Source organism: Malus domestica, chromosome 11 (genome assembly GCF_042453785.1).
Source record: "Malus domestica chromosome 11, GDT2T_hap1".
In the NCBI taxonomy this organism is placed as follows: Eukaryota; Viridiplantae; Streptophyta; class Magnoliopsida; order Rosales; family Rosaceae; genus Malus; species Malus domestica.
Genome location: NC_091671.1, coordinates 16175980 through 16248068, shown reverse-complemented (window position 1 = coordinate 16248068; position 72089 = coordinate 16175980). Strand labels below are relative to the sequence as shown.

General features: G+C 37.9%; 4 protein-coding genes and 1 long non-coding RNA gene across 7 annotated transcripts; all 5 read right to left on the bottom strand.

Moving 5' to 3' along the window:
- Nucleotides 1–8067: 8067 nt before the first annotated feature.
- Nucleotides 8068–10560, bottom strand: LOC139189109 (uncharacterized). The gene is made up of 2 exons (XR_011572635.1): nucleotides 10169–10560; nucleotides 8068–8298 (listed from the first exon to the last, which is right to left on the bottom strand). It is a non-coding gene; the product is annotated as an uncharacterized lncRNA (long non-coding RNA).
- Nucleotides 10561–16078: 5518 nt separating this feature from the next.
- Nucleotides 16079–20357, bottom strand: LOC103453348 (protein ecdysoneless homolog). Its single transcript, XM_008392893.4, has 5 exons — nucleotides 19028–20357; nucleotides 18469–18807; nucleotides 17742–17875; nucleotides 16877–17016; nucleotides 16079–16580 (listed from the first exon to the last, which is right to left on the bottom strand). Exons 1-5 carry the CDS (start codon nucleotides 20212–20214, stop codon nucleotides 16401–16403), a joined length of 1980 nt encoding a protein of 659 aa, XP_008391115.1. The 5' UTR covers nucleotides 20215–20357; the 3' UTR covers nucleotides 16079–16400.
- Nucleotides 20358–37988: 17631 nt separating this feature from the next.
- LOC103453344 (uncharacterized) lies at nucleotides 37989–41223 on the bottom strand. 3 transcript variants are annotated; one of them, XM_017336909.3, is made up of 6 exons: nucleotides 41129–41223; nucleotides 40547–40718; nucleotides 39242–39435; nucleotides 38945–39156; nucleotides 38583–38844; nucleotides 37989–38451 (listed from the first exon to the last, which is right to left on the bottom strand). In XM_017336909.3, the coding sequence occupies exons 1-6, from the start codon at nucleotides 41156–41158 to the stop codon at nucleotides 38116–38118; spliced, it is 1206 nt and encodes a 401-aa protein (XP_017192398.2). In that variant the 5' UTR covers nucleotides 41159–41223; the 3' UTR covers nucleotides 37989–38115. The 3 variants fall into 3 exon arrangements, with proteins under 3 accessions (XP_017192398.2, XP_070664789.1, XP_008391108.1); XM_070808688.1 differs by having other exon boundaries at nucleotides 40547–40725; nucleotides 41129–41209; XM_008392886.4 differs by lacking the exons at nucleotides 40547–40718; nucleotides 41129–41223 and adding an exon at nucleotides 39544–39675.
- A 13874-nt stretch (nucleotides 41224–55097) lies between these two features.
- LOC103453342 (uncharacterized) lies at nucleotides 55098–58404 on the bottom strand. The gene is made up of 5 exons (XM_008392884.4): nucleotides 58058–58404; nucleotides 57220–57473; nucleotides 56568–56779; nucleotides 56164–56431; nucleotides 55098–55595 (listed from the first exon to the last, which is right to left on the bottom strand). The coding sequence occupies exons 2-5, from the start codon at nucleotides 57469–57471 to the stop codon at nucleotides 55302–55304; spliced, it is 1026 nt and encodes a 341-aa protein (XP_008391106.1). The 5' UTR covers nucleotides 57472–57473; nucleotides 58058–58404; the 3' UTR covers nucleotides 55098–55301.
- An 878-nt stretch (nucleotides 58405–59282) lies between these two features.
- On the bottom strand, nucleotides 59283–61235 carry LOC103453343 (pentatricopeptide repeat-containing protein At1g08070, chloroplastic-like). Its single transcript, XM_008392885.2, has one exon. It carries the CDS (start codon nucleotides 61233–61235, stop codon nucleotides 59283–59285), a length of 1953 nt encoding a protein of 650 aa, XP_008391107.2.
- Between the last annotated feature and the right edge of the window lie 10854 nt (nucleotides 61236–72089).

Below are 72089 nucleotides of genomic sequence, written 5' to 3'. Positions count from 1 at the left end.
TCTGCATCAAACTAGTTCATCAATATCATCACACAATCAGATTCTTTCAAAACAACAGTTTTTATCTCGATATTTTTGTAGTCCTAATAGCATGAACATTCACCATAATGCATGACCCAACTTTACGTTTTTCAAATTTTAGATTTTATATAAATTGTGTATGCATTATATCCATAATTGTTATGTGAATTGATATTGCCATGAATTACATCATATATCTGCTTATGCATTGAATTATGTGATGAATATGCATGCAATTTAATTAATCTTATATATGGAATTGAAAAAAATTACAAAAGAAATTCTTTAAGGTTTCGTTTGAAACCCAACCATGTCGTTCGGCCATCCCATTCCCTGAGCCAAGAAATCCAAACCTGGAGCCACGGCTCCAGGCCCAAACCTAAAACTCAACGCCTAAACGGTGTCACCTCTCTTGAACCGTAACGTAGCATAGCCTACAAACATGCCCAGGCACCACGACTACCTCCTAACGACCTAAAGTCATCATCGACGAATCCTTAACTGAAATTCTATGTTTTTTTTCTTTGAAGTCGTCACTGACAAGTTCACCCAGCTTGCGCTTGGGTGTTTGGATAAAAAACCCAAGCCCATTTAGGCTTGGTCTATTATCGACTAGCACCAACCCTTTGGGGTTTCGAGCTATACTCGGCCCAACATCGGCCTATTAGCCATGGTGTTCCCACCACACTGGATCCCAGCCTCTGTACTGGTGCATCCGTGTATGCATCGCATAAGATTGGTTCCATTATTTGGGCCAAAGCCATCTGGGCCTGCGTTTGCAGCCCACATTTGTGCATATGGGCTTCTTACCCTAGCCCAACCCGCAAATGACACTAGTCCCGAATCCCAACCTGCAGCTAGTGCATCCGTGTCCCTACATGCATGCGATCCCAGCTTGCAATTGGTGCATCGGTGCACCTGCACAGCGCTGCATCTAATCAACACCCTGTTTGGGCCTATGTTTTTTGGCCCATCCGTTTTACAGGTGTTTGCTGCCTTGGGCCTGCAACCCCTTAGCTTGATTAGATCACCCCAGCCCAGTTTCTAGGTCTGGGTCACACAGTCCAAATCTGCTTAGCCCACCCGTAGGCGTTGGCCTATTATTTTGGGCCCCCGAACTTAATTGTTTTTTTTTTTAGACAATTTGGGTTTATAATTTTTCACCCACACTTCAATTTTGGCCTGAAGTCCAAATAATTAATTCAATTATAATTCTAGACCTGAAAGATCTATTTGCATATTTTTTTTATTCTGTATTTCTATATATATATTTGCGTTTGTCAGTAGGAACATATGAACCTACAGTTTCTAAGAAACATGCCTTGTTTGAAAATCTGAAGTTTTCCTTAAAAACATCACCCATGAAACCCGAAGCTTTTCATGCAAATTTAAACCAATAAATGTCTATTAGAACCTGAATGTTCTACTCCTATGTGAATGAATTGATTTTTTCTCCATTACACTAACCACATTTTTGTCCTTTTTTTTTTTTTTTGTAATAGGGATATGTCGAATTTTAACAAACTCGACTTCACTGCTTTAGAGGTCTCTAGAAGAAACTACCTCGAATGGGTCCAAGATGTGAACTCCACCTTACCACAAAGAATTTGCGTCCCGCCATTGAAGATGGGACGGACAACTAGGTTAGTGAAGCTGAGAAATCCACTATCATGATCTTCATCTGAAGACACATTCATGATGTACTGCAAACCAAGTACCTTGCTAAGGAAGATCCACGAGCCTTTTGGGTCGCTTTAGCTAATCGCTTTGATCCCCAAAATGATATCTTCTTGCCTGCAGCAAGACATGACTAGCAGCATTTGCACTTCCAAAACTTTAAGTCTGTGAATGAATATAATTCTGAAGTTCGTCGAATCCGATCACCTCTCAAGTTCTATAACGAGACCTTGATCGAAGATGATCTTCTAGTAAAGACCTATTTGACATTCTCTGCTACCAATATTGTCCTGCAGCAAAAATATAGGGCTCAAAAGTTCACTAAGTTTTTGGATTTGATCTTTGTTTTACTTCTCGTTGAAAAGCAGAATCAGCTATTTATGAAAAATCATCAAGCTCGACCTACTGGGGCTACTGTTGTGCCTGAAGCACATTGTAGCACAAATCAACGCCCAAAACTCACGGGCGGTCATAAGCCACCCCAACAAGGTCAACAGAGCCAAAGCCTATCTAAGGGAGAAAACTGAGCCCAGAAGCGCCCTAACCTCGCTCTCAAAGCCCTAAACTTCAAGAATAAGGGTAAAGCACCTGAAACCATGGATGCAGACATGTGTTACCGCTGTGGTTCAAATGACCATTGGTCCCGTGTTGGCCGTGCTCCTAAGAAAGTTGTAGTTGAATATCATTCTTGTCGTAAGAAGTTTGAATCAAACATTATGCAAGTGGATGAATCGGAGAGTACCAAGATAGGGGTTTCTGGCTTTCAGGAGGCTATTACCCCTATGAAATATTATAATCTTAGACATAAACTATTTTTAGTTGCATTTTAGAATAATGGGGGCGAATTCTACCAAGTGGCAAACTCCCCCTTGTTTTTTATTTAAGTTTGAACAATTTCCTTTATGGTTGGATTATTTGTTGGTGATTTGTTTTTGGATATTAGGTTTTTTTAATTACCATCCTTGAATACTTAAATTATTTTGAATGAATATTTGTTTTTAGAACTTTTATGCATGTGACCAATTCAAGGACATTATAGATAATAATTACTAGGCTAAAACCTATGTAGAAAACAGAGTTGAATTTATGTACATTACTTCATACGAATATGGCCAGAAGGGTATTTTAGAAAAAATGAAGCGTATCCCGAGTGGTTTGTATACTACAACCATGTGGCCTACCTACCTCTGGGACCGAGTACGAAATTAGACTTTGGCATGATCATTTGGGACACCCTAGACTAACAGCGATGCGCCGTATCCTCAAATCTTCACACATGCATCCACTAACCCAAAGTTTAGGTTCGATTCAAGGAATCACATGTAAAACTTGCTCTATGGGAAAGCTTATCATTAAGCCTTCTTATAACAAGATTCGCTTGAATCCTCCTATTTTTCTTCAAAGGATTCAGGGGGACATTTATGGACCGATTCAACCTCTATGCAGACCATTTAGATAATTTATGGTTTTGGTTAACGCTTCCACACATTGGTCACACGTGTGCTTGTTGTTTACAAGGAACGCTGCATTTTCCAAACTGTTGGCTCATGTTATCAAGCTCAGGGCTCACCACTCTGATTATCGGATCAAATCTATTCGATTGGATAATGATGGAGAATTCACATCTAAAACTTTTGATGACTATTGCGTGTCTGTTGGGGTTGAAGTTGAACATTAGTACCCCATGTTCACACCCAGAACGGCCTGGCAGAGATGTTCATTAAGCACTTACAAATGATTGCTCGATCATTGGTCATACGTACTAAGTTCCCGATCGCTGCTTGGAGCCTTGCAATATTGCACGCAACCATGTTGGTCCTCCTGAGGTATGTTGCAACTTAATCATATAGCGCCCTTTAGTTGGTTATCGAATACGAACCCGACATATCGTATCTACACGTTTTCAGTTGTGCGGTTTATGTGTCGATTTCACCACCCTTACGTACAAAAATGAGGCATCAGCAAAAAATGGGAATCTATGTCGAATATGATTCTCCTTTAATCATTTGTTACTTAGAACCTTTAATAGACGATATGTTTTCCACTCGTTTCACGGATTGTCACTTCTATTAGACAATCTTTTCATCATAAGAGGAAGATAAAAACATCAACGTTCCTGAAGAACAACATGAATTATCGAGGACGACTCCCACTTTGTCTCATTTAGATCCCCGCACCGCTCAGTCTAAAACTGAAATGCAGCACATATTAAATCTTCAGAGCGTAGCTCAGAGCATGCCAAATGCTTTCACCAATCTAGCGCGAGTGACAAGATCACATATTTTAGTTGTGAATGTGCCTGCAAAGATGGATATACCAAATGTACGATGGACTTCCCTTCTGGAGGCCTGGGACACCACTTTGGTCGATCCACGTACATTAACGGCTAGCCAATCATCTGCCCCTACACAAAAGCATGGCATACCACTTGGTTCAAAAGTTTCACACCCCTGGAAGAGGAAACCCACAACACGAGCTCCTTTTGAGCCTACAGTAAATCCGACTTTTGCCTACTCATTATATCCAACTCATAAGGAAATTCTTGATTATGGAAGCGTCCTTGAAGAGACAAATCCACCTCCTGAGATTCGAGAGATTTTGGTCCAATATACTGCTTGGATGATGTTTGGTGTAGAATTGAGATAATTATCAACAATGCATTAGCATATGCAGTAGCTACTGAGATCATGTTGAGCAATGACATTGAACCCTATTCTGTTGATAAAAGTCAACGTGGAACTGATTGGTCAAATTGGAAACAGGCAATCCAAGTTGAACTCGATTCACTTGCAAAACATAAGGTGTTTGGACCTATTGCTTCTACTCCTTCACATGTAAAGCCCATTAGTTACAAGTGGGTTTTCGTTCGAAAGTGTAATGACAAGAACGAAACTGTGTGTTACAAAGCTTGTCTTGTTGCACAAGGTTTCTCACAACGTCCTAGGATTGACTATGACGAAACTTATTCACCCGTTATAGATGTGATTACTTTTCGCTACCTTATCAGTTTGGTAGTTTCCGAAAAACTAAGTATGAAGCTGATGAACGTAGTAACTGCGTATCTCTATGGGGATCTTGATACATAAATTTATATGAAAGTTCTCGAATGACTTACATTGACTGGATCAAATATTTCCAAACCCCAAAACACGCTCTCAATTCGGCTAAGGTGTTCACTCTACAGTTTGAAGCAATCTGGAAGAATGTGGTTAACCGTCTGAGTGAATATTTGATTTGTCAAGGATATGTAAACAATGAACTATGCCCTTACGTGCTCACTAAGAAGTCACATTCCAGTTTTGCGATAGTTGCAGTTTATGTCGATAACATGAACCTCATCAGAACTCCTAAAGAGCTAGTGTGAACTGTCGCACACCTAAATCAGAATTTGAGATGAAAGATCTAGGAAAGACTCGATACTGTATTGGTCTCGAGATAGAGCACCGTTTGGATGGAATCTTAGTACATCAATCGAACTACACCCAGAAGGTGTTGCGTCACTTTAATAAAGATAAAGTGAAGCCTTTGAGTACTCATATGGTCGTTCGATCGCTAAATGCAAAACAAGATCCCTTCAGTCCGAATGAGGATGATGAAGAGATTTTGGAGCCTAAAGTTCCTTATCTAAGTGTGATATGCACTTTATTGTACTTAGCTCAATGCACTAGACCCGACATCTCCTTCGCTGTTAATCTTTTGGCTAGATACAGTAATGCACCAACACGCAGACACTAGATTGGTGTTAAAGACATCTTTCGTTACCTTAAAGGTACCACGGACCTGGGCTTGTTCTATCTCCACAGTTCCTCGACTGATGTCACACCCCCTTATCTCGAGTCTATTCCAGCCTTGTTGGTTATGCTGATGTTGGATATTTATCTCATCCGCACAAGGTGTGTCCTTAAACGGGTTATGTCTTTACCGTTAAAGGCACCGTAATCTCTTGGAGGTCAACTAAACAGACCTTAGTTGCCACTTCTTCTAACCATGCTTAAATTCTCACCTTACATTAAGCAACTTGGGAATGCTTCTGGTTGAGAGCAATTGTGAACCATATTCGAAGCTCCTGCGATCTTTACCCCGTCATTGACGTCCTGACGATGATCTATGAAGATAACGCAACATGCATCAAACAACTCAAGAAAGGTTACATCAAGGAAGATAACACCAAGCACGTTACGCCGAAGTTCATCTTCTCACATCAACAGCAAGAGCATTAGAAGATTGAAGTCACGCAAATCCATTCACAGGACAATCTGGTTGACCTCTTCACCAAATCACTACCGAAGGCAACGTTTCAGAAGCTTGTTCAAGGAATAGTTATGTTTAAACTTTCTGAGTTGTAAAATTGTTAGTTTTCTTTGGAATTATGTCAAACTCGGGGGGAGTATCCTGAAGCATACTTGCTTGATCTTAGTGTACTCTTTTTCCCTACAATTAGGAGCATTTTTCCCACTGAGGTTTTGACGAGGCACCCACCTTGGGTTAATCATATCTCTGATGACGTCTAGTAGACGTTTTATTTGACTTAGCATTTCTCACACGTTTTTCCTTAGACTATAGGTTTTGTCCCTACTTGGGTTTTTACCATAGCCATAAGGTTTTTTGTTAGACTTAGTTCCATATGCAAGTTCCTACCTTATTTGAGATTAGTGTGTTCCCAGAATCAGTGTCGACGAGTCGACTTCCTTAACTCTACATGATGCCGAATCTACTTGAGTATTTACACACTCAAGGTGGGGTGTTATAAACTTTGTATTTAAGTGTGATTGTGTAAATCCTAGATTAGATTTGATTCTAATTATTCTACCCTATTAGGACTTGTATTCCTTAGAGGAGAAAGATTCTTCCTTCCCTTATTACTATAAATAAAAGTACTGCGTAGGAGGAACAAACACATCCTTTACACAATCCTACAAACACATCTCTCTCTATTTTCTCTCTGTGCCGCCAGCCCCTTCTCTCCCTGTCAAATAAAATAAGCCACAACAATTTTTAGTTTTTTGTTTTTGTTTTTAATTTTTTTTAAAACTGCAAATTTGTGTACTAATTATTTACAATTTTTTATTAAAAAATAGAAATGATAAATAAAAGTAAAAGCAACATTTAATGAGTTTTTTAAATTTAATTTTTGAAATCAAAAGTAATTAGCATATTGTTTTTTTAGTTTTTAAAAGAATAAAAACTAAAAATTAAAGTTGAAAACTGAAAATGAAATGGTTATCAAACGGTCATTAGTTACTTATTTATCCAACAACATTTGTAACTTGTAGAAATTCACTTGGAGTTTGATATATGTTTTGTAATCTTTATAAGGAAGCTTTTAGCATGATAAGTGAATTCTACACAAGCTGAAGAACGTATGTTGTGTCTCTATAATCAAGAAAAAAATGATATGTAAAATTTTGTTTAATAGGCATGGTGTGAGCTAAGACCTCTTGTCGTTCTTCGACCTCTATGTTAGACTTATTTGATAAATGAGAATTCCAGAGCTAGAGTTTCTTAGTAGAAGAACAATTACCTTTCACAACAAAAATGGGATGTCCTTCTATAAGTCATGAGCATAGAAGTACATGTAGCATGTTGTCAATGGTTCTAAACTTCTAGTACAAATTATTATCTCACCCATAAAGTCAGTTAGTCGTTTGGCTTTGAAAAATGTAATAATTATGGAAATGAAAAGCCTTTGAGTTATGCCTTAAGCTTGAAGGCTATATGAATAGAGTGAACCACCACATTGATTGCCTTTACCCCACCACCATTCCTACATCTACACCCTATCACCACCATCACCTTAGCAGTAACAACGATCACCATCTTCACGACCACCATTGTCATTGCAAACGCCACCAACCATGTAGCACCGTTGCCATTACCAGCACTTCTTACCATGACTGTCGCTGCCACCACTACTCCAACCACCATAAATGCAAGTCAAACATTTTTTTTCTTTTCTAAACAGTTAAGTACCTAAAATTTTGAACATGAAGTTTTCTTTAGTTATTATACATGGCTAGTTTTACATCAAAACTAGGTAACCCAAAATTATGACTATGTTGCTCGGAGCGTGACGAAAGCGTATAACAGCCAACCAAGGTTTGACAACCACCGATTGTCGTGGCGTTCGTCGCCGAGGACTCGGCATTTGGTGCTAACTGCTCAGAGTGACATACGGGTGGGGGCAACGGCGTGTGACGCCTAGGCAGGCGTGTCCTCAGCTTAATGGCTTAGGGTGCAACTTGCATTCAAAGACTCGATGGTTCACGGGATTCTGTAATTCACACCAAGTATCGCATTTCCTCGAGACTTCCATTTTGGAAAAAATAATACTACTACTAGCCTAAATAGCATGGCTAATGCAAGGATCCCTTACAAAACAATTTGAAGGCCCCATAATGTGATTAATTATAATGTCATCTCTATTACACAATCTATAATGTATGAAAACAATTTACAATGTATGGAGCGAATCTGAACTCAAGGTGCATAGAGAGTATATCTGCTCTAGCCAATGCAGCTAACCCATGTTTAGGAAGAAGTGTAAGATGATTGTCTTTGGAGTGCTAATAACATCTCTCTTTGTAAATATCACGCCCCAACCTAAGGATTAACATAAACCTTGGTTCAGAATGTGAATCACACCTTAATTATAAGCTTAACTAATATAATTAAGAATGTGACATGAAATAAAAGCATGTATAACTCGCTTGGAACAAAATTAACTAAACAACATATTCATTATTGAAAGTTTTAGCCAAAATTACAACTTATGAACTACTCAAAGTTCACACAAAAGTAGTTCTTTATTCAAACAAGAGAGCAAAAGCCAACAAGCATATCTTTTTATTTCTTATACATAATTACACAACAGACAGCAAGCAGACTTTTAGGTTTCTGGTTCTGTACCTGCAAAATTTCGTTAGGGTGAGCTTAAAAAGCTCAGTAGGGACATATACCTTCATTACTAAAATAATAAAGTATAATTAAGATAGCAGAATTAAAACCAAAATTAGAAAGATGCGTAAGAATGCAATGCAAATGCCTTAACTATACCCGTTAATCCACATAACTAAACAGCCAGACCTTGTACGTCCTATTCCGTACTTATACCACTTGATCCCGAGTGTTTAAATATATGAACTAACCCCCATCCCTAAACATCCCCGAACTCCCCTTTTGTTAGTCATCTTGCCTAAAAGAATCTGTGCACTATGAGCTCGCCTGAGACCTGGTACCTACTAAGAGTTTGGCTCAACTACACAAAACTAATAGTCACCACCTTAGATTCCCGAAGTTCTTTTCGACAACCCCACTTTACTCTCACATCATGGACCCAAATTTCATTTCAAACATTCATCATACTCAAATATCCAATAAAAACATGTATCTCAAACTTGTATATGTACTTAAGTAAGAAATAATTAAATTAATATATATATATATAGAAGGTTTCCCAGAACCCCCTACCTTGAATTCAATTAATTTTGTTCCTCTGAAGAACCTAATCGGAACACAAAAATACAACCAAAAATATAAACACAAGTAATACATATTAGAAACCAAACTAAGTATTCAACCACAAAATTGATATTATCTAAAGAAAGTACATAAATTCTGGAATCTTATAACTCAAATAATGTCACTCAAATCAAGTAAAGAGGACTAGAAAGGAATTTGGAAGAGAAATTAGGTGTGCTAAAAACAGAACTTTGCATCTTCACAAAATCTGCAGAAAAACAGCACTATTGAACCAAGTTTAGACTCATTTTCGAACATTCAAAACTAAACCAAATCATGTAATATTACATGGGTTTTGAAGTTTGTGTTATGTACTTTAAAAGCATATAAAGTTTGTAGAAAACGGAGCTCTAAATTGGAAGTTATGCCAAAAGAAAATTGGAGTCTTGAAACTGGAAACCCAGTTTTCTGCTGCTGTTTGGCAGCTTGCGACCCAAGTTTAAATAAGGTTTTGATCAACCAAAACTCAACGGAACTGAGTGAAAACAATTGGGTTACAATCATGGACATATGTATTTTCAACACAATAAAAGTTTTCTCCAAAGGAGCACATAAAGACCTATGAATTAAGAGCAAAATAAGACCACTAGAAACTTGAGTTTTCTCTGCAAAAAAATCTATTTTCTGCACTTACATAACAGTACATTTCCAATTCATATAATAAAACCCAAAATATTTCCAAGTAATCCAAAAATCATGTCTACAACACCCAAATATAACATGACTCAAAATTAATAAGAAATTGACCTTTTGAACCAAACCCTTGATCAAGAAATTTGATCTACACACCCAATCCGAATTACCCAACTCTAATTCAAGTTCAGATTGGTTCATTGAACAGTAGAAAACCCTAAATAAAACTAAGAACTCCAAATATATCTCATGGCAGTTTCAATTCAACTAAGGAAATTAAATTCGAAAAATCTAAACAATCAAGTAACAAGAAGTTTACCCTTCAAATCTTTGAATCCTTCATTTTCAATCACGTTCTCTAACTCTCAATTTCTCTACCCTTTTTCGATTTCTGATGCTTTCCCACTTCTCTGCAACCCCTTTTATAGTTTCTCTAATCCTACTCACTCCTATCAGAGTCATGATAAAAACCTAGCTTCCTAGGCCATTCACCTCCTGCTTATAGACCTTTGTGTCTCTTCTTAGTTCATCCACTACCGAACACACTCCTTGGTGAAATAGGAGATGAACAACTCTCTATGACACATTCCTTTGATCAATCAAAGGTCGACCTATCACAAGATTTCCTAATCTCTATCCGATTTTTGGGTATGAAGAAAGAAGATTTTTTTTTCCTAAAGCTATGGAAGACCACCTCCTCCCAGCTTCCTTGTTTCCATCGCACAGAAAGGAAGAACATGAAAGAATGTTTTTTTCCTTTCTTTTATAAAATATTATTATATTTTTTTTAACAATAATAAGAAATCTAATAAATAAAAAGTATAGTATTAAAAGTTATTAAACAAATAAAAACTAAGTAGACTAAAATTTTGTATAAAAACAATTATAATCACACTTCACCCTTAATTAAACGAGAGATATTACAGTAAAGGTGAGCAATCATAAACGTGGGGTTAGCCACAAAATGAGCCAACCATAATCTGACATTGAACTCCAGTTATTCTTAAGTTTCTTTGTTGCCTTCGTTCCACTACTACCTCTGGTGAACCATCTGTGATCCTCTTCTAGTTCTCTGCCCCACCCTTCCCCATCCCCTGGTACTCGATGCTGGCAAACCATGACATTTCTCAATTGGTGGTTTAAAAATCCCGAAACAAACATTTGCCCCCCAATTCCAAAATCTGCATCCCATCTGTTACCACATTGCTATTCTCTTCTTAGAAGGTTTGGACATGGACGGCGATTTTTGAACCACCCCGGCTTTTACAAGGAAATCTTCTAGACTAATTTCTTCGATTGTTTGTTGGCGCTACGAAGTTCTAGAGCTGCTAATGTTGTTGTTGGGGTCATGGAATGGTGGTCGACCTTTGTCAATTTCAGACCAGATCGACAGTTTTCTTGCAAAGCAAGGTAGGAATAGAGAACGAGCCTGTCTCGACAAAGCCGGTTTGGTACTAAGGTAATTTAAAAAAAAAAAATGGGTATAAAAAAAAGTTGAAAGAGTTTTTAATGTTTGATAAACACTCCAAATCAACTTTATTTCAAAGTTCTAGATGAAAAAAAAAAAAGCTAAAAACCGTAAGTTGCATTTTGCAGCTTCAGAAAACAGCTTATTGTGAAAAACACGGAGCTACAATAATTGTAGTAATGAATTTTTCAATATGTCAACATTGCCCTCCCGTCTCCAATGCCTCGTCGTCTCCAAGCATGCGCCTCCGCAACTCCAACTGGGTTTGTGAGATTAGATCCAAGCATGCGCCTCTAACTGGGACTTCGTCAAAATACGAATTGGGTTTGTGAGATTCAGATTCGTGGTGCAGCAACAAGCAATTCAGGCTTTATTCGATTCGATGATCTGGGTTTGACTGTGTCTAATTTGATGTTGCGGTAGCAGCAGAGTGTGGGCTTTGTAGTTGGTTCATGCCTTCTGATTTGGACGCAGATTGATGGACAAAAAAAATCATATTTTTTTGGTAAAGTCGGTAAGGTTTTTAGGGACGGTGGAGAGATGCAGGTTCATGGGGAACTCTCTAGGAGTTGGACTTTTTTAATGAGTTTGGTGGATAGGGTTTTAATGGGGGAAAATATCTGAATTAATAATAATAAAATACTAATGAAAGGATTAAAAAATAACAAAACCCCATTAGATAGCAAAAATTAAGTGGGAAAAATACTCCTAATTGTAGAGAAAAAGAGTACATTAAGATCAAGCAAGCACATCTAGTATTATATCATTTTTGGTCATTTTACACGGTCACTGTTATTTTACATAAAAGTTTATCAACACTATAATATTGTTTTTTTTTCTTTCCAAAAGCATTTTTACAAAAAAATTTACCAAACACTCTGCTGTTTCATTTCACAGCTGCTTATTCTCACAACATATCAGAAGCAATTTTTTTCAAAGCACATCAATACCAAACCAGCCCAAAGTCTTGGGGTGGAAAGTTGTGTCTTTCTCATTGTCGGAATCTTGGTCACATTTGCTTGGTTATTGGGAAGAAATTTGATTCTCTTATTCGACACTCCAAATGTTTGCAAGGAAGTCGTCCGTGTTCATGGACCCAAAATTCCTCCCGCTCTTGCATTGAATTTCATCGAGAATGAGTGAGAAATTTGAATTCTGTTTAGTACTATTTAGCGAAGGAAGTGAGAGTTGTCTTTAGCAGCGGATTGAGTTCCATGTTGTCATTACGAACATAGCCGACACTTCCAGACTCATCGGAAGCTACCATTTTACCATAAATGGAGCAAATCATGTAAATTATGTGATTTATAAGGTCAGATGCTTAGATCTTAAGTTTTTATACAACAATAAAGGCTGAATTAGCAACTGCAACTCACCCAAAAAAAAAAAACAATGGAGTTTCAGTGAAAACAAATTTCCAACTTCATCAAATCAAAATAATATTAGTACCCCACCAAAAAATAAATCAAAAGAGGTTAAAATTGTTGGATTTATCCAATATAAGTCAACCTTTAAGTGGTCTACTACATATAATAGGAATGTAATATTGGAGAATAATGTTGATTGTGATTTGATCTCTTAAAGATATCAATCATATATAAGGTGTCTTATATTGGAAATTGGATTGATGAAATCCTTTATTTAATATGATTATAATACTTGACTTGGAGACTAAGAAAGTAAAGTTTAGGTTTCCTTTATAGATGGAAACCCTAGATTTTAGCCTATATATAAACACTGGTCCCTATAAGCCCTAGAACACACAACATAATGCTTCTCATAGAGTAGTTGTATTCGGTTAGGAGTTTATAATAGATCTTGATGTTACCGTGCTCTGCTACTTTTGTGTTCAACTTCCATGGTCGCCATTGGAATCAGGTAGTTGTCGAGAAAAATTGAAAAATTGATGCAGATGTTAGGTTTCTTCGTCTTTACGGTGATGACTAAGAGATGATTAGGAAGGGAAATCCTGATTAGGCAATAGCATTGCGCATACTTTTCTATATATATAGTTCATTGTATTATTAAGTGTAGAGAAATACAGTTCGCATGTCTTGAAAAATTTGTGCAATCGTTTAACCCACAACATCAATTGCCGAGAGTAACATCATCATATTTGACCGCTGTATTCCTTTTCTCTTGCGGCAACACATGGTCATAAATCACAGAGCATGGTTTTAATCTCTGCCCTTTTTTACTGGATTATGCTAATTAAAATCATATCCATATCACCATGTTTTCGTTCAGGCTGAATAAAGTCATCTACCATAGCAAAATGGTTTGTTTCATTGACTTCAATTTCATGTTGGTTTATGGTATTGTATTTTGGTTGATATGTATTTGGTTGGATCCCTGAAGCTTAAATTGGTTATAAGTTTAAAATATACTTGCATTAGTGATATGCTAATTATTGTAGAGCATGTACATACATTGAATACCATGTTTCAGTTAAGTATGTCATGAATATGGATCAAATTATTTTATGTTTGGCAACTGTATAAAAATAGGCACATGATTTATGAGTTTGAATAAGAATTGAGATTATCAATTTTTAGTCTGGTATATGTTAGTATACTTCATTTTGATCAGGAAGAGCAATGATAAATTTAAGGTTTTGCAATTTATCTGAATTATTACTCCAGTAAAGGTACTGTTTTGATATAATTTGGTTGCCATAAATTTCAATTACACATTCACTGATTTGTTCTCTACAACATGGCTTGAGGTGATACTCCAATTTAACAAGAAATAATTGCATAAGTTTCGGCAAATGGCATATGCAAACATGCCAAGAAGTATGTATATGTCAAATCTATCTTGTTTGTTCGCGACTAATTTTGTTAGTGCCACAAGAGAGCAAGCTTGCTGGAAACAAAAGCTCCAGCCGCAGGTTTAAGGGGGTTTTTTTACTACCATGCGCGAGAACACCTGTGTGAGGTGCGTCCTGGGTGGACAGGCGACAAAGGGACACTAACCACCCTTCAAATGCCTCACGGATTATTGCAGGTTCTGTTTTCCTTTTACATTACATGATTATGTGTAGGAAATATATATACACTGAATTGAATAGCCATGTCATTGGTTGCTGTCAGAAATATCTAATATGGATTCAATTTCAAGTATGCAATCATGGAGCAAAATTGACATATGGCGTGTTTTATTAAAGGGATTGGGTTGTCCTATTTTGCTTTAAGCTTGTGATGACCTTATGTAAAGACACACTTGTGTAGATTAGTAATGCAGTATAGTAGTACTTAAGTATGATTGGGGACTAATTCAAGTACGGTTTATAATGATATTAACTTCATAATGAATTTGCATGACTAATCAAATTAGTTTTGTCTACAATTTTGCTTTTCTATCTCAGTATAGTCATTTAATTGTACATGACTAGTTAACTATGAAATTGATGCATAACTTGTGGATTGACTGAGAGTGACAGAAAGCATCTAGTGGCAAGAACAAGTACATTGTACAAATGAATGAGGTTTGCAGTAATTATGTGACACTTCTCATTTGTATTCTATTTATTCTTATATGAGAATTATGGTGGTCATGTGATTATATATGTTTATAAAGAAGTAGTGAACATATGAAGGCATGAGGTATGTATTTTATTCAAAGTACGTGACTAAATTGATAAGCATGAATTTTTAAACATGTATTATTGTTTGTGGTTTTTCCTATACCTAAAGAATTTAAACAGTGGTTTGATTAGTAAATTTTTATGTGCCATAAGGGGAGAAGAAAGGAAACTTTTCAAGGCTAATGTAGGGCATATATTGGAGATGTTTTCTATGGAAGAAAATAATTATGGTTGTTCCTTTTATTTAATTTGGTATTTACAAAGCTAATGCATGATTTTAATGCTATGTTTAGTAGTTTTGTAATACAGAAAGAAATATATAAAGGGAAAGGAACTCGTTTGATTTGAGTGATTTAGCTTTTAATTTAAATGAATGTATTGTCCTCTCACATTACATAAAGTATTTCTAATTGACTCCGTAATGATAAGTATTGACATTCTTGTGGTGAAAACTTGTTCTATATGAGATTAATCTCCTTCAAGTATGCTGTCAAGTTTTTGAGATTAATTTAATGTCAAAGGGAGTCATGAAGGAATTAGTGCCATTTGTTGGCAAGACTCGAAGCTCAAATCTGGTTATCATAATATTGTCACTTACAGTTAATTAATCCATGTAACTTCTTGTATTGTTTCAGGACGGAGTTGACCAATGCCTTTTTAACTAAGCAAGACACAACGACTTAGTTGACGATGGGACTGTGTTTTTGAGTTACTATAGTCAATTTTGCATCTTAATTAGAATAAAAGGGATAATCTTCTTGCCTACCAAGTGTGGATTACTTCTTTTAGTTTAATTAAGATGGCATAGTATGGGTTTTATTTCACAAAAGTTGTGAAAATCTTCATCTTGCCTACAGGTGTTGAAGTTTTTCATGAAAGTACTTTTGTGACATAAAGTCTAGTACTAGAAACTAGTTAATTTTCTTACTTACTGGTCCTCAAATGTGAGGAAATTTTTTAGTACTCGGGCCAATTCCTATACTATAGGGACTGGAGCTCCGCCCCACTGGAAGTCGCAAAGTAGCTAAATTTAAAGACATACAGTGTAGAAAGTGGTAAGAACTCAATTTAAGGACTTCATTGGAGACAATGAACTCATTCTATGTAAGTCCTTTTTTAAGAGAACCCAAACGTGTTTTTTTTCTGTTGTATATATACAAGACATACAACAACAATAGCAGCACCCGGCTCACCAGGGAAAAACATGTACTTTTTTCATTTTCTTTTATACCAAAGGTTACATAGCTGATAACTCTATTGACGTCCAAAAAACCCAAAAAATAGATACAAATACGTGCTACATAATCACTACGAAACAACGAGAAAGTGAGAGCAAAAAGGGGAGTTGTTACAAAGTTCCAACAGAGGGTTAAGAACTACACTCGGATGGTATAACAATCACCCCGTGAACTCGATCAAGAGGCCCCCGCACTTCATAAGCTTTCCCCGTTACCGTTCTTCAAACACAAAATTGGGTTCTAAACCTAAATGTGATCTTCATTTGCCTTTGTTATCATCTTGTGGGAGTTGTACACCCATTAGCCCAAGCAAATTGGAAGCGGGACCAGGAAGGCCTTGTTGACTAGAAAATGAATCGAGAAGACTCTTTACGAGATTCACATCCACATCCACAGGAGTGAAATCCTCCTCCATATCTTCTGTGGCATGCGACGTTCCCTGCATACACAAATGCAATCCATTTATCACCCCCAAGAACAAAAAGGCTATTGATTAAAACCAAGTTCACTTTGGAAGAAAAAGTGCGTGATTTAGTGCAAGTCCGAGGAACTATGCAATGTATGCATGCAGTATCACTTCAGTAAGACCACGTGTTTACCAACAAAGAAGAGTGTTGCTGAAAATTTTCAGTGACACCTCTATGTGTGACAAACTTTAGAAAGCTAAATTTATTTATTCATACGCAACCAAATGAGATCAAACCAATAAGGAATTAAAAAAAAATTCAACTGTACCTCATTTTTCTTTGGGGCTTGTTCATCAGCACGAACAAAACTTTTCTTGAGGGTTGTAGATTTTAACTCGTCATTTAAAGCGTCAGAATAAGAATGCATGAAAGTATCCTCCCCATCCTCACTCTCATCTTCGGATTCATCTGTGAATAGCAAACCAAGCAGCTTAACAATATTATGATCATGCAACTCAAATCACATCATCAGTACATCACAAACAAGCATCAGATAACAACGTTGGATCGTCCTTCGGAATGGTAAATAGAGTGACATATCACTACTCTCCCATTTTCTGCACGAAATTTCAATTTCTACTCAAGTGATGAAAGGAGAATCTTAGTTGTTGCCTCACAACTTCCATGTGCATGAACAACGTAACTCGTTTTTTATTTGTTTGGGGTTTGAAGGGTTATGCCAAAGGTCCTTCAGTTTATTAGATGGTTGTGAGAGGACAAATAAAGGCATGAAAGGAATCAGACAGCAAGCTATGCCTCTTCCCTTTAGGTGGTATGTATGAGTATGAATAACCCCAACAAACTTGCTTTAGAAGGAAGAGCAATAGAATTCCATCTACAAGCTGAAATTGATTTTTCTCAAAGCCCTATAACAGTTTGTCCTGCATTCATGAAATGACTCCATGTCCTTTCAATAATTTTTTAGATGTTGATAATTTATTGCTAGTTGTTTAAATTTAATACAAAAGGCTTTCCATTGAACCTGTGTGCTTAGTGTCTGGTTTTCTTTTTGTTCCTTGTTTTTTTCCCTTTGGTGCACACACATGGTTTAACAAAGTTTTCAATTTTGTGGACATTAAAATAATTGAAAATTCAGTCTATCAAAGGAAATGATAAAAAGATACGCATCTCACCGAAGTCCATTTCCGATGAGGACCCTTCCTCAGTATCATCATCAATAGCAGCATCCTCATTGCCTTCAAACTTCATTATTGATTCTAGATCTTTATAGAAACGGTCCGCGTCAAAGTCCACTTCTGTTAGGTTCCTTCAAAAGATGATTACAGAATACAAAACGATCAACTCCGTGCTTGTATTTTAATCATTTAATAAACTCACCAACATCTAAAAACTGACTTAATACAGAGTCTAATGATTGGGAAACTTATCAATTTCATGAATAACTAGAACATGGAAATAATCAATTTGCATAATCAAGCTTGTAGCTTAGTATTAAAGTAACGACAGGTACTCACTCAAGATTACACAACCAGTACTGTAAGACTGAGCAAAGCTAGAGTTACATAGGCTCAAAATTCACACTAAGATTTAAGTACTTTGCCGGAAACTTTAATCACACAATCTAATCCTACAATTACTGAACGTACAAAGAATCCGGCATGCAGAATTCAGATGTTGCCCACTCACTTTAAACCTATGATATGCAAGTTTATTTCTTCGATAGGAGACTCTAAAGCCACTGCACTACATTATGACAAGTACGAGCATTAAAAAATCTAGGTGCCACCACACTAGAAATCTACGCTCACATGGATGTAAATGTGCTCTTATTTCAGTATTTGGTAAAAAAATTGGTACTAAACTCATGAACAATTGACACGTAAATAGAAGTACACTAACCTGCTCTCTGGAACCTCAGCTCCCTCGTAGCTTGACATCTTCTGGACAAATGCCTGCATGGTTTTTGCTATATCACCAGGATTGAACCCATCAACGTTAGAGCTGGATGATGGACCAGCATCGCCCTGCTCCTTTGATTTCTGCTTCTTTTTCTTTTTTGAGTCATAATGTTCCATCTCCTTTTGTCTCTCCATAAGTTCTGAGTTCAATTCCTCCTCTCCATTGTAAAGCCAAGAATCATCGTCAGAAGGTGGAACCTCTTGACCCCTAAAATCATCAGCTGAATATGGTAAAGCAAGAATTTCATCTATGCGTCTCACTGGCGCACTCATCATATCACTGCAAGATTAGTAACACCTTCGTTAATTGCCAACACTAAAGAATGCCAACATCCATTTACGCAGCATCTAAAACGCAATCGATTTTGAATGGAATTTAAGTCTTTATGTCTTCTATCAACAGAAGCGTAATGCTTATACATTACTACATATTCCCTATTCATAAAAATGCTATCTTCTACCAGAATAACAATAAACTTGAATTGATAAAACCAAACTACCTTGCCCTCGAAAACAAAGCACTACTTCGATAATACTCCTCCGCATTCTGCATCAACCTCTGGTACTCTTTCGACCCGGGAATCAACCCTTCAAAGTATCCACTCCCCTCCAAGCTCTCCTTAAATGCCTCCCAACTACTCCCTTTCCCTTCCAACCCCTCCTTTCTCCTCTGCTGATACATCATCTCCATCCCGCACCCAATCTTCATCCCCAATTCGGCCTCCATATATGCTGCCCTATCCTCGCTCCTGTTCGGCATTGGATAACACTTGGGCGCCTGAAACGCCTGCTGCACCAGCTGCGCGTACATTGCCCTCGACATCTTCACCGATACACATACCAACTCCTCTTCCCTCCCTCTGCTCAAGAACCTCTCCATTTTCCCAGCGTACTTCATAGTATCGATATCACGGTCGTAGAAACCTTCAACGGCTAGAGCAATCAGGCACGGTTCCTGACTCAAGACTTGCGCCACCGCCACAGGAACCCTAACCTTAACCACATACAAATTCCTCCTCGCCTTTTCTGGATACTCCGATATCCTATTCTTCACCGCAATCTGGACCGGTTCAGCAGCAAGGGACTCCTGCCCGAAATTCGCAATGAAATTCAAGGAGTCCGTAAGGGTAGGGTTCGGGAGTCGAGCTTTAGGGACGATGTGGAGATGTCCATGGCGAATAAACACGCGATTGAGGCTGTTTTGGGGGTTGAGCCACCGAGGGAGGTGATAGGCGGCTTCGATGAGGAGGAACTCGCCGTCGGAATCCCAGACTCTGATTGAGAGGTCGGGGAAGGTGGAGGAAATGTGGAAGAGGAGGAAGACAGTGAACCACTCGTCTTCGAAGTTGTCGGCGACGCGGAGCTTGCCGTGGAGGTGGGGGAGGTGGCGGTCGACGGAGCAGAGGCATGAGGTATTGGGGAGCGTGGAGTGGGAGAGAGTGAAGGGCTCGTGCTGCCATATGTAGTCGGCAGTGAGGGGAGTGAGGGTTTGGAGGATTTGGAGGTGAAGGGACTGGAGTGAGGCGATGGTGGTGGTGGAGGTTAGGGCGGAGTCGGGAAAGATGGCGTAGAAGACGGTGTCGTCGGGGAGTCTGGAGGCTTTTTGGGAGAAGATGGCGGAAGGTGATGGGTTGGGGGATGGTGGTGGTGCTGCTGCCGCCATTGTTTTGCTGTCTCGGTGGGTCATTTGGTGGTGGTGATTACTTATGTAAAAGTTCTAATTTAAAAGAAGTTTCTCACCAGTTCTAAATTTATAACCCAGGAGTGCAGCCCAGACCTCAGCGCACAGAAGCAGAAGCATTTGGTGGTGCTGGGGGTGGAAAAAATTCCCAAAAATCCCGAACCAAATCGAAAAAATACCAATCCCAAACAAAAGATGTCCCACACCGATTTTCCCAAAATTTTTGATATGCTATCCCGAAAAAATACCGAAATTTCGATATGGGAATCGGGATTGTCTTCCCAATATTTCGGTTTTCCCATACCAAACCGAAATATATATTTTTAATTATTATATATATATACACACACATATAATAATATATATAAATCATGTTTGCACAATAATGAAAAAATCATGTTACTTTATTTTTCATCCTTGCAACATAAAGATATAAAGGATTATGACATGTGTTATGTGTCATTCTATTTCATTGATAGGAGTCACCTTTACTGGAAGTAACACAAACACCAGTGTCAAAGTTGTTAAAGAAAGTAGAGAACATAAACACCGGAAGTGTAATGAGTATTCCACAGAATCATAAAAAGGTATATAACTTCTGTAATAGGTTTGCCTTCTAGTGTATTCTTAAATGGTAAAACAACTATGTTCTATAGGTTATAAACTTATAATTGCATCTCAGTACTAAAAAAGAAGATATCATATAAAACTTATCCGCGGTTGCAATGGTGGTTGTTTAAGAGTTTAATGTTGCCTACCGATATTGTTTGATCAATTCATGCATTATTCCTTCTACCTCCTCAACTTCATGCCAGGTAACTCATCGGGATTCGGGAGTATGAAGTTGAAACTAGTAATGGAAGAACAATCACGAAACGAAGGAAAACAAGAAGCACAGTAATGTTTGAAGTATATACTTGATTATTTCAGTGAAAATATAACAGATATGGGAATTGGGAATACAGAATCACCAAAAGCCCAAAAATATTTCGGGATTCTCGATTGTCCCGAAATATCGAAATTATTTTGGGATTCCCGAAAATTGTGATTCCCGATATTTTGGTTTGGGATAGGTCTTGAAATTGGGAATACCGAAAATTTAGGTTTGGGAATCAGGACTAAGGTTTTGGTTCGGTATCCCATACCAAACCACCCCGAGTGGTGGTGGTGTAGGTTTCTATGGCTTGCAATTTAAAGTCAAATTTTGTCTTAGTCAAGTTTTAGTTAAGTCTTCTAGTTTGTTAGTTTTTATTTTGTTCTTTAGTTTTGTTTCACTTGAGGGCAAGTAAAAAGCTAAGTTTGATAGTATTTTGATGAGTCAATTTTGTATTAAATATTTTACCCAATTCTTAATATGTTTTGATAATTATTTTGGTGAGACTTTGATACTTCGGTTTATATTTCTAATGTAAGACTTGTGACTTCCTTTTGAGCAAAAAATGATCAAATGGATAAATTTGGGAGTGATTCCAATTGACAATGGTTGTGAGTCTCTCAACTTGTTCGTATCAGAGTTTCAAATTTTTATGGCAAGCGGTTAATTGTGGTGGAGAAATAAAGGACTAGCATTTGAAGCTGTCAATGTGACGTTTTGGGTTTATTTGGGCTTTTTGGCGTCCATTATGATGTTTTATGGCAATGGGCCATTTTGCAAATATGTTATGGACAAATCAAACTTTAAAAATAGACTTCTTGGGCCTGCTTTGGAGGTGTTTTAAGCTATGAAAGTGGCATTTCTGTTAACTGGGCAGATTCTCCACACTAATGTAGGAGTGTATCTCCTAGTTTATCTTAAGTTATTTTGTTTCCTAGTTTTTAGAAGACCTTTTTTAATAAGGATTTATCTAGTATAAATGAGGCCTAGGCGGCCATTGTGATTCTCTATGCATTACTTTGCAGAATTCGACTTAGGGTTTTGATGATTGTTACTTTGATACAAGGTGTTTTCCTTCGTTTACTTCTTAATGATATTTTTTTGGTTTTTAATTATAAATATGCGTAACTAACTTTCTTTTGCTCAACAAGGCCATGAGGCTTAAGCAAGAATATGTAGTTTCTTTTCAATTTACTTATGATATTATGCATGTATATTTTGAATTATTAATCATCGCGTTTAAAGTATCTATTGTCTTAAGGCTTACTACCACTAGGATGTTTAGAAAAGTAGTTTGATGCAATTTTGGTCAAAAGGTTCCCTGGAATTAACTATGGCTTCTTGTGGTTAATAATTGTAAGTTCACTTAGGGCGAATATCATGCCTTAAGGATTGCATGGTTTTTTAAAAGGTTTTCATAAAGCTTAATGAGTCTTTCATGTTTAGATTTGATCCAAACGTCCAGACGGGTTGCATGTTTGATATACTTTCTAGATTGGAGGTCCATGTAGAACACACTTTAGGAAGCCTAACCTTCAAAATATGCATGGTAATTCATAAGTAATTAGGATAACTACTTAGGACTGTTAAGGTGACAGTGGAACCCTAGTGTCTTTTAAATTGATTTTCAAAACCGTTGTTTTTTTTTTTAGTTTTTTTTCCTATTGCCGATTTCTTTAAATTGTTTTTAAAATTCGTATATATTATTTCAAGTCATAAAATAAAATTAATCTTCTCTAAACTCTGTTTTATATTATTATTTAAGAACTAGTTTTAAATATAAATTGTTTTCAATAATCTTTGTGGAGAACGACTTTGCAAGGGCAAAGTTTTTAAAATTCGTTTTTATTATTTTAAGTCATAAAATTAATCTTCAATAAACTCTTTTTTAAATATTTATTTAAGAATTAGTTTTACATATAAACTGTTTTCAATAATCCTTGTGGAGAAGGACCTTGCTAGAGCTGACTATACTATGATAACATTGTTTCTCTTGCAAGTATTTTAGGTGTTTTTAACTCTTTTTTACTTCTAACGCACCGAGTACCTTCATGACACTTATGAATCATGTTTTTCGTACTTTTATTGGTCTCTTTGTTGTAGCTTATTTCGACGATATTTTAATCTATAGCAAGACCAAAGAAGAACGTCTAGTACATTTGAGGAAAGTTTTGAGCGTGTTGAAGAAAATAACTTGTATATGAATCTGAAAAATGCATTTTTTGTACAAATAAATTGCTATTTCTGGAATTTGTGGTTGTTGGTGAGAAAGGAATCAAGTGGATGATGAGAAAGACCAAGGCCATCTGAGGTTGTACTTCTGAGTTTAGTTTCTGTTGTAAATTTAAAAGAGATTACTTCTCTCTCCAGCTTAAACATGCATGTATATATTGAACACAAACGATCTGTGAATATTAGTTTTGAGTTTAGTTAATTTCTCTCACTTAGTCAACGGCTTTCTATGTTAAGCCAACTGACATTTTAAATGTTAATTTCTCTCGAAAGTTTTAGATTTTGTTCGTCTACGATTAATTCTTGATAATTTTAACTGCAGCATGTCATTGAAAGTGTTCATTGTTTTTAATTTGCAGTGAAATCGAATGTGATAGCGGAATTGATTAAACAGAAAATAGGCACAAATTAAAGTGTAAGCAGCTCTTCAATGCTTTGTTCTTGTCTCAATGGTTGTGTCAACTGCCTGTTTTTCTTACAGTTGGTTGTATCTAATCGACAGGTTAGACATCGGTGGCGTGTTGATCAAGTTACAGGTCTTGGGTGAAAAATATGCTTGAAAAAATTGCCAAACTATGCTGATGCGGGCAGTCGATTTTCATGGAGGTGAAGGGAGTCACCCTAACACAGTTCGATCAAGATCGACTCTTCGAGATTGAGGCCACTGTACACAGATGACCGATTAAATGTCAACTTTGCAAGCTCTAGTTTCTGAATTATCTGTCTGAAGTTTGTTTGATTTCAATGTCAACCGAGAGACACATTTTCTCCCATTGTGAAATGCGACTTCAAAATTTTGATCGTCGAATGTGAATGATAATGATGCATCCAAGCTTTAGAGCAGTGCTATGATCAATCTACACGTGCAAGAGCGATTTCCGACAATTGGTCCATGTTGAGTCCACATTGTGTCAATGGTCAGAAATCATCTACACGCACTATGAACTGACCTTAGCAAAATGCCTTAGCGATACAGTAACTGTGCTTAACGGAACTTGGTTAAACCACAATTTACTGGCTTGATTACCAAGGTTATCGGTGAAAAAGACGTTACTTGACAAAAAATAACATGCTCTACCGATGAGATGGATGAACAATTTTCATGGCTGCCAAGGCAGTCACCTGGTTAACACAATTTTCGTACCGTGTAGAGAACGACGAGCTGTACAGTTTTTTTAGTAGTTTGCGAATGTGACTTGAAAGGGATGATACATGTTAATGTAGTCTCTTTGAAAACGATTGGGATGTTTGAATTGATATTAACAAACCTATATTGGTACCAATTAAGTTTAAACTGTTTCTGTCGCCATCGAGAATGACAAGTTCGATACGAATTTATTCCTCCCACGCTTTAGGGTAAATATGACACGCCCCGACCCTGACATTCCCCGAATACCAAGATAGACACGTGCTGGCCTCGAAAGCCATTAATTGATACAAAAGCTAAGAATAAGAAATAAATAAGGGTTATGAATTTAAAATACAATGAATTAATAATTTAGGAACATGTTCATAACATACAACTAACTAGAGTTCTAAAAGAATTAATGTAAAATTTAATAAATAAAAGGATGTAGGTCCTACACTGAGAGGACTCGAATATACCAATGCGAAAGAATTGACGTCGGGATCGTATGCCTCAATTCTAAATCCTGAAAGGGGGCGCAAAACAAGGGTGAGTGGACCAAGTTTATATACATAAACATAATACGAAAACAGTTATGAACATACTAACCCCCAGAGTTTATAATGAAAACTACTAGCATAATAAGTGATAGGTTTTTTGAAACTCTCATGCCATAAAATATCTCAACAGGTATAACGCGGAAAATATCATATAAATCATCGCGTTTATTGTCTCGTAGATTGTCTCGTAAGCGCGGTGTACCGCTAGTAAGATCACTGAAAAAAAATATATCTCCCGGCCCTATGCCAGCACCGTGGTCTCTGCGCCCGTAGCCAGAGATTACCAACTCCCGGCCCAAAGCCTGCTCCGTGTCCCTCAGCTCGTAGTTAGGGATTATTTCTCCCAGCCTAACTGCCAACACCAGATCCTCGTCCTAGGCGGCATAGTGTCCACTAGGTATGCACAAATAGTTACGCCTCTCGTAAATAACCACTTCATAGTATAAAGTCATCCATCATCTATACTATAAAGAGGGGTTTCTAAAACATGTTCTAGTATCCTATCGTCATTCATCAGATAGTCTACCAGTTCATGGTTTTCATAGAAAATACGATATATTAAAATATAGCTCAAAATAGGCCAATAATTAATTCCTCACCAAAAGCACGAGACGAAAATCAACATTTCAATAAACATGCTCAACATAAAATCAATTCATAAACTTGTAAGGGATGCTATTCATTTATGCAATTGAACTATAAAATCATGTAATTTTAGAAAGGGTCCACTCACAGATACTTCGTAGTAGCAGAGTTGTGGGGAAAATGATTAAGGAAATCCCCACTAGCAACTTCACATAAGCACAAAAATATAATAAATAAATAAATAAAAGGGTTTTCTAAAATATTTGGGCTTGAATGGATTAAGGTCTAATGGGTTTAGGATCCTAAGGTTTTTGGGTTAAAAGGGTGTAGGGTGAAAGATGGTGGTTTGGGCTTAAACCCAAACCCACACTCACACACATGCATGTACCACAAACAACACACATACATACACACATGCACAGTATACACACATGCACTGTACACACACACACACAGCTTGCGCACACACACGGGGCCTGCACACACACACATGGCCCACATACATACACAGCCTACACACACACACACACACAAACACACACTGTACATACATGCATACAACACACACACACACACACACACACACACTTACATAGGCCGGCCTCAAGCCCAAACTCACAAGCAAATAGGTATCTAGTTACCTGGAATAGTGTTCGAACGAGTTCGAGTGCCAACACCTTCAAACTCGCCAGAAAAAGAGCAGGTTCACCGTCGAAAACTAAGACCAAGAGAATGAGTGCATGCAAAGAGTTAAACCCACAAATTTAAGTATAGGTTAGCCCAACAATACTTTAAAAGTCTAAATTGAGCTAAACCCCAAGAAGACAGTCATCACCTAGCTTCGAACTCAACGACATTCACCGGAATTTGTCGCCGGAATGACATGCATGCACAGATTCTAAACAGAGAGATTAACCCCAGAGATTTTCGACATCCTCATCACATATAGATTAAAACTAACACAACCAAGAGGGAAATAATTCATACATGAGATATAGTTTGAGGGAGCTCTCTACGTTAATGGCAAAGCACCCGATGGTGCATCGATGATATGTACAACGTCATAGGTGGATTCCCCATGTCTCAAGGGTTCGAGGTTCAGATTTTTTAGGGTTGATTTGGTCAGTATCAAGAGAAATGGTGGGGGTTCCTTCTCGGAGCTTAGAGAGAGAAAGGTTACAGATTATTGTTGAGGAGAGAGAGAGAGCTAAGAGTTGCAGAGATCTTGAGGGAGAGAAGGAGCTCGAGATATGGGAGAGAGTGAACACGAGGAATAGGGTGTCATAGGAGGGAAATAAACAATGGGGTTTACATGGATTGTGAGGGAGAATGGGTTCTTGGGAAGGGGAGAAAGTTCATAGGTAAAGAAAGAAAGCAAAGTGGCTTGGGTAAAATATCCACACAAGGGTATTTTCATAATTTAGTACATAATTTTTGAAGTGGGTTGTTAAAATCTACCCCCCTTAAGAAAAAATTTCGTCCTTGAAATTTAAAATCACTTACTAAACTGAAATACTCAAAAAAATAGGAAGAAGAATATATGTATATGTATAAAGAGAAATCAAGTCAGACTGGGTGCATCAAAGAGAATATGCCACACCGTCACGAGCAGATTGCAAAATCCTCTATCATGCCCCCAAGCTCTTACTTTCTTCCCCATCAGTGTAAAAGTAGAAACAAAGATATAAAGTCGAAAACATATATTGACGTAGGGTCAAAAATACATACGTAAAACACGATAGTATCAAAATAAAAAGGCAAAAACATATAGGTCGAAAATTCATGCTAAACTTAAAACTGAAAACGGAAATACTTCCCCCAAAACATTTGTAACGTCAAAATAAATAGCTAGTAACGGAAGTTAAATTATTTATACTGAAAATCCAAAATCGGAAATGAAAGTGGATCTTGCCCAAGAATTCGAAATGTCACGTACTCCGAGAATAGTTGTGTCTTTGGGTCGAGCCCCAACAATAATAAACCTGTAACCACTGCTGAAGACAGGTCTTCCTGCCCACTAGCTTAATGAACCTAACAAATAAGCTATCGATATCATAGTCTGCAGCCTGCAATATCGACCACAAATTTGTTGTCTCGATAAGCAAGTAGTAATTTCCTGAGGATGCACAATTCCACACGTCGTAAATTCAATCCTCCAAATATCAGTCCACAATACTCCTCTGTCAACCAATGTTGCCCGTAGGAAACTCTCGTACCATGTCGTAAAAAATGCCATACACCAAACCGAACAAAACAAAAATTGTCGTCGTAAAACTTTATCTAGCACCAAACATTATATTCTCCTCAGTTCTTCCAAATGTGACCAACTACTCCAAGGTTTTGCCAATGAAGAACCCACTTGACAACGGTACTTTGGGATTCAAGAGAAGTGGCTACCATGATAGTAGCATACTTAAGAGCTCAAACCACCTTTCCAGTTTTGCTTAGTTGTAGATTTCTAATCAAACAAGGTTAATGTTGGTAGAAAGAATGGCTCAAAAGTGATCAACTTGAAAACCCTATGAGAGTACACACCTTTCGCGAGAAGTGTAAAGGTCATCCTATTCTTGTCTCGATCGCGCTGTCGTACCTTTCCTGAGTGCACCAAATCAATTTGCTAAGAGTGCTTCGATGTCCGCGTATTCACGAACAAGGGATCCTAAGTGAAGTTGTGAGAAGAGGTGTTAAGACGAACACACATCGTTGGAAAATGACTATTAGAGTACAATGCGATGGCTATGAATTGTAGCAAGAAAGTGATTGGTGATTAAACATCCTTGCGTGAAGATAGTGATTCGTGATGCAATCCATTGACCACCAGTACTACTACCTTCACCAAACTTTTACTAAGAGACGGCTCAAACCTCAAGCCAAAAGAAAATATTCTCGATAAGACTAGTAAAATTGCGAAAAGGTTATGCTCCAAATATTCTCACTAGCATCGTTATGAAACTAGGCGTAAGCATTCGTCGAATCGATCGATCATTATTCCCTTACTGATTGAGTGAGAAACTATGTCGAGAAGGTGAAGATACAGAAATAGAAGTCACTGTTTATGATTATTTGGTTAACCACCACAGTAAGGCTAATTGGTTTCTTAGCCAAAAAGGAAAATAGGTCTAAGCTCAAGAATAGTTAAGAACTGTCAATAAGATTTGAATAGGCCAAAGACAATTCGAAAATTCACAATACTTTGTGAGAGCTGTTTCAAAGTTCAAAAATTAAACATAGAACCTCTGAATCAACATAGAAGAAGAAAGATACAAGGCAGCTTATGTATGCATGTAGTGATACAATTGGCTACCATAAAGTGATGCCCTTGAGCAACCCAAAGCTCAATGAGTCCAGAGAAGTTCAGAGTAAAGCTCGATCTTCGTACAATGATGAATGTGGTAGAGTCTTAAACCATCACTCTGAAAATCACAAGGCTGAACATTTAGTGGACAAAAGCACTAGTCAGTTGGGCTACAAGTAAGAGGCTAAGTTCATTTGAACCGACAAGTACGAGAACTAGAAGCTAGGGTTTACCACTGAGTACTAGACCCAGGTGAAATTCAAAGAGAGACTCTTTATCCAAACAAGGCTGGATCTTCATCATCTAAATCCAATCACAACAACGATAGGAATCGCAACTCTTTTTGAAAAATTGGTGAGAATAGCGTATGCTATCGATGAGTTTCCCAAGAAAAGCAATTAATGTAAACGAAGCCAACGCTCGTAGAATTTGATGTCAAGCTGACTGTCAAAAGTCAGTGAACTTAACTTCATTATTGGAATAAGCAAGAAGGTTATTGATAGAACAATCACCAAGAATTGTTCTAAAGATCCACATGAATTTCCTCAGTAGGAACGAGTCCGAGAACATTGATTTGCTCCACCAACTACTACCTACTAATCGTTGTCACCACTAGCACTTACTCGCTTATTTAGTACGCACTTTGAATGTTTTGAGCAATTTTCCAAGAGATATGACTCTGCCTACCATTCCCAGGGAACGCATGTCGCAGAGTGATATCCTCGTTTCAGAACTCCAGTTGGTCTTAGCCAATTTGTACCGCCAAGATTTTTTTTTTCCGTTTCCCAAGATTTTGATATAGAGCCGACTCCGCTCGCAATTCCTAGGAAATGCATGCCGTAGAGTATCGTCCTATGTTGAAAGTCGTCCAACAATTCAAACACATCACCAATGAGGCACAATCCTAACATAATTTCTTAAATTTCAACAAGAAGGTGACAATTCAAACAGAGAAAGGTTTGCACAACTGCGTTGAATGGCATCAAATCTAGAAGTCTTGACATCCAAATGAAGTCAAAACTGACACTTTACGAGAATAGAAGAGAATCCTAAGTATGCTCTAAACAAACCACGCTCTGATACAAATCTGACATGCCCCGACCCTGATATTCCCTGAATACCAAGATAGACACGTGCTGGCCGACACCCGAGGGTGACGAAAGCCATTAATTGATACAAAAGCTAAGAATAAGAAATAAATAAGGGTTATGAATTTAAAATACAATGAATTAATAATTTAGGAACGTGTTCATAGCATACAACTAACTAGAGTTATAAAAGAATTAATGTAAAATTTAATAAATAAAAGGGTGTAGGTCCTACACCGAGAGGACTCGAATATACCAATTCGAAAGCGTTGACGTCGGGATCGTATGTCTCAATTCTAAATCCTGAAAGGGGGCGCAAAACAAAGGTGAGTGGACCAAGTTTATATACATAAACATAATACGAAAAGAGTTATGAACATACTAACCCCCAGAGTTTATAATGAAAACTACTAGCATAATAAGTGATAGGTTTTCTGAAACTCTAGCATGCCATAAAATATCTCAACAGGTATAACGCGGAAAAATATCATATAAATCATCGCGTTTATCATCGCGTAGATTGTCTCGTAAACGCGGTATACTGCTAGTAAGATCACTGAAAAAAATATATCTCCCGGCTATATGCCAGCACCGTGGTCTCTGCGCCCGTAGCTAGAGATTACCAACTCCCGGCCCAATGCCTGCTCCATGTTCCTCGGCCCGTAGCTAGGGATTATTTCTCCCGGCCTACCTGCCAACACCAGATCCTCGCCCCAGGCGGCATAGTGTCCACTAGGTATGCACAAATAGTTACGCCTCTCATAAATAACCACTTCATAGTATAAAGTCATCCATCGTCTATACTATAAAGAGGGGTTTCTAAAACATGTTCTAGTATCCTATCGTCATCTATCAGATAGTCTACCAGTTCATGGTTTTTATAGAAAATACGATATATTAAAATATAGCTCAAAATAGGCCAACAATTAATTCCTCACCAAAAACACGAGACGAAAATCAACATTTCAATAAAAATGCTCAACATAAAGTCAGTTTATAAACTCGTAAGGCATGCTATTCATTTATGCAATTGAACTATAAAATCATGTAATTTTAGAAGGGGTCCATTCATAGATACTCCGTAACAGCAGAGTTGTGCGGAAAAGGATTAAGGAAATCCCCACTAGCAACTTCACCTAAGCACAAAAATATAATAAATAAATAAATAAATAAAAGGGTTTTCTAAAGGATTTGGGCTTGAATGGGTTAAGGTCTAATGGGTTTTAGGATCCTAAGGTTTTTGGGTTAAAAGGGTTTAGGGTGGAAAAGGGTGGTTTGGGCTTAAACCCAAACTCACACTCACACACATGCATGTACCACAAACAACACACATACATACACACGTGCACAGTATATACACATGCACTGTACACACACACACGGCTTGCGCGCACACACTGCCCACACACACACACACACACACAAACACGCACTGTACATACATGCATAAAACACACACACACTTACATAGGCCGACCTCAAGCCCAAACTCACAAGCAAATAGGTATCTAGTTACCTGGAATAGTGTTTGAACGAGTTCGAGTGCCAACAGCTTCAAACTCGCCAAAAAAAAAAACGGGTTCACTGTCAAAAACTGAGACTGAGAGAATGAGTGCATGCAGAGAGTTAAACCCACTAATTTAAGTATAGGTTAGCCCAGCAATACTTTAAAAGTCTAAATCGAGCTAAACCCCAAGAAGACAGTCACCACCTAGCTTCGAACTCAACGACATTCACCGGAATTCGTCGCCAGAATGACATGCATGCACAGATTCTAAACAGAGAGATTAACCCCAGAGATTTCCGACATAATCCTCATCACAGATAGATTAAAACTAACACAACTAAGAGGGGAGATAATTCATACCTGAGATAGAGTTTGAGAGAGCTCAAGCTGTTTGCGTTAATGGCAGAGCACCCGATGGTGCATCGATGATATGTACAACGCCATAGGTGGATTCCCCATGTCCCAAGGGTTCGAGGTTCAAATTTTTAAGGGTTGATTTGGTCAGCATCAAGAGAAATGGTGGGGGTTCCTTCTCGGAGCTTAGGGAGAGAAAGGTTGCAGATTATTGTTGAGGAGAGAGAGAGAGAGCCGAGAGTTGCAGAGATCTTGAGGGAGAGAATGAGCTCGAGATATGGGAGAGAGTGAACATGAGGAATAGGGTGTCACAAGAGGGAAATAAACAATGGGGTTTACAGGGATTGTGTGGGAGAATGGGTTCTCGGGAAGGGGAGAAAGGTCGGCCTGGTAATTCCTGACACGACCCGATAACCTAACATGACACGACACGAAATTAACAGGTGTTTGGGTCGACACGATAATGAAACGGGTCGTTATCGGGTAACCCGATAAGCACCTGTTAAGATAACAGGTTAGTTCGGGTATACACGTGGGTAACACGATACACGATAAGCAGAATATTAATTTAATAATTTTATAACCCTAAAAAAAATACTATAATAATTATATATATTAATTTAACAATTTTATACCCCTAAAAACTATAATAATTATAATAATTATATATACTTTAATAATTATACCTCCAAAATATTAACTATAATAGTTATATTTATATATATATATATATATTAAATTTTATAGCCCTAGAAACTATAATAATTACACATACAAAATAAATAGATTTAAATCTACTTAATAAATATATATATATATATATATATATACACACACACACCATTGAACTTCATGTGATACGAATTATACAAAACTAATTTCGACGATCCAACCGTCAAACTTGTTTGTATATGCTTCGAGATCGCATCCGCAAAAAATTACAAAAAAAAAATATTCACAGATCAAGTAACGAGACAAAACTTTCCGACGGTTATAAACGAAAAATCACGATTTAACGGTTATTTTAACTCCGATTTTAATGATTTTTTACAGCTACACTCCTTGACCCTATATGAATACAATGAATGAATTCAATCTTCAATTTAAAATATTTACACTAGTGGATACCACAAAATCTTATGTTATACTTAATCAAAATATGAATAAACTCTTAAGTGTTAGTGAATCTATTGTTTTGATGAGATACGCATTTTGCGAAACTAGTTTCAACGATCCAACCGTCAAACTTATTTGTATATGCTTCGAGATCGCATACGCCAAAAATTGCAAAAAACAAACATTCAGAGATCAAGTAACGGGACAAACTTTTCAACGGTTATAAACGAAAAATCACGATTTAATGGTTACTTTAACTCTGATTTTGATGATTTTTTACATCTACACTCCTTGACTCTATATGAATACAATGAATGAATTCGATCTTCAATTTAAAATATTTACACTAGTGGATACCACAAAATCTTATGTTATTGTTGACCCTAGAAACTACCAAGCCTACGTGGCGTGCAGGCCGAGTAATTCTATAAGTTAACTACGTTCTTCGGTGAATGCAGGGCGTGCCAACTCGTCGGCCGAGCTCGGCCGAGGAGTAAAATTTGTTGATGTTGCGTTGGGTGCGCGGCTGACTTCTGCGTCTTGCGATTGCGACCGAGAAAGGAACACGTCTCGGCCTCTTGGGCTCTCGAACCTGAAGACAAGGTTACTATTCTTACGAAGTTCACGAGTCGTCGTCGTCGGATTCAGTCACAGTGATGTTATTCGTCAGAGTAAACTCACGCCGAATCGACACCAGAGTGTAAGGGCACAAATATTCAAAGCAAATATAAGTTTTAATGGTGAACGTGGTTCGGCCGTCCGAATGCCGAACTCTAAATCCCACTTGGGAATACCTAATCATAAAATAACTCGGCGAGCAAAGCGCCGAGCTCGATATGCTGTAACACCTCACTTCGCCGAGAAGGCTAATGAAATGACCTCAATCAATAAGGATCCGGAAATCCTTCTCGACCGAGACTTAGATAGGTAACCAACCGTTCTCGCCGCAGTGCTGTTGATGCCAACGGAAGATACTGCGAGATCGACTGATTCTACGGTGACAGAGCTATCTATGCCGACTTAAGATATCACCGGTTGCTTCCACAGTGCTGTTGATGCCAACGAAAGATGTGTCAGCGAAAAAGAAAGAAAAAAATCTCAAGTTGTTGAGAGTTTGCGCAGGGCAGTTTTGTATTGATTTGCAGGCCCTTTTCCGTTGCCACTGTATCTGTATTTATAGTTCACTAGTAACCCTAAGATTGTCGTCGCAAAAAATAATAGGAATACTCTCCTTCAAATATGCAGGATCCTGCCTGGCGTAGCCTTGATGATTTCGTAGAAACCAACTAGAACTCAAACTGATCAGTTGCATAAGCTTAAAGCCTATCTTTTTAGATGTCATTAATACTCCTTATTTTATGCAAATAATTAGCATGCAACAGCCTATCTGATGACCTTCACGGTGCTGGAATCAAGGCATGCAAGTTTATCCCTCAACCATGTATTTCAACAGGTCTCGGCAATAAAGGGGCACTTGACTCTTGATCTTTCCACAAAGTTGTCCAGGTGCAATCATGCACTCCACATGTATGCATGTTGACCACCAACTCAATATAGTCACCATATTCCAAGAAAAATCACGCCACACCCCCCATCCATAAATTCCAAGTCAAATTGACTTGTACCACCCACTCTTGTATCAGAAATAGAACTCAGGCTTTTAGAATAATTTGCCACACAGGAGATTTCATGAATATTAAATTCATTATCTTCATTATCTGAAGCTGTGCGTATTTATCTCTAATAAGAAAAGTGTCAAGATAATTCATTATTAAAGATAACTATTATGATTAAAAATCATAATATTATTCTAACTTTTCTATCTGACGGTGTGGAGCTATGCTTACTCAACGGCCTCGATTACTTGGGCCGATGATGTAAAATCGGGTCCAAACAGTTATACTTAGCGAAAATATGAATAAACTCTTAAGTGTTAGTGAATCTATTGTTTTGATAAGATGCGCATTTTGCGAAACTAGTTTCAACGATCCAACCGTCAAACTTGTTTGTATATGCTTCGAGATTGCATATGCCTCGAGATTGCATATGCCAAAAATTGCAAAAAACAAACATTCAGAGATCAAGAAACGAGACAAAACTTTTTGACGGTTATAAACGAAAAATCATGATTTAACGATTATTTTAACTCCGATTTTGATGATTTTTTACAGCTACACTCCTTGACCCTATATAAATACAATGAATGAATTCGATCTTCAATTTAAAATATTTACACTAGTGGATACCACAAAATCTTATGTTATACTTGATGAAAGTATGAATAAACTCTTAAGTGTTAGTGAATTTATTGTTTTGATGTGATACGCATTCTACGAAACTAGTTTCAACGATCCAACCGTCAAACATGTTTGTATATACTTCGAGATTGCATATGCCAAAAATTGCAAAAAAAAACATTCAGAAATCAAGTAATGAGACAAAACTTTTAGACGGTTATAAACGAAAAATCACGATTCAACGGTTATTTTAACTCCGATTTTGATGATTTTTTACAGCTTCACTCCTTGACCCTATATGAATACAATGATTGAATTCGATCTTCAATTAAAAATATTTACACTAGTGGATACCACAAAATCTTATGTTATACTTAATGAAAGTAAGAATAAACTTTTAAGTGTTAGTGAATCTATTGCTTTGATGGGATACGCATTCTACGAAACTAGTTTCAACGATCTAACCGTCATACTTGTTTGTATATGCTTCGAGATCGCATACGCCAAAAATTGCAAAATACAAACATTTAAAGATTAAGTAACGGGACAAAACTTTTCGACGGTTATAAACGAAAAATCACAATTTAACAGTTATTTTAACTTTGATTTTGATGATTTTTTACAACTACACTCCTTGACCCTATATGAATACAATGATTGAATTTGATCTTCAATTTAAAATATTTACACTAGTGGATACCACAAAATCTTATGTTATACTTAGCGAAAATATGAATAAACTCTTAAGTGTTAGTGAATCTATTGTTTTGATGAGATACGCATTTTGCGAAACTAGTTTCAACGATCCAACCGTCAAACTTGTTTGTATATGCTTTGAGATTGCATATGCCAAAAATTGCAAAAAACAAACATTCAAAGATCAAGTAACGAGACAAAACTTTCCGACGGTTATAAACGAAAAATCACGATTTAACGCTTATTTTAACTCCGATTTTGATGATTTTTTACAGCTACACTCCTTGACCCTATATAAATACAATGAATGAATTCGATCTTCAATTTAAAATATTTACACTAGTGGATACCACAAAATCTTATGTTATACTTGATGAAAGTATGAATAAACTCTTAAGTGTTAGTGAATTTATTATTTTGATGAGATACGCATTTTGCGAAACTAGTTTCAACGATCCAACCGTCAAACTTGTTTGTATATGCTTTGAGATTGCATATGCCAAAAATTGCAAAAAACAAACATTCAAAGATTAAGTAATGAGACAAAACTTTCTGACGGTTATAAACGAAAAATCACGATTTAACGGTTATTTTAACTCCGATTTTGATGATTTTTTACAGCTACACTCCTTGACCCTATATAAATACAATGAATGAATTCGATCTTCAATTTAAAATATTTACACTAGTGGATACCACAAAATCTTATGTTATACTTGATGAAAGTATGAATAAACTCTTAAGTGTCAGTGAATTTATTATTTTGATGTGATACGCATTCTACAAAACTAGTTTCAACGATCCAACCGTCAAACATGTTTGTATATACTTCGAGATTGCATATGCCAAAAATTGCAAAAAACAAACATTCAGAGATCAAGTAATGAGACAAAACTTTTAGACGGTTATAAACGAAATATCACGATTCAACGGTTATTTTAACTCCGATTTTGATGATTTTTTACAGCTACACTCCTTGACCCTATATGAATACAATGAATGAATTCGATCTTCAATTTAAATTATTTACACTAGTGGATACCACAAAATCTTATGTTATACTTGATGAAAGTATGAATAAACTCTTAAGTGTTAGTGAATCTATTGTTTTGATGGGATACGCATTCTACGAAACTAGTTTCAACGATCCAACCGTCAAACATGTTTGTATATACTTCGAGATTGCATATGCCAAAAATTGCAAAAAACAAACATTCAGAGATCAAGTAATGAGACAAAACTTTTAGACGGTTATAAACGAAAAATCACGATTCAACGGTTATTTTAACTCCGATTTTGATGATTTTTTACAGCTACACTCCTTGACCCTATATGAATACAATGAATGAATTCGATCTTCAATTTAAAATATTTACACTAGTGGATACCACAAAATCTTATCTTATACTTAATGAAAGTACGAATAAACACACTAATGGGTCACTCTCATTAAGCTTTGAGTTCCATTGGCAAGGTTTAAACTTTTGAGAAAGGCTTCACAACCTTGAAAACAAAAACGCTTTCATTTTGCATATCCTTGCACATTTAATATTTGTAATAGATTAGTAGTGTATGAATGTATTTTTTATGAGGCTATTATTTTCGAGTGTAGATGTAGTACTTAAGCGATAAATGTGTTTTAATGTTTTGAAGTAATATTTATGTGACAATATGTGGTATGTGCAAATTTAAGAAATTTTTTTTTTTTTTCTTAATGGGTCATAACGGGTCAGGTCACTTTACCCGTTGGGTAAAGTGACCCGACCTGTTAAGGACACGTTAAGATAACAGATATGACACGACACGACCCGTTAAGATAACAGGTGTTACACGAACACGACTGACACGACCCGTTTGACAGGCCTAGAGAAAGGTCACGGACAAGGAAAGAAAGGAAAGTGGCTTGGGTAAAATATCCACACAAGGGTATTTTCGTAATTTAGTACATAATTTTTGAAGTGGGTTGTTAAAAAATATATTGTCATATGAAAAAACTTTAAGTTGTTCATTTCGAAACGGAAACAAAATTAAAGTCAGAAGGCATAGAAAAGTTAGGATATCCTATGAAGTTTTGAGAATATTTTCAGAGGATATTCTATCTATTCATTCCTTTTCTAAAAGAAAGAAACTGTCTTCTTCGAATAACAACAAATCTAATGTACATTGCTTGCTTTAAAAGAATTAACCATTTACACAATCAACACTTTTGGACATTTTAAGAATAATATTTGACACACTTATGAAACAAGTTTGGGTATACTAGGTTTGTAATGAGGATGTTCTTCTCCGAGCAAAAGCGCCCTCAGAATCGCCTCACTTAAACCGGCATAATGCACAATCAAATGTCCGCCATCGGGAACTTCGTGATACTGAATCCACGGCAGCTTACTTGAAACGAATCTCTGAAGTTGAAACGGCACAACCTTATCTTCGTAACCTTGCCAAATGTGAACAGACCGCTGGTTTTGTGGGAATGGGTTGCTGAGATCCATTGGATCGAAATCCCAAGGAGTGAATGCCAATTTGAAGTCACGATGCAGAGTATTGAAAACCACCCGTTGCCGTAGATTCTCCTGTAGGTGCGCATACATAAACGTTGTTACAGTAATCGCGAGACAGAAACGATTAATATGAAAATTCGGTTCATGGGGAAGCAGCCTTGACTACATAACACTATGGAGCGGACGTTCTGACTTGGTTTTACCTGAGTCAGCATTGGGAAGCCTGGTATTATTTTGAGGACATCCATGTCTTTGCTGCTGAAGAATACTGGGTTTCTTTCCATGACAGACGTTGAGGGGAGCCACTTCTGAGTTACCCACCACCGCAGTAGTCCCGGGGCAAATTCTGCAAACAAGAGGCCCCAATGGATGAGTCTTCTCCGATAATCATCCTTTATCAGTTTCTTGGGAAGAGAAGGCCATTGGTAATTGACAACTGGAACTACTAAGGCCACACCTGCGAGCCTACACAAGCGAATGTGATATAAGAAATGTGAAAAGAAACTATTCGAATTGAATGAAGCAGAAAGTCACGAACCTAGAATCCAAAACCGAGCGTATTTACCTGTGTGGTATATGTTTGATGCAACTCCAGGTGGAATATGATCCCATTGAGACTCCAATGACATAAAACTTCGAGCCTAGCTCTAACCGATCGGCTAGTTGTTCGATGTCAAGGGCTTCACTCTTGACCGAACGCTTAGGATTTGGATCACTTTCTCCATAACCTGCCCGGTCGTAGAGCAGGAAATATATCCCCAACTCATCAATCAATTCCTGGAAACTGAACCACTGTGAAAACTCAACCCATCTTCACAGTTTTACTTTGAACAGAAAAGAGAGATTGAAAGAGAGTGGTTACTTGGGGAGCCAGGAAACTCATTTCCTTGGAGCTTCCAAAGCCATGAACCATGATGATCTTGTAGTTTGCCTTGTTCTTGGGGACCCCACTTTCTCTGTAGGCCAGATGCCTTCCATCTGCAAGCTTTATTCTTGGTGAAGCTGCAGCAACTTCTTCTGCTTCTTCAGCCACAGCACTTGTTTTTGAATTCTTTCCTGATAAAACATAACCAAAAATGGCAGATTGGATCTAATTAATTTCAAATTTCATTTCTTGGAACCAAAAATTCAACCGAAAAAAAAAAAAGGAATTTGAAAACCCACCTGGCATGATTTTCTCTGTTGGGTTTCTGGGATTTCAAAAGGTTAAGAGATTGGTGGGTTTTTACTATACCTGGATATACTTTTGAATGTTCCGCTGATATGGGAATCTGTATCCTACTATAATTGTATTTCTATATGTACCCTACCAATTTGCTATCTACACTTGTTTCTACGTATATCTTTCTCATTGAATTTCCCATTTTACCCCTCATCGCCCTCCCTCCATAATTTTCCATTTTTCTACCTCTCCCACTGTACTCCATTGTCACGACCGACGAAAACCGCTCCAACTCCGGCGACAACAGCCGCGATTTGGGCGACACATTGGCCGATACCAACTATCCCTTCGTTGTGAGGAAATGGCGATTGGACTATGTGTTAGAGTATAATCATCGTCTTTGTATTCTCATTCTTTATTAAGATTTATTGTGCAAGTAGTTTTTATTGTATTTAATTTAGGAACCGCATATGGATTATGTCTAACCCTATACATTGTAAACATCTCCTCGAGTCTCTAACCCCAATCATCCTCTCTTGACTTAACTAGAACGACATGCTATGAGTTACATCACTAGTGTTATTTTTGAACCCATTCCAAGAAGCAACCAATCGGCTCTTGCTCTAGTGCTGAATTTGAATATCGTTTTCTTGCTTATGCTTGTGCGTAGACTGCTTAGCTTTTTTTACTCCTCCATGAACTGGGTGTTCGGCTACCCTTACATGTTCTGCTTCATTGCGACAATCTCATTACTACTTATCTTGTTGATAATCTAATTAATCTTGCTCACACTCGTCACATTGAGCTTGACTATCACTTTATTTGTGAAAAGGTTGGCTCTTGGTCGTCATCGTATTTATATTTCTTCTACGTTTAACTTAGCATTTGTAAATTGGCCTCCTTTAATTCCTACACTACATGATTATTGTAAAAACATAAATCAAGGATATACAAATAATTAGTATGCAGAGTACAAATAATTGCGTTGAGAGTATTTTGATTTACCAATCATTTGTGAGATTGAAGCAGCACCCTCTGATGCAGGTGAGATCGAAGCAGCAGCGTCTGATGCAGTTAGGTGCTTCTGTGCCGTCATATGCCAGCTCACATCGCCGGTTAGTGAGATTGGCAATCCAATTCTAACCGGCTGATGTAACAGCCACGTGGCACATGTTAGCTGGTAGCTTGCACGCAAAGAACAACAAAAACTTTCGATTAAGAACTAATTTGGATTATTATCTTCCAAATCATGGACTGAGATAATACAAAGAATTTCTATCCGAGACACAGTAAGTTAAAAGAAAATCCTCATCATCAAAGTATCGACCTCCAAATAATTACAAAACGAGATCACAAATTCTAAACTCTGCTAAAACACAACGAAAAAAGAGAGAACGAGTTCCACCTCCCCTATATGTATGCACTGCGTAAGAGTGTTGAGTAGTCTTCCGAACACAAACCACCCTTATATTTCATACCAATAAATAAAACAAACAATTTTATTTTATTTTACTTTTATCCGCAGAACGTTAGCGTGCGAGGTGCGAAAGTACTTTTTAAGAGAAAATAGAAAGATAGACAACTTACTTTTGCAATGGACCTGTAGCGTAAGAGCATTTACTTCTGTGCACGAGGTCTTTTGTCCGTTTCTTCGGTTGACAAATATCTCGCGTGTAAATAAGGCTCAAATTCTTCGCCTATAAATAGTTCACGGAATTTTAATACAGGAACGTGAACGTCACTGTTTGTTGTAATTGATCCTCCAATGAGATCCTGATTCTAGGGTTTATACCCCCACGCACGAGCATATTCCTCCGTTTATTGGTTCTTGCTTGTGGGTAACGTTGGTGCCTCACTTTTAACATGCTTCCAATTTCTAAACACAACACAATAAATTTCTAGGAACACGGTTGGAAGTACTTTTAAAATAACTAAAAACGTTTTTAGATAAAATGTTTTTGGGTTCCAAAAGCACTTGAAGTGATTCCTGCAAGAAGCACTAGTTATGTGCTTCTTGCTAGAAGTACTTCAAGTTTTTTTTCAGGGTTCACTTGCATTTATATTAAGAATTGGTTCAAAAAATATTTTCATCAAAAGCATTTTCAGTCATTTTAAAAACAATTCCAAACCAACTCTAATATTCCCATATATATTATTCTAGATCTTAGAGCTACGTGTTTTTGAGATGTTTGTGCGGATCTTGTCCTCTTTAGTTTAGTCATTTAGAGTTGCCGGATTTGTGTCTTGTACACATCTTTAAGGTATTTTTAAAGTTATTTTAATAAATATTGTTATTTTAAAAAAAAATAAACAAACACTATCCTTCTGAACTCAAAACTATTTCCAACAAAATAAACATGGGTGCCACATTATAAAAGGTCAAACAATACTAATTATTCAAATTTCATTAATAAATTTCGTGACTAGCATTATTAAGCTACAAAGTAAATATTATATCTTGAATTTTTCTTGCAACATTCGATAATATATATAAAATTGCATGAGAAATACACTACGTCACATAAGAAAACTGAAAAAAAATATACCAAAACAATGTAACATACGAAAGTTGCACCTCAAATTTATGTTCTATTAATATAGAAAAGAATAATGATAAATTATACTTGGATTATGAATGCATTCCAATGAGTGATCAATATAAGAAGAAGGAAAGGAGTCGAGACGATACGGGCCGGGCTCAATCAATGCCCGAGTCTACCGGTCCAACAATATTACACGCCCAATAAGTGTTCGAACCGATGTTGTCAACAAATACGTGTTCTTTTTTTTTGAATGGAAACGTGTTCTTAAAGTTTAATGAAAATAAATACGTACTAGCCTCAATGCACACGCGTGATGTCAACAAATACGTGTTTTTTTTTTGAATGAAAACGTGTTCTTAAAGTTTAATGAAAATAAATACATACTAGCCTCCATGCACGCGCACACGCGTGTGCAGAAGACATTTTTTGAATCACGACGTGTTACGCGTGATTTACATGTTTTAAATGTATTTATTAATGTAGATGGAAATGAATAATAAATACATTTAATAAAAGCGGTCTTTTAACTAATCAAAGCAGCTGAATCCATATTAATAAAAGCGGTTTTTCAATTTCTATCCACATTTTATTGAATTTACATTAAGATTAGAAAAAATAATATTTAATAAACAACTGATTGTTAGCCCATTGTGAGACTAAGCTCACTCCCTCCCCTTAGTGTAGATAACATCGTTTGTAAAAAAAATGATCATTTGACAACTAATTGAATCACATTATTATGCATGTGTGAGAGACTTTTTTTATAACTGGCACTACGCACTTCTTAAGTGTTTAAAAATTGAGAAATAATATTTAATAAACAACCGCGTGCAAAAGGTATTTTTTGAATTACAGCGCGCTACGCGAAACTTAGACATTTTAAATGTATTTATATGTGTGATTTGCTTCAATATTTTTTTATTTTGTTGTTTTCCTTTTTTATCACTGACGTTACACGTCTCTTAAGATGTTTTGAACACAACATTCATGATTTTTCTTATTTTTCTTATTTTTTATTATATTTTTCTTCCCCATCACTTAGGCACCATCAACTTTATCATTTGTTTATTTTTTTCTCTCTTCCCTTTCATTTTTTTTCTTTTCTCTCTCCCCATTTATATTTATATTATATTTTATGATGACCAAATTACCAACTTACCCTTGCATGATTTGATATATTATTTTGGGTAGGTTTTGAATTTTTTTTGGCTAAGGGGCAGTTTGGTCCTATTATTTTTGTCAAAGAGGGTGATACCAAATTTTTTGTCCCATGTGTGACCCAAAGCCACTGTTCATCTCACCATTGGCTTTATATATAATAGATATCTGGATTGGGTTTAAAGGGAGGATGAGGTAATATTGATTTGGTTCAAAAGTTTTTTTTTATTTTTTAAATGAAGTGATAGCGATATTCCATGGATAGAGAGTACAGTTACAACACAATTATAAGAGAGTACCAATTGGGTGCATCTTTTTCGATGATTAAATTTGTAATCTTAAGAGAATAAAGAACAACACAACAATAATATCTCCCCTACATGGCCACCACAACAAAACACAAGAACACATACACAAGAACTAGTTGTGCGGATCTGCCACAATAGATCAGTGGTGACATACTCGAAACTAAGGAACACACAATGCCCAATCATTAAAAAACTAGGTCACACAAACTACTAGATGGTACCAATTACAACTAAGTCGAAAAGAAAACCAATGTCGACTCATCTCCACAATGAAAAAGACACGTAAGTCTTGACATTTGCAACAACACCATATAGATCCACAACAATCATGACCCAAGTAAGGAGAATCCTCACCAATTTGACCATGTAAGGCTACCAAGCTATAGATTTAGCCATAGGCTACTGTGGGTTCGTCGTTGGTTCGTTGTGGGGCTGTAACATCGTTGACTTGATATGAATTTGTGACAGTTATGGCCAAGGAGCGCTGGAACGACTGATGAGCACGTGTCCACCATGGAAACCAAGTGGAAGAAGGTGGTTTCGACCCCAGGATGATCCTCTCCGGATCTTTTTTGTGAGGATTCTGAGGATCTTTAAATCGTGTCCGTTCATTATATATCTGTTTGGACCCGATTTTACACCATCGGCCTAAGTAATCGAGGCCGTTGAGTGAGGATGGTTCTTAACCGTCGGATAAGGAAGTTAAGATAATTTGCTATTGTTAAGAGATAATATTATGATTTTTAATCATAATAATTATCTTTCAATAAATTATCTTGATTTTCTTGTACAAAATAAATGGGATAAAAATCATAGCCCCAACATAGAGACAGGCATAACAGTCTGATTTAATTTGGATTTGTTAGCAGTGTACCGTGTGGATTAGAGCAACTCGGCTTGGATTCTTATTACGTAGCATAGCATGGGATTTGCAAGGCTTGGATAATGGTGATATAGGAGACCTAAGTAGGCTAGGTTATTTATGGATGTTGTCAGATGAATTGAATTGATGATGAACTTGGCTTGCATACATTGTGAAAGGCTACCAGCTATATAATTATGATTATATATATATATATATATATAATTGGTGGCTGTTTAGATGAATGTTATTTGTTCAAATCCAAGCATGCAGATTATCTTGGGATTTGATGTGATAAGACTAAACACAAGGATCGAATTTGGTTGCATTTTTGACTAAGTTCAGAGTCTTGGGAATAGTAAGGCTTATCCGAGGCTCAAGTCATTGGAAGAGTTTTAATAGCTTGGGAGTCTTTATCAGCTTATCAACCAGCGCGTACTCGTCCCTATAAATACAAGACACCGTGCAACATTTCAAAGCCTTCCAACTCAACACATAAACTGCCCTACGCAAACTCTCGCTCTACGCGAAACCTCTCAACAACCTTGAGATTTTTATTTTCTCTTTCGCCAACACATCTTCAGTTTGGATAAATAGCACTGTGAAGGCAACCGGCGAACACCTTCAGTTTGGATAAACAACTTTGTTGCCGTAGAATTAGCCGACGGCGGAGCACCTTCAGTTTGGATAAACAGCATTGCGTCGAGGTTGACTGGTTACCTATACAAGTCTCGGTCGAGAAGGATTTTCGAATCCTTATTGGCAGAGGTCATCTCATTAGCCTTCTCAGCGAAGTGAGATGTTACAGATTACTGGGATTGGCGCATTGAACGCCGAGTTGTTTTATGATTGGATATTCAAAAGTAAGATTTAGAGTTTGGCATTCTGACGGTTGAACCACATTCACCATCAAAACATATATCTCTTTTGAGTACTTGTGTCCGTATAGTCTAGAGCCAGTTCGGTGTGCTTATACTCTCACGAATAATCATCGTGACTGAACCCTGTGCCGATGATCCGTGAACTTCGCAATCCTAGTAGCCTTGTCTTCAGGCTCTAGAACCCGAAGGCCGATACGTGTTCCTTCCTCGGCTGCAGTCGCAAGATCAAGAAGTCAACAGTGCGCTCAATGCAACATCAACAAATTTTACTCCCCGGCCGAGCTCGGCCGTCGAGTTGGCAGGCCCCGCACATAACCGAAGGACGTAGTTAGCTTATTAATTATTCGGCCTGCGCGCCACGTAGACTTGGTAGTTTTTAGGGTCAACAATATCGTGCGACCAATTTTTGTCAGGTACTATTTATATTTAATTTTAAATGAAAGTATTTAAAATAATTTCTAGCAACACGATGTATGATGAACTGGCACGATTTGAGGATCCTCAGGATCCTCATTCATTTCGACCCATCATTAAGGGTGCAATTTGAGTTGGGCCAACCCGAACTCGCTCACGTCCAACGCGAATTTAAACCCAAACAAATGGGTTTTTTCTTAGTTAAAACTTGCCTGAACCCAACGTAACTTCAACCCGTTCATTTATTGGGTTGGGTGGGGTTGATTTGTTGCCCGCCCAAGCCCGAATTTATCTACCCACTTTAACCCGATTAAATCCAAATGAACTAGTGCACATATTACACCCAAGTCCAACAACCAACAACCTTTTATAATATTTGGTACAATTTCATTTATTGGTAGAGTTGATAGTGTGAAGCTTTTGAGCATTGGAGTTTCATGTAGCACTAAACTTGATTCTATTTGGTAATTTGTAGGTCCTCATGTACTTTATTTTAAAGGATTATGATGATAGTTGTGAAGATATGATATACAACTAACTATTTTTCTTATTGAATAGAGATGCAAATTGAATTTGGACAACAAGACTTGAGTTCAGCATTTGTTTATATTTGGATATGAAGTGTTGAGCTTTTTGTTCCCCTTTTTGTACAAGCTCTGGTATCTTCTATTTTAACTTGCGTATTTGGTTTCACTTTTAAGCGGATATCAATTTGTAGAACTGAATTGAAGTTTTGATTGATTTATAATACTGAGGTTAACTAGTTTTGATATTATTTGGCTTAATGTTTAAAAAATTATTGCAAAATAAGTTGTTGAATGATTAAACTAAAGAAAAGTTGGGCAACTCAAACCCAACCCAAGTAAACTTGAACCCAATTAAATTCAAATCCAAATAAACCTGAATGAAATTCAACTTGAACCCGAGCCTGAAATGTGAATGTTGGGTTAGGGTTGAGTTGACCCTCCTAACCACCCAATCTGCTCGAGTTGCACCCCTACCCACCACAACCACAAATCGAACCGCAGCTCATAGATCTATCTCGAAAATAGGGTGTAGAGATGGGTTTGGGAGAGGAACTCCATCAAAACATGGAGGTTGCTCACAAAGCAAGGGTGAAGAGATGGAGAAAGGGAGCTGCGGGGTAGTGAAGGAAGGGAGAAGAAAAAGCATAAAAAAATAGGAATGAGGCATGTCGCTGATCCAAAGTCGTGGCAAGGAGCAAGCGGTTGGAGAGAAAAAAACTTAAAAGAGTTTTATGTTTTTGTCGTAGTGGAGAGAGAGAGAGAGAGAGAGAGAGAGAGAGAGAGAGAGAGAGAGAGAGAGAGAGAGAGAGAGAGAGAACAAATTTAATTTCATAGTTGCATGCTTTGATTGGGTTCAAAAGTTAAATAAGCAGATATAACACAAAAATATATAAATACTAGACTAGGTAATCTTTAGAGCAAGTCCACCTGTTGCCAAAGGGCAACGTAGACCTGACATTCGTGTCATACTCGATATCATAATGAGTTGTGTTGTGAAACACTCGTTAAAGTAAATGGGTAATATGACCTAACCCGAAATCGACCCGTTAATATTATTAGGTAATATGACTTGACCTGTTACCCGTGAATATAAATATATTTTAAATCAATAAATAATGAAAATGAAAAACATAATTTGACCCAAAAAATATAAAACATAATACTCAATTAGTATATGCATACCACATTATCATATAAACATTACTTCAAAACATTAAAAAAAAAACATTTGTTTTTCAAGTATTACATATCCCAAAATAAGAGGCTAATGAAAAAACATTAGTACATTGTTACAAAATACCAAATGTTCAAGGATATGCAAAATGAAGAGAGTTGTGTTTCAAGGTTGAGGATGCAATCACAAGCGTTTATATATGCTTTCACATTTTTCAGACTTGTACATTAATGATTATGAATTTTATTTATTTTGAACTCCCTTACAAATGCTATTCATGAGGGTTTGTGTGGTTCTAAATGGCGATGTACCCATCCTTAAAGCGTAGAGGATGCAATCACGAGCGTTTGCCTATTTTTTTCACAATTTTTGCACTTGTATATCAATTATTATACTTTTTTAAATGTGTTTGGTATTTTTAAATTATTGATATTTTTATTTTTAATGTTTTTATATTTTTTTAATCTCACACTTTGCCTATAATATACTATAAATAAATAAATGTATATAAAATAATAATACAATAATACATATTTAATATACAATATGTGTATACACTATGGCTATTGTCTTTTATAGTAAGTTTTTTTAGTAGTTTAAAAAATTAAAATCATCAAAATAACATTTTTCTTAACATGTTGAAACGGGAACCCGCATGTCATCCTCGTGTAAACCTGTTAAGGACCTGTTATTAACGAGTTCTTATCGTGTGACTTGATAACGATCCGATTAGTTATCGTGTTGACTCGAAACTTGTTATTTTCTTGTTGTTTATGTGTATTTATAGAATAATAAAAACATTCCTAGTTTTTTCCTTTTTTTATTATTATTTTTCTATTTTTTTTAAATATTTTTCTATAATAATAAAAAAAGGAAAAAACTAGGAATGTTTTTATTATTCTATAAATACACAGCTCAATATTTATTTTTACTAAATCTTCTATATTTGTTTTCTACTTTCCAAATCTCTTTTTTACAAAAAAAAAAAAAAAAAGAGTGAGAAGACAATTTGGTCGATTGGGAAAGAAGTTGCTTTGTTTGAGGTTTGGGTGCATGTTACTCATAACTCGACGATGTAAAATGAGATGAGATAGCAACAAATGTGGAAGAAGATTCATGCACAATTGGTCGAGGAGATTGAAGACATTTTATTTTTAATTAATTAAGCTTGTTGTAATACTTTGCTTTTGCCTTGTATTTGAAATAAACTATTGGAATTAGACAATATTTTTTATTTTCAAAAAACAAACTTACAAAGTTCACATTTAAACAAACTTAAATATACGGTCAACATGCTTAAAAATAACACACCAAAAAACATAGACACACCTACAAAGCGAACATGACACGTGAAAAATAAAGCCAACAAATCAACCCATAAAATAAAATAAAAAATATTTGTAAACAATAATCGCCCTTGCTCTTACCCAATAGGTGGAGTTGCACAAAGCACGTACTATTGAGAATGAATAGTAACCGCACCCTTGCCCTCCTAAGACAGGTGAAACTTCTCTTAGAGGCATGTTCACATATAAAAGAGAGCTAAGCGCCCACAAGCGCGTGAGCAAATTCGGGTTGTAGATAATTATGTTACGTAGATTTAATCAATTGTTAGAAAATCGCGCGTGCGTGTCTGAATGACTGGCCTTAGCAAAATCCTAGCAATAATCAAAGTTGCTGTTGAGCTAGGACTATCTGATAGAAGGTTCTTCTCCGAGCAAACAACAACAACAACAACAACAAAGCCTTTTCCCACTAAGTGGGGTCGGCTATATGAATCCTAGAACGCCATTGCGCTCGGTTTTGTGTCATGTCCTCCGTTAGATCCAAGTACTCTAAGTCTTTTCTTAGAGTCTCTTCCAAAATTTTCCTAGGTCTTCCTCTACCCCTTCGGCCCTGAACCTCTGTCCCGTAGTCACATCTTCGAACCGGAGCGTCAGTCGGCCTTCTTTGCACATGTCCAAATCACCGGAGCCGATTTTCTCTCATCTTTCCTACAATTTCGGCTACTCCTACTTTACCTCGGATATCCTCATTCCCAATCTTATCCTTTCTCGTGTGCCCACACATCCCACGAAGCATCCTCATCTCCGCTACACCCATTTTGTGTACGTGTTGATGCTTCACCGCCCAACATTCTGTGCCATACAACATCGCTGGCCTTATTGCCGTCCTATAAAATTTTCCATTGAGCTTCAGTGGCCTACGACGGTCACACAACACGCCGGATGCGCTCTTACACTTCATCCATCCAGCTCGTATTCTATGGTTGAGATCTCCATCTAATTCTCCGTTCTCTTGCAAGATAGATCCTAGGTAGCGAAAACGGTCGCTTTTTGTGATCTTCGCTAGATTGCTCCGGTCATTAGTGTGGATAAGTATATAAATGGATAGAGATAGGAAAGCAAACACAAGATGTACGTGGTTCACCCAGATTGGCTACGTCCACGGAATAGAAGAGTTCTCATTAATTGTGAAGGGTTTACACAAGTACATAGGTTCAAGCTCTCCTTTAGTGAGTACAAGTGAATGATTTAGTACAAATGACATTAGGAAATATTGTGGGAGAATGATCTCGTAATCACGAAACTTCTAAGTATCGGAGTGTGGTGTCGTCTTGACTTGCCTTAATAGTCTCATAGGTAGATGTGGCATCTTCTCTGGAAGTACTTTTCCTCCATCCAGGGGTGGTATCTTTAACTGGTGGAGATGCACAAGGTAATGTATCAATTTCACTTGAAGCTTACTTGTAGTTTCAGGCTTGGTCAAGCGCGATACAAACCATGTAGTAGGAGTCCCCCAAGTCGCCGAGCTAGGGGGTCTGCTGAAAGAGGTGACAGACAAGGTAAGCAATCAGAGCTCCGACTGATTGTTCACCTTCTCCCCATCTTGCAACAGCATGAAGGATAAAGAGAAGAAAAATGAGAAGAGATGATATGAGATACTTTTGCTTTTGAAGAAGTAACTTTCCACAGGCTTATTCTTGAACTGAGCTGGAGGGTTTTCTGGTTTCCTCCAGAGTATAAGGCCGACTGAAGAATTTGAGGGTCAAAACAAGTCCATCAAATCTAGAGTACGTTCCACCCTGCTGATATGGGATACTTTTGCTTTTGACAGAGTAATGGATGTATCGGCATGTGTGCTGTTACGCTTGTCTCCACATGCTTCCTTGTATCCTTCGCACTTGCCCTATCTGTTCCTCAAGCAGATGCGGAATCTTCCCTGGAAACATAAGATGTTGAAGATGAGTACTCGAGAGCAATGCCAGGTAAGTAATCAGGTAAGGGGTTCCAGGCAGTCAGTTCCTGGCTGGAAGCTTGATTCCAAGTGCTGACTGATTGCTCTCTTTCTCCTTGTCTTGCAGGTAAAAACAAGGCCAAAGGAAAAGACAGGGAAAAAGCATGATATGGGATACTCTTGCTTTTAACCCTGATGATATGAGATATTCTTGCTCTAGTATAGCTTGTTTGCAGAGGTATTATCGGGGGGAAAGAAAACTGAATATTTCGAAAGGCTTCGTTGGGAGTGCCCTCTCAGATATGATGAAGGGTTGAGCATTTTTGCAGGTCTGCCTGTCCGTTGGGGATGGAGGTCGACATATATAGGAGTCTCCCTAACAACAAGTAGTAATGCTATTCCTTTACCTTGCTTGGTCATAGCACGGTAGTGGGAGCTGTCAGTTTCACATGTTTTAACTCTGTCAGAGCACTTTGAAAAAGTGGTCTGTGGTATCTGGCTCTCGAGATTCGGAGAACGATGCCTCTTCGATTTTTGAGAAAGCAATCATGCTGGGGGTCTGGCTCTCGAGATTCGGAGAGCAGTGTCTCTTCGATTTTTGAGGAAGTAATCATGTTGGGAGTCTGGCTCTCGAGATTCGGATGGCGGTGCCTCTTCGATTTTGGAGCAAGCAATCTTGTTGGGAGTGTTGTCTCGAATGTGAGTAAAGGTTGGGCATGTTTGCTAGTCTACCTTGCCACGAAGCACAAAGGTTGACACACAGGGACTTTCCAATTATCCAGCAATGGTACTGTTCCTTTACCCTCTCTTCGATTTTGAGAAAGTAGTCATGTTGGGAGTCTGGCTCTCGAGATTCGGAGGACGGTGCCTCTTCGATTTTGGAGCAAGCAATCTTGTTGGGAGTGTTTTCTCGAATGTGAGTAAAGGTTGGGCATGTTTGCTAGTCTACCTTGCCACGAAGCAGAGAGGTTGACACACAGAGACTTTCCAATTATCCAGCAGTGGTACTGTTCCTTTACCCTTGTGGGTAATAATATGGTAGCTAGACCTTCAAAATTTATGTGTCTAAACTTTGTTAGTGCTGTTTCTTTGCTATTCTTTTACCTTTCTTGGTCAGAGCGATTTAGTGGGAGCTGCAAGCTTCACGTGCTCAACTTTGGCAGAGAACTTTGGCAAAGTTATCTGTGGTACCCATGAGCTATTGTTGCGTGTGGGAAGTGGGTAATTGAACAGTAAGATTCATGTGCTTTCTACTTCACCAGAAATCTTCGACAGAATGCCCATAATTTCTGCAAAGCTGAGTGTGCGTGTGACAGGTGCTGACAAGGCTAGAAAAGTAGGTGCCTCTTCGATTTCTGAGATCGGCCCTCGTGGTCTCTGAGCAGCCCAGCTTTTGAGAAAGCGAGCGCCTCTTCGATTGATTCGGAGAACGATGCCTCATCGATTTTTGAGAAAGCAATCATGCTGGGGGTCTGGCTCTCGAAGATTCGGGGAGCAGTGTCTCTTCGATTTTTGAGAAAGTAATCATGTTGGGAGTCTGGCTCTCGAGATTCGGAAGGCGGTGCCTCTTCGATTTTGGAGCAAGCAATCTTGTTGGGAGTGTTTTCTCGAATGTGAGTAAAGGTTGGGCATGTTTGCTAGTCTACCTTGCCACGAAGCACAGAGGTTGACACACAGGGACTTTCCAATTATCCAGCAGTGGTACTGTTCCTTTACCCTTGTGGGTAATAATATGGTAACTAGACCTTCAAAATTTATGGGTCTAAACTTTGTTAGTGCTGTTTCTTTGCTATTCTTTTACCCTTCTTGGTCAGAGCGATGTAGTGGGAGCTGCAAGCTTAACGTGCTCAACTTTGGCAGAGAACTTTGGCAAAGTTATCTGTGGTACCCATGAGCTATTGTTGCGTGTGGGAAGTGGGTGATTGAACAGTAAGATTCATGTGTTTTCTACTTCCCCAGAAGTCTTCGACAGAATGCCCATAATTTCCGCAAAGCTGAGTGTGCGTGTGACAGGTGCTGACAAGGCTGGAAAAGTAGGTGCCTCTTCGATTTTTGAGATCGGCCCTCGTGATCTCTGGGGAGCCCAGCTTTTGAGAAAGCGAGCGCCTCTTCGATTTCTGAGATCGGCCTTCGTGGTCTTTGAGCAGCCCAACTTTTGAGAAAGCAAACGCCTCTTCGATTTCTGAGATCAACCCTCGTGATCTCTAAGCAGCTCAGCTTTTGAGAAAGCAAACGCCTCTTCGATTTCTGAGCAGGCGCCTCTTCGATTTCTGAAGCTCCGTCGAGTGCAGATTTTTATAGGGGCTGGCATTAAGTTCCAAAGCACACTTGAATCTCCACCAGTAGAAGCTTCATTCTTGCACTTCTAAGATCTTGATTTGTCCGACCTCTTCTCTCTTCAACACCTTTGAAAATGTCTGGCCCCTCCGACCGTCGTTTTGACTTGAACCTTGTTGAAGAGGCAGCCCCGCCTTCTCCAGACAACATATGGCGCCCATCCTTCGTCTCCCCTACTGGTCCTCTTACCGTTGGGGATTCCGTGATGAAGAATGATATGACCGCTGCGGTGGTGGCCAGGAACCTTCTCACTCCCAAAGATAACAGACTACTTTCCAAACGGTCTGATGAGTTAGCTGTTAAGGATTCGTTGGCTCTCAGTGTTCAGTGTGCAGGTTCTGTGTCTAATATGGCCCAACGCCTATTTGCTCGAACCCGCCAAGTTGAATCATTGGCGGCTGAAGTGATGAGTCTCAAACAGGAGATTAGAGGGCTCAAGCATGAGAATAAACAGTTGCACCGGCTCGCACATGACTATGCTACAAACATGAAGAGGAAGCTTGACCAGATGAAGGAAACTGATGGTCAGGTTTTACTTGATCATCAGAGATTTGTGGGTTTGTTCCAAAGGCATTTATTGCCTTCGTCTTCTGGGGCTGTACCGCGTAATGAAGCTCCAAATGATCAACCTCTGATGTCTCCTCCTTCTAGGGTTCTGTCCAGTACTGAGGCTCCAAATGATCCCCCTCCGGTGCCTTCTCTTTCTGGGCCTCTACCGACTGCTGAGACTTCTCCTAAGCAACCTTTGTGAAGGCTCCCTCTTGTGTGTTTATTTTGACTCATGTATATGTACATATTTGTAGCTTATCGGGGATATCAATAAATAAGCTTTCCTTCATTTCAACGTATTGTGTTAAATACACCAAAGCCTTCTTCGCTAAGTTCTTTGAATTTTCTTTTGTTGAAGCTTGTATGTTGAAGCTTTCTGAGTGGAGCATGTAGGTTGGGGTAGTGTTCCCTTAATTTCCCGAGTGAGGAAAACTTCTTAGTTGGAGACTTGGAAAATCCAAGTCACTGAGTGGGATCGGCTATATGAATCTTAGAACGCCATTGTGCTCGATCCTGTGTCATGTCCTTCGTTAGATCCAAGTACTCTAAGTCTTTTCTTAGAGTCTCTTCCAAAGTTTTCCTAGGTCTTCCTCTACCCCTTCGGCCCTGAACCTCTGTCCTATAGTCGCATCTTCTAATCGGAGCGTCAGTAGGCCTTCTTTGCACATGTCCAAACCACCGTAACCGATTTTCTCTCATCTTTCCTTCAATTTTGGCTACTCCTACTTTACCCCGGATATCCTCATTCCTAATCTTATCCTTTCTCGTGTGCCCACACATCCAACGAAGCATCCTCATCTCCGCTACACCCATTTTGTGTACGTGTTGATGTTTCACCGCCCAACATTCTGTGCCATACAGCATCGCCGGCCTTATTGCCGTCCTATAAAATTTTCCCTTGAGCTTCAGTGGCATACGACGGTCACACAACACGCCGGATGCACTCTTCCACTTCATCCATCCAGCTTGTATTCTATGGTTGAGATCTCCATCTAATTCTCCGTTCTTTTGCAAGATAGATCCTAGGTAACGAAAACGGTCGCTCTTTGGTATTTCTTGATCTCCGATCCTCACCCCTAACTCGTTTTGGCCTCCATTTGCACTGAACTTGCACTCCATATATTCTGTCTTTGATCGGCTTAGGCGAAGACCTTTAGATTCCAACACTTCTCTCCAAAGGTTAAGCTTTGCATTTACCCCTTCCTGAGTTTCATCTATCAACACTATATCGTCTGCGAAAAGCATACACCAAGGAATATCATCTTGAATATGTCCTGTTAACTCATCCATTACCAACGCAAAAAGGTAAGGACTTAAGGATGAGCCTTGATGTAATCCTACAGTTATGGGAAAGCTTTCGGTTTGTCCTTCATGAGTTCTTACGGCAGTCTTTGCTCCTTCATACATATCCTTTATAGCTTGGATATATGCTACTCGTACTCCTTTCTTCTCTAAAATCCTCCAAAGAATGTCTCTTGGGACCATCTTCAACTTCATGGTACTTGATCTGGATACATACAGAGCAACTTACAAGCCTGCAGCAAAAATGTTACAGTGCCAAAGAAATGACGTGAATCAGATTACGGTACATTTCCGCTCCGAAGAGGACTTTCGATACAGCAGATATGTACAATCATGCCGAACAACTTATGAATTATTTGTGCCAGAGAAGTAAGCTGATGATTAAGTTTTACATTGCAATAAAATACAGAAGATCTTTATATGTAATACACATTGCAGCATTCATGAAAGACTTGCTACTTAGGGAGTTCATAATCCAAGCAAAAGTGCCTTCAAAACGGCTTCACATTGGTTCTTGTCGAACATCAGAAAATGCCCAAAATCAGGAACTTCATGGTAATGAATCCAGGGAAGCTTCTCTGCAATATGACGGTTTAGTTTGTAAGGAATGATCCTGTCCTCATAGCCTTGCCAAATGTGAACTGATCCCTCGTTGTCAGGGAAGGGATTGCTGAGATCCAAGGGGTCGAATTCCCATTTTCCATAACCAGCCAGTATGTCTCGGAACAGTGATTCGTGCTCTCCTTGCTGCGTAATCTTTTCCTGAGTTTGTAACGTAAACAAAAGACACTGACGGTTACCAAGCAATTAAGAACATCCCATGTCTCTCAACTCTCTTGTTTCGCTAGCAAAGGAATAATCTCAAGACATCAATGACACTAAAAGATTTGAGATTGCATCACATATGCTGGTTATAGGTAAGTGTGGATATTAAGTGTCTTCTCCTCTGAATTATAGTTTCAATAAGACGATAAAATTGACTACAAAAAGTGTTTGCAAAATTAAGTCAGCCTAGATAATTGCTGTAGCAGAAGATTAATAATTTTGGCTAGCGTTCGACACTACTAAAACCAAATACTGAATGCACGCCATCCTTCCACTTTCAAGTTTAAGGTAAAATTTTGTTTTCAGTAATTGCCCTGATAACGTAACCCCTAAGCTATGAATTCAAATCAGAGAAATGATGTGTTTGAATATAAAAGAGCTTAAACAATCCTAAACCAACAAAATTTAGCATTGAAAGATTTGAACCTCGAATTGTAATTGCAAGAGGGAAAAAGAAAATTGGTCGATCTAGTACTGTGGGCAGACAATGAGAAAATTTGAGTACCTGACCAAGACTTGGTGTTTCTGAGAGTTTCTGCAACATCTCTACATCTTTCGGGCAGAAAATTGCGTTATTCCCAGCCAAGATACTTAGTGAAGGGAACCATTTCTGGGTCATCCACCAATGGAATAACCAAGGAGTGTAATGTGCAACTCGGAATGTCCATTGGTCTGATAGCTGCAGCGTACCAAGGGACTCTCTTGATAGATCAGCAGGAAAACGAGGCCACCAGTAGTTCACAAAGGGAACTACCAGGGAAGCTCCAGACAATCTGCAAATAATGTATCACAGTATCAGTGATATTAGATACAAGCTTTCCTAACATAAAAGAGAGACTGACATTAAATTTTGTTGAAAATAAAACATAGGCAAAACTCGTAGTCTGGTAGTTAAACTAGGTATCATGCCTGTGTGGTATGTATTTCAAGCAACTCCAAACAGGGTAAGCTCCCATTGAGATTCCGATTACATAAAATTTAGACCCAATCAGCAACTTGTCAGCTAGCTCTTGAATATCAAAAGCTTCGCTCTTCACAGAACGTGAAGGATATGGATCACTCTCTCCATAGCCAGCTCTGTCAAAGAACAGGAAATATATCCTTAACTCCTCTATGAGTTCCTGACAAACAAAACCGAACAGAAGGCATTCCACTTGTATCAAAGAAGGAATGAGAGAGAGGTGCACTAATGATGCACTATAAATGCAAATATTTAAATCCATCACATCTTCCAAATCCAAATTGAGGTAGAGAAGACCAGAGAGGAGTTCAACATTAGCATTCATGTCTAGTGCAGATGATCACCAGTTATTCATTTTATTCAAATCTCTGCATACCCCAACATATGACATAACATCGGCATGTTTCAATAATTACTTATATTCCTCGCAATACAGTAACCAATTACAGTGAGATCATTTCCTTTTCCTAATATTCCATGGAACATAAATGAGTGCTCCTATCTACCCATCATATCAACTCAATGTTGCAGCATATCCATCTCAGATTGGTAAAAGTTATAACAACTAGTGCAGGACTGAAAATAAGTGTTAGTTCATACTTGAGTGACGGGCAAACTCATATCTTTGGAACTTAAAAAGCCATGAATGACGATGATCTTGTGTTTCGCCTCTTCTTTTGGAACTCCCAATTCCCTGTAAGCCAAATGCCTCCCATCACTGAGTTTTACTCTAGGAGAAGTGACAGGAGGACCGTCCGGCGATCCACATATTTTGGGATGGGGAGGCTTTAGTGCCTGATAAGCCCATCCAAGAAGACCCACAGTCAAAGCTATTGCTACTGGGCCAATCATTTCTGGGAGAAAATATTACCACAGGGTCTACCATGTTAGTAGCACAATCATTGAACAAATATATACATAATATGTGCTTTTGCTGTGTCGTACGACATGATAAAACGTTGCAAGAATTATAGATTGTACCTTGGTAATTTGTTTTTAAAATTTAAACACCAAAAAAATATGGAATGCAGCTCAGTTTATTAGTTATATACTTTTACAAAACCTAAATAGAAGCAGCAGAAATGTTGGTAATAAACTGCATCAGATAAAATTCTACTGAAGGAACAAGAAAGTATATCAATTTCGTTTCAAAAAACATGCAAAAATCCAATCCCAAATTCACTTCACAAAGATTAACAACTATTTGAAATACAAAAGTGTTCATATCTTTTGGAACAATCAAATGCAGGTAAATAAGAATTTTAGCAAACTATGACAACCCAACTAGCAAAAATAAAAGAGGAGGGCTAGTGGAAATACCCTTGTGGCCCTTCTCATTCAGGTTCGAGGATTCCCCCACCCTCTTTCCCCTCAGAACCCCATCTAACCAGCAAAAATTAAAAATAATAATAAAAAAGAAAGAAAATAGAAAACTGACCTGAAAAATAGAAAAGAAGTCGGTTTGGTCTTGCTCTGTTCCAGCCTTTTCTGAAGCAGCTGATACCTTCTTGCTCAACCCACCCAGCAAGTGAATTTTAAAGAAAGAAAAAAAGAAACAAACAAGTAAATCCCAAAATCCTCGAAGAAATCAAAACCCCACATCAAAAAAATGAAAAGAAAGATATTGGGAAAATTGCTGTGTTTCTGGAGTGAGGACTTATTGCTGGAATATTGCTCATTCCACCTATTTCTTCCCTCTAAAATGCAGCCAGTAAGTACAGACAACACATGTCACTGTCACGAAGAAGACCCACTAAGAAAAATTGAACCGCAAAATGGCATGCAATAATGCCACGCAATTATGTTTTATTGACTTTTAGAGGAAACCACAAAATGACATGCAATAATGCCATTCAATTATGTTTTATTTACTTTCAGAGGAAATCAGGGTGAGACGTGAAAGACTTGCCATTTTAATGCTTTCCCCTTCATCATCTCTTGATTTTCATTGGGATATTGACAGGTGAATACAATTAAGTCTGACAGGTGAATAAGTCGTAGAGCTGGTGACAATTGTGTCAAAAACAAAAGCAGACAAATATTCCAACTAAGAAAAATCTAGACATTCAAATAAAATTGAGGAAAATGATTTCTGTTTTCTCCTACACAACTTTGTTTTTTTAATCCACCAGCTAGAAGATAAAAGAGAAGTGTGGGAGGTAAAAAAAAAAAAAAAAAAAGAGTACGGAAATCATTTCCTTGACACCAATCGTATAGTATTGAAGCCTGCTCGGTGCCTTTTATTTTTATCACATATGAAAAGGTTCAATGGAACAATATTTTCAATACATAAACACTGTTGCCCATAAGCTAACTAAAACTACAATACAAGAAATCATGTAGTGCAGTTTTAGTTAGTTGTGGGACCCAAACCTCATAGATATGGATCTGTATAAATAAGAGGAAGCTCTCCCCCTTCCTCTCTATCTGCCACATCTGTCCAAATCGGTAGTCGCTGTCCTCTCAACCATGCATGGCATTCTCAATGTATGGATCAATGGCAATGGAACTGAACCCGCGACTCTGCGGCAATGTACCATGTTAGGAAAATTACATGTCCGTTTGATCACGTTGCATCCTGCATGTGTCTGCCCCGTGAAGTAGTTGCTATACCATACGAATCTTCAGTCATGTAGTTTGCAAATGGGCTTACTAAAATTGTACTACCAAAAGTCATTGCAGGAGCAGGAACCATTCTCAAAACAATGGAAACGGTTTTGGTCTCTCACAACAACTCGGCAATTGTAAACGCGAGAAACCAGTTTGATAAACGAATGGCAATCACAGCAAACCCTTAAGTTTTTCACTATATGAATAGGAGCTCCGTTGCTAGTGTTTATTAGTCCAAATGCAAGTGCCATCTTCTCGCTGTGAAGGGTAAGTGAGCTCTCTTTATTTTCCTCTTCAATATCCAGAAGAACTTGAGTCAGGTCAGGCTTATATCCTTCCAGTTTCAACCTAGAGACCACCTCTTCTATCTTTGAAAGAACCTCGACATTACATTTAACATCCATTTCCTTTCCCACAAGAAATTCATGAACCTTCCCGTTCACAAGGATTGAACTGGATCCAGGAATCTTTCTCACTCCTCTTCGTTTCATCATTAATCTGACCTTGCGCACATCATCCCATCTCCCAACTTTGGCGTAAATATTTGAGAGGAGAATGTAACAACTTGAGTCTTCGGGAGCTAACTCTATGGCCTTCAAGGCAGCACTTTCCCCAATTGCAAAATCACCGTTCTGCACACAAGCACTGAGAATAGCTTTCCAAACAATAACATCAGCCTCCATGGGCATATTCTGTACAATCTCAACAGCATCATCCAATTGCCCGCCTCTACCTAAGAGATCAATAATGCATCCATAGTGCTGAATTGTAGGGATGATTTTGTACTTCTCCTGCATGAGTTTAAAACAAAACTTGCCCTCTTCAACTAGACCTTCATGACTACAAGCATTCAACAGTCCTAAGAAAGTGATCTCATCTGGCTTGATTTCTTTTGTTTTCATGTCAAGGAATACCTCCAGAGCTTGATGACCAAGCCCATGCATTGAAAGGCCGGAGATCATACAGTTCCAGTCCCCGACATTTTTATAATGAGATACCTGTTTGAAGACATGATAGGCATTTTCTATATGTCCACATTTCGCATACATGTCTATAAGAGCCGAAGCAATAAACCCAGAACTCAGCTTAATCTTATTTGTCGAAATGTAAGTATGCACCCATTTGCCTTCGTCAACAAAACCCAAGTCGGCGATGGCTGATAGAACACTAACAAGAGCAGGGGCATCAGGTCGAATCCCGACATTCAATATTTCCCTAAATAAACCCAATGCTTCCTTCGGACGGTGATTGAATACATATGCTGAAACCATTGATGTCCAAGTAACCACATCTTTTTTATTCATAGACCTAAAAACCTGCTCTGCAAGCTCACACTTCCCGCTCTTCCCATACCCATCGATCATCGCATTGCACGAAACCAAGTCCCTTTCGGGCATCTTATTGAAAAGCTCATGAGCCAAATCAATCTCCCGCAGCCTCAAACAACCTGTAATCAGTGAATTCCAAGAAATTACATCTCTCTGAGGCATTTTATCAAACACCCTCTTTGCCAAGTCAATCTCTCCCAGCTCCGAGTACATCCTGATCAATGCGTTCGCCACATACATATCAAACAGCAACTGGGTTTTCAACACTTGGCCATGAACTTGCGTCCCCTCCTCCAAAGCCCACGACTTGCCGCACACTTTCAGTACAGCAGGGATCGAAAATTCGACACCATCCAAACTTTTCAAAGAAGAGAGCATATGCGCATAGAGAACTACAGCTTCCAACGGATTCGCACTCTCAGAAATGTGCCTTATGAGTGTGAAAAACATGAAGGGATTGGGGTTTTCAATTCGACGAAAGACCGAAAGGGCGTGCTCCAGGCCGCCAGAGAGAGAACAGGAGGATACGAGTTTGTTTATGATCAATGTGTGGGTAACGAGGTTTGTTTTGATAATGTGGGCGTGGAGTTGCCGGAGTTCAGACATTGCTCTGCATTTCTCGAACTTTGGAAGGGTTTGGGCGACAAGCATACAGGGAGGGCTGCCGCTGGTTGCCATGCTACTAAAAAATAGACACGGACTGACGCTTCCCGCTTTACTCTTCAATCAAAGCTACCGTACAATTAGTAGTTACCGCCTAAAAGGTGCTGTGTAGTTATTTTCGGGTAACCCGCATTTTACCCTTTGAGGCTTGAAGTTGTAATGCCCGTGTTCCTCCGATCGAGAAATTTACTTGTCCCCACTTATGATTAACGTGTATTTAACGTATGAACCGTTCATTCTTTTTAATCACACTTGCACAAAATTATTCAATTTAAATATCGTTTAGTCATTCATACGTGTTAAATAAGGAATTGGATCCCATCCAAATCCATTTTGTGGGGATCCACATCTTAGTCATTCATCGTGTATCATGCGGTCAGAAATCATTTGACTTTTTTTTATTTAAAATTAAACACAAATAGTATCTGACGAAAACTGGCCGTATGATGCACGATGAACGGTTAGGATGTGGGGATCCCTATCCCCACAAAGTGGATCAGGAGAGGATCCTCTTCCGTCAAACAAATCAACGGTTTTAATAACAAGTAACATCTTCATGATGAACTATCTATTTGTTTAATGCATATGAATGACTAAAAGATATCCAAATTGAATGATTTTTTGCACATATGATCTTTAGATGATGTAAAGATAATAAATGGTTCAAATTATTTTATCCTTTTTAAAATAGGATGAAGTCGTTGTGGCCTATTTTACTGAAAGAGTGCGGCAAAGAGAGGGAGAGAGAGAAATGGACAACAGCTTGAGGAATTCTACGATGGTATTCCTCATGCCTTGTGCCTTTATTTATATTAATAAAGGAGATAAACTTACTCCCCAACAAATACAATTATAATTTAAAAGATATTGTAGAATCCTACACATAATCTACTAGAATTTGCATAATCACATTCATAACTAATTTAGGACTTCAACACTCCGCCTTGAGTGTGTAAAAACTCATGTAAATGCATCACATCTTCATATGATGATGTAGAAATCGTTGATGAAGTCATTTTGTCTAGTTGGCACAAATGTGAGTCTCAAAACGTATGGAAGAATGCATAGGTAATAAAACTTACAAAATCAATTCGCTATGGTAAAACCCAAAGTGGAATAAAAACCCATAGCCTAAGGAGAAAAATGAGAAGTTGCAAGTCAAAACTAAACACCTTCAGGACGCAAGTAGACACACACAAGGATATGACCAGCCCAGGATGGGTGCCACGTTGAACCCTCATCAAGTAGCAACAACACAGTGAGAAAATGCTCTTAATTGTAAGGAAAAAAAGTCCATTTAGTTTAAGTGAGTATACATCTTACTCCCCCTAAGTTTGATAAAACTTCCAAATGAGATAATTACGCATACCAATTCCTCAAATAAGCTTTTGGAAGGTTGACTTCAGTAGTGACTTCATGAAGAGGTTAGCAAGGTTGTCTTGGAATCAAAATTGCTTGGTACGTTTACCAAGATCCGAACTATCAATGTAATTGTGCTTTATGATTGCTCCACGAAGTTGTTTTGGGGTGAACATGGAGAATTCATTGTTCAATTGCAAATCCAAAAAACATGCAATACGTCATGAAACATCTTCAATATAAACACTTCGGTATTGTCCAGTCTTCCAGACTCTATGGGATAAACATGGTGATGAGTCTTTAAGGTAAAAATAAGCCAGGAGGTTAGAAACAATATGCGGACAAACTTCTTACTAGTTTGTGATACATCAACCAAAACCATAAGTATTTACTTGGTCCTATTTTGGTTGGATAGTTCACAACTAGTCATTTGAATTAACTGTGAAAAGAGGGTCATGTAGTATCTTTGCTAGGGATAGTATATAAATCCAATTTTCCCAATGAGCTGGCTTGGAAAAGTGTGTTGTTGGCAACAAGATCCTTACTTCAGGTAAGGAGATGCTTCGTATAGTATGAGGCATCATATCTTGACCTAAGTGCCCCAAATTATCGTGCTAAAGCAAGTAACCAGCTCGAATCACCCGGTTTCAGGTTGGCCACATGTGACGCTTCTCAATTATGAGGCAGCTCATTGGCTCTAATACATAGCTTCGGGCTTCATATTTTGGAAGTGGTGCAATATTCAACATTTTGTTCAGTGGTTTCATTCATGATCATTGTTCTCTCAAATTTCTTTAAAACTTAATGACATTCTTCTAGAACGTGTAGAATATAAGGCCTCTTTAATGAAAACTTAGTATCATTTACAATAAGGAGTGGTGCCAAGGCCCTTAATTAGGTTAGATAGACCTGAAGTCGTTGCTAGATGGATGATTTAGGTATAAAGTCAGTGTACATAGTTACACATTCATCTAGACAACTAACTTTCCCACATTTATACCTAATCATGTGTTTAATTGAATTCGGTCATATGTATACAAGAAACATAATTCAATTAACTCGTATTTGAGGACAATATCCATAATGTCATTCAATTAACTCATATTTGAAGACAATATCCATAATGTCATCTAGAACTGAAACAAGAGTTAAAAAACATAGGAAATTGTTCATTGAATAAACCAAAATTTACTAGGGGGTTTGGCCAACATGGCTCTGGCATGTCAAAATTCTGCTCTCCTAAACGTGTTAAGTGGAACAAAATTACTATCATAGATTGACTATAGGAATGGTGTTGGAAATGTACCTTAAAGCTAATCATAAAATGATATATATATATAAGATCCCTATGTATAGATATCATCATCTACATCCAGAAAGCCGTATGCCTTGGAAGAAGCTTGTATAGTTTAGTTTATCATCTCACATTGGCGAGCTTACCCAGATGGGTGTCGGGGAATTGGTTTACCCTCATGCACTGGAGAGCTTACCCAGATAAGTGTCGAGAAATTGGTTTACTCTCTCACACTGGAGAGCTTACCCAGATGGGTGTCAGGAATTAGTTTACCTTATCGCACTGGAGAGCAATTAGTTTACCCTCTTGCACTGGAGAGCACTGGATAGCTTACCCAGATGGGTGTTAGGGAATTAGTTTACCCTCTCGCACTGGAGAGCAATTAGTTTACCCTCTTGCACTGAAGAGCTTACCCAAATAGGTTTTGGGGAATTAGTTTACCCTCTCGTACTGGACAGCTTACCCAGATAGGTGTTGGGGAATTAGTGTACCCTCTCGCACTAGAAAGCAATTAGTTTACCCCCTCGTATTGGAGAGCTTACCCAAATGGGTGTCGGGGGATTGGTTTACTCTCTTGCACCAGAGAGCTTGGAAGTCATTGTCGTGAGCGCAACTGAGGAAAGCTGGACTGCTAGACAACTGAGATAATCCTCAACCTGTGAGGTCTTGTTTGGTGATCTGCTTGAGACTTTGAACTTCTTGTGGAGTCCACGTAAGGGTGTAAGTGGGAAGTGCAGTGAGCTGCTCTCGGAGATTCTCCAAGTATTACGCCATCCTCACATGTTTCATTGTGTGTTATTCTAAAGCTTGGTTGGTGGTCAGCTGAGAATCTGAATGGATTGCAAGCTTTTTCATCGCTAAGTCTTTGCTAGCACAGGCTGCTAGTAAAGCCTCGTATTATACTCCGTCGTTGGATGCTTTGAAATGATACGCTTACAGCCGTGCCTACCTGCTCCACGACTCTTGGCCGCCCTTCATTTGTCACTATGGCTCCCAGCCGTGCCGATCTTGCCTTGCAGCTCCTAACCGCGCCGACCAATTTATGGATGCAAATTTCGGCCTAATTTCCTTTGAAGAAAATGCACCTGCAAAATAATAACACCTAAGATTAAGGCCAAAAGCCTCACGCACCCACGATGAATGAAGGGGCTTTGGCAGAAGAATCTCCGATTCCAAAGTTAGAATTATGAAAAGAATGTGTTTAGGAGTTTGTGGGGAGCAAATGGTTTTGCATTTTAGTGGGATAAGATGGGTATTTATAGAACAGTGGCCGACCCTATTGGTGGAGAATGGCCGACCCTATATGGTGTAATTGGGTGAATAATTGCAAGATATTATGTGAAATAATATCTTGCAATTAACATGACAATTATTCCTAAATTGAATACGAAGTTTTGGGAGTTACCTTTTGAATAAAATTAATAAGGGATTGATAGGGAGTGATGAGAGGGATTTAAATAAATACCATATTGATCACCTTTGACTCTTCCTTAATTGAGCCGTTATTGTCCGTTGTATGCGTGTGGGAATTCTGGTATGCCTCGAGGGTAATCTCATTCTTCTTGTCCAAAAATCCATGTGTCACCTCCACAGTTTTTGGGATTATTTTTGGCTCCACACAAGGTCTAATATTGAAATAATTTCAGGGATTTTCCTTGACTTTGTCCGTGTCAACAAACAATTTGAAATGCCTCGACCTTTTTAGAATAGTTCTGAGTCTAATATCAATGATTCCCAGCCTCACAATTCCATTTTTGTCTAAATGCAGAGTAAATGGGCTTCTAGATGCGGTATTTCGTTAGTGATTAAAACATAGTGGTATTTGCTAGCAACAACATAATGGAGGTAGTCAATCAATATAGATTGATCTGAAATTTGATTCAAATCCAATATAGCACCAATTCGATCCAATCCATTCTTTTGTAGAGCTATTTACTCGATCACATAAATTTATGGGACACTTCTAATAGAGGGACAAATAGTCAATTTTGAAAGAATTTATGATCAACTTCTTTCATATATGAATTTATCTGGTTCAGAAAGGAAGAACTTACATCTGTATCTCAATTTCAATTCAAATTCCAGAAGCAGATGAACATCTACTTCTCATGTTCCATAAGACAAACAATTGAGGTAAATTTAGCTCTCAGACAAGCTAGGACAAGAGTAGAAGCTATCAATGTGATGTCGTAACTAGTCTAGTTGGTCAGTTCGAAAAAGCAAAATAAGGTGTATAAATATAACTTTTGTTTATACACCTTATTTTGCTTAAGGATATGGTATACTACAGAAATGAGACTTCATAAGTTTAGGACTTGAGAACGGAACAAATGACAGGGAGACTCAACGTCTTCCGAAAAAAAGGATGCGAATGTGTTGAAGAGACAATTATTTCACTAGCAAACATATCTTGACGGAATTAAATATATGACGGGGTTACCTGATATTGTAGTAATCATTGATCAGCAAGAAGAATATACGGCTCTTCAAGAATGTATCACTTTGGGAATTCCAACGATTTGTTTAATTGATACAAATTGTGACCCGGATCAAAATGCTCTTGTTCTTCATTTATTTGGGAGATGATCCCAAATAAATAGGTATGGAAGCTATAATTGTAAACCACGATCCTAGAGTAGTTGTTAATACGAATAACAGAAACTCTATTATAGTCATTTCTGTAAATACAATGTACATTACGAATAGAGGAATACATAGAGTTGAACATAGTAAAATAAGAAACTGAAAGATTTCGTTGGAATTGTTTATATGGAAATTTCTCACATATAACTTAGCCCTGTCATCTTAGGTGCAAGAGCTATTACAACCACCCCCATATTTTTATGTTATTTCTATTTTCCCCTAGAACATATTTAAATCTATCTATTTAATCCTTTATCTCTTTTAATTCTAACCCTTGATCTAGATTCCCTATTGCTCCTAAACTGCCAAGTGGCAGGTTCTCAGAGCTTTTCTCTTCCTTCTCTTCCTGAGTGTCCCCTCGCAGATCTCTCTCTCTCTCTCACGGGAACTCTCCTCTCTCACTTCCTCTCTAAAGCTCCGAGGAGAAATCACCCATTCCATTGACAATCAAGCTCACAAATTTATTTCTAAAACCCTAACGACTCTAGGCACCCAACTAAGTCCCTGCATGCACCTTCGACTCACTGTGAGCAATTTCACCATTAGCACGGAGAGCTTCAAGCTCCAACTATAAGTTTCAGGTGAAGTTATTTCCTGTTTTCTTTTAAATGTCTGGGTTTGCATGTTGGTCTTATGACTCTATGTGAAAATCAAAGTTTGAACCTTGTGGTTTTTCTGTGTTCTAAACCCCAGAATCCGGCAAGAAAATCCATCGAAGCTCGTACACCAACTGACCAATCTCGACTCCATTCGAATCTATTTGTGGTAAAATCTTGCTTCCCTTATCTCTCAACATCATTTTTATGAGTTAACTTCCTATTTTCTACTTAGTTTTAGGTGCAGGTCGGAATCGGGACGAATTCCGATCAGCTATCCGGTGTTCTTACCCGAGCACACCCAAAGCCACTAGGCCATTAGGCCTTCTTAAACAACCACGGGCCTTAGCCCTTAATTGAACCAGCCCAATTCCCTATTAATTATTTGGCATGTGGGCCGTGCATGTGCATGGACTCTGTGTGTGTGTGTTTTGGGCCGTGAGTGTGTGTGGGTTGTGTGTGTGTGAAAGTGAGCTGCGCAGTGTGTGTGTGGTGTATGTTTGTCTATGTGTGTGCGTGGTGTGAGGGTGTGTGCAGTGCCGTGTGTATGAGTGTGTGTATGTAGTGCCGTGTGTGGTGTGTTGCGTGTGTGCATGTGTAAGTGTGTATGTATGTGCAGGTGTGTATTTGTGTGCTGTGCACGTGTGTATGTATGTGTGTTATTGTTTGTGATACATGCATGTGTGTGAGTGTGGGTTTGGGTTTAAGCCCAAACCACCTTTCTTCACCCTAAACCCTTTTAACCCAAAAACCTTAGGATCCTAAAACCCATTAGACTTTAACCATTCAACCCAAATCCTTTATTTTTATTTAGTTTAAGCCCAAACCCTTTAGAAAATCCTTTTATTTATTTATTTATTACATTTTTGTGCTTAGGTGAAGTTGCTAGTGAGGAAATTCTTAATCCTTATCCGCACAACTCTACTGCTAAGGAGTATCTGTGAATGGACCCTTTCTAAAAATTGCATAATTTCCTAGTTTAATTGCATAAATGAAATGCATGCCTTACGAGTTATTAATTGATTTTATGTTAAGCAGATTTATGGAATATGTTATTTATCGTCTCGTTTTTTGTGAGGAATTAATTGTTGGCCTATATTGAGCTATATTTTAAAATATCGTATTTTCTATAAAAACCATGAACTGGTAGACTATCTGATGGATGATGATAGGATGCTAGATATTGTTTCAGAAACCCTCTTTATAGTATAGACGATGGATGACTTTATGCTATGAAGTGGTTATTTATGAGAGGCATAACTATTTATGCGTACCTAGTGGACACTATGCCGCTTGGGGCAAGGATCTGGTGTTGGCAGATAAGCCGGGAGAAATAATCCCTAGCTACGGGCTGAGGGACACGAAGCAAGCATTGGGCCGGGAGTTGGTAATCTCTGGCTACGAGCGCAGAGACCATGGTGCTGGCATAGGGCCGGGAGATATATATATTTATTCAGTGATCTTACTAGTAGTACATCGCATTACGAGACGATTTGTGAGATTATTGATGCTTTGATTTCCACAATGTTTTTCCGCGTTATACCTGTTGAGATATTTTTGGTATGCTAAGGTTTTTAATAAATCCATCACTTATTATGCTAGTAGTTTTCTTTATAAAAACTATGGGGGTTAGTATCTTGATAACTGTTTTATTATTATTGTATTTATGAACTTGGTCCACTCACCTTTGTTTTGCGCCCTCATTTAGGTCTTAGAAATGAGGACTACAACACAACATACGAGGCATTCCCCTACCAGTAGCAGTCTATCACTCATTTGAGTGATATCTTGTAATGACCTTTCCTTTTGTGATCTTGTTTTAGATTGTGTTCTGTGCACTCTAGACACTTCCTTAAACTTTGTTTATTACTTCTAGATCCTAATGTTTATTCATGAATATTTCTTCCTAATCATTACTCTTGTATTCAATAAATGGCTTTCGTCACCCTTCGGTGTCGGCCAGCATGTGCCTATCCGAGTATTTGGGGAATATCGGGGTCGGGACGTGTCAAGAGCACTCGATCAGTGAGCTATTGCACACTCTTTTAAGAGTGGCTACTTCTAGGCAAACTTCCTGGTTGTTTTAGTACCCCTACCTCTTTTATCACTGAGCGGTCATTTAAGGGTCTTAGTTGGTGATCAGGGTTGTTTCCTTTTTGATGGTGAAGCTTATCCCCCATCGTCTCAATGGCCGACATTGACCCCTATTATTTTGAGGTCATATCTAGTATTAAGAGTTTTCCTCGATTTGGTACCGATTTCGTTAAAATTCTTAATCAATAGAGGAACAATATCACCATTTTTGTTCAATAAGATACCAATTCCATACTAGAAATAATGGTAGGAAATCTTTCACTTTTGCTTTTTTTTCCTCTGGCTACTAAGATGTTTTAGTACGCCAGGTTGTCTCTTGCCTGACTATGGATTAAACAGCAGTTTGAAAGTTTAACCAAAACTAATCTTGTTTCATGTAAGGGCAAAACTTATAATTTAAAGCCATCTCATCAAATGTTATACTCTTAAATGATAATTCCAAGGACTATGTAATAAGGAGAATGTGATCTAAAGAAGTTAGATTCATGATACCTTTCTCTTTCATACACATATACTAAATGTTCCTGATCATAGAGTTGCTAATTGGACATTGGCGATTCAGATAGAGCAGTACATGCTATGTCTTCTCTCCAAGGAGATTGACTGGTCTTGAGTCCTTGGTATGAATGATACCAGGACAAGTATGTAAGTGCTCAATAGAGATGTCCATTAAACATGATCAACAAGGAATTCTGATACTCTTTTCACATGTGAACTCATGGTTGGGATAATGCAAAGTGGTCATTTGACCTGAGAAATCATAGTTGTCTTTTGGTTAGGTCCTTAGTCTTTGACTAGGTTAGAGGCATTCCAATTGAAGGTATCCACGACATAGTTAGGGCCAAGATATTTAATCATGTAGGCATGTGAATGTACAACAAATGATCTTAAACCTTCAAACTGTTGAGGGAGAATACTCTACGATATGATTAAGAATCTTTGGCCAGAGTATGAATGAGATTTAAGAAGTCATTCCAAATCACATTCTAGATAATCATATAGACAAGAGGATTATATTGGACAGTAGACATGAATAAACTATTAACCAAACAATGTGATCAAGAGTATTGAATTAGAGAAAGGCTGTATTGCATTGTAATCCCAAACTGAATAGGTTCCCTAACCTCTTCTGATTAACTTGGGTAGCCATGGCATGCTGTTAAGTGACACTTATGGTTTATGGAAGCCCTGAAGATATATAATCACTAAAGGGAGAATTGAAAGTAAGTTTCAATTCACAATGGATTAGTAAAAGTTTTAATCGCCTATTGCCTGGCTGAAAGGAACCTAATGGATCTCACGACGTGTAAGGTAATGATTGAAGGATTATGAAGATGAGTAAGGACAATTAAATAGTTTAATTGTATATGGCAAGGATTAATTAATATGCTAATTAAACATACAAAAAGTTTGTATCGGGCTTTAAGTAAGTTTCAGGTTTCGCGGTCCAAATAGGTTTTGGTCCACAAGGCCTATTGAGTTTAAGTTGTATGACAACTAAAAAAAAGGAAATTAACGCAAACAGAAACACTATGGTAGGCCATAGAGAGAGGGATTGTGATGGTAGACTTGTTACAAGTTTGCCACTCACTTGGGATGACTATAAAATGACTTTATAGCTTCATCCCTCATTAGGGTTTTCTAAGAGGCATAGAAACACAAGATATCTCATTCCTTAAGGGGACTCGCCACCCTAGGAGTATGTCATGGCTACCTAGCAGTATGTCATGGTTACCAAAGCTAAACGAAAGAGGTGGGGAACCTATTCATTTTGGGATTACAATGCAATATCATCCTTCTCTAAACCAATATTCTTGATCACATTGTTTGGATGATAGTTATTCATGTTTAATATCTAATGTGATCCTCTCATTTATGTGATTACCTTGAATATGATTTGGGACATGCTTCCGAAATCGTATTCATATGTTATGGCCATAAACTCTTAATCATATCATAGAGTATTCTCCTTCAATAGTTTGAAGGCTAGAGATCCCTTGTTGCACACTCACGTGCCTTTACGATTAGGTTGCTAAGCCCTAACAATGTCGTGGACACCCTCAATGGAATGCCTTTAACATAATCAAGGATTAAGGACCTAACCATAAGACAACTATGGTGTCTTAGGTCAAATGACTACTTTGCATTATCTCAACCATGAAATCTCATGTGACATGAGTATGAAAACTCCTTATTGATTGCGTTCAGTGGACTCATTCTCTATTGAGCACTTACATACTGTCTTATTGTTAATCACACCAATGACTCGATACCAGTCACTCTCATGGAGAAAAGACATAGCATGTATTGATCTTAACGGATCGTCAATACCCAATTAACAATCCTATGATCAGGAATGTTTAGGAATGTGTACAAAAGAGAATGGTCTCATGAATCTAACTTCTTTAGATCACATTCTCCTAATTACATAGTTTTCGGACTTATTGTTCAAGTGTATAACCTTTATATGATATGGCTTAAACAATAATCTTTGTCCTTATATTAAACTAGTTTAGTTTAACATGTGAAATGCCTGTAAAGTATCATCATATGCTTGGGTTTAGGGCACATTACCAACAATCTCCCACTTGCACTAGAGCCAATCGGCTGTGTCATCAATGATGATATTGATATGAGCATATTTATGCGACTTAGTTAGATTGTTTTCTTGCATTTTTCATAGCTAGTTTCTACTTATTAGAGTGTTTTAAGCTATTTTCGTGTGTTTGTAGGGTCAAATGGCAAAAGTGGCAAGAAAGTACAATTTGGAGCATTTTAGAGCAGTTTTGAGCTTGGAATGGATATCACATGCGTAGAGCAAGGTGGATGGACTAATTTGAAGTTCAAGAGAGGCTAGGAATGTGCTAAAGAGTTGAAGAAATT

Bases quoted from the DNA above. Each gene is read 5' to 3' on its own strand.
- LOC103453348 (XM_008392893.4), bottom strand. From the start codon at position 20,214: ATGACCCACCGAGACAGCAAAACAATGGCGGCAGCAGCACCACCACCA. The intron at 17,017-17,741 runs GTGAGATGCGTA...TGCTATTCACAG, and splicing joins CTCATCGGAAATGGACTTCG to ATGAATCCGAAGATGAGAGT. The intron at 16,581-16,876 runs GTACAGTTGAAT...TTGTGTATGCAG, and splicing joins AAGCCCCAAAGAAAAATGAG to GGAACGTCGCATGCCACAGA.
- LOC103453344 (XM_017336909.3), bottom strand. From the start codon at position 41,158: ATGCTCTTACGCTACAGGTCCATTGCAAAA. The intron at 39,436-40,546 runs GTAAATCAAAAT...ATGTTTTATCAG, and splicing joins TTCAATCTCACAAATGATTG to GAAAGAATTCAAAAACAAGT. The intron at 39,157-39,241 runs GTAACCACTCTC...TTCAGTTTCCAG, and splicing joins TGAGTTTCCTGGCTCCCCAA to GAATTGATTGATGAGTTGGG.
- LOC103453342 (XM_008392884.4), bottom strand. From the start codon at position 57,471: ATGATTGGCCCAGTAGCAATAGCTTTGACTGTGGGTCTTCTTGGATGG. The intron at 56,780-57,219 runs GTATGAACTAAC...TTTGTTTGTCAG, and splicing joins TGAGTTTGCCCGTCACTCAA to GAACTCATAGAGGAGTTAAG. The intron at 56,432-56,567 runs GCATGATACCTA...CATTATTTGCAG, and splicing joins TTGAAATACATACCACACAG to ATTGTCTGGAGCTTCCCTGG.
- LOC103453343 (XM_008392885.2), bottom strand. From the start codon at position 61,235: ATGGCAACCAGCGGCAGCCCTCCCTGTATGCTTGTCGCCCAAACCCTT.